This window comes from Vombatus ursinus, unplaced genomic scaffold, assembly GCF_900497805.2.
Source record: "Vombatus ursinus unplaced genomic scaffold, bare-nosed wombat genome assembly UNPS02008961.1, whole genome shotgun sequence".
Classification (NCBI taxonomy): Eukaryota; Metazoa; Chordata; class Mammalia; order Diprotodontia; family Vombatidae; genus Vombatus; species Vombatus ursinus.
This window is the reverse complement of record NW_020948739.1, coordinates 2736128-2797510: the sequence shown is the minus strand read 5'-3', so window position 1 is coordinate 2797510 and position 61383 is coordinate 2736128. Positions and strand designations below refer to the sequence as shown.

The 61383-nt window shown below is 39.7% G+C and overlaps 1 pseudogene; it reads right to left on the bottom strand.

Moving 5' to 3' along the window:
* Window positions 1–17647: 17647 nt before the first annotated feature.
* LOC114034303 lies at window positions 17648–35341 on the bottom strand (annotated as a pseudogene).
* Between the last annotated feature and the right edge of the window lie 26042 nt (window positions 35342–61383).

The window sequence follows — 61383 nt, the reverse complement described above, 5'->3', positions numbered from 1 at the left end:
AACTAGTAAGTGTCTGAGGTCAGTCAGGTCTTCCTGACTCCAGGCCCAGCACTCTATCCACTTCTCCGCCTAGCTGCCTAACCAGCTCACTTTAACCAACCTTTAATCAGCTGAGTTAACAGTGATAGCCAGGAGGAGTGCTGTGTTGCTAATATAAAAATGAAAGTGTGTTTACATTAGTAAGCCTATACAACACAAAGAAAAGTCCACAGAGTCAGTAAACCAGGTAAGTCAGGTCAACTGGTCTACTCTGGTTAGAGGAAGGGAGGGACCAAATTGTCTGTAATTAGATAATTACCCTGAACAACTTTACCTAAATATTTTCCAGTTTACCATTTTATAGCATGAACATGGCCTGTAAAGCTACTTTTAACCATTGTACATTTTATTAAATGGTTCTAGTTTCTAGAATGAAACCTATTTTCTTACAACAAGTACCAAAAGAGTCCTTTTCTATTTAGGGGTCTGTAAGGCTAGACCTGAGAGGCAGTGTGGTGCAATAGATAGAACCAACCTTGAAGTCAGGAATATTGGAGTTTACTTCCTGCCTCTGGTACATACTGGTTTTGTGACCATGGGCAACTCGCTCATTTAACACTTTCTAAGACTATAAGTTGTAGAATAGAGAAGTTTTCCGCTACATTTCTCTGTATAAATGACACAGCTGGCAAAAAAAAGTGGGGTATGTCTACATATATTTAGCGAAGGGGAGAGTTGAAGCAATTATCTAGGTATTTCAAACTAAAAAAAATTACTACATCAGTGAGGTAAATACAAAACCAGGCTTGTCCTTACTTCCTAGATTTGAATTTAAGACAAAAGCAGAACTTCCTTACCAATCCATCACGTACCCTATTAATCTTTATGATTGGGGGAAGGGTTGTGGGAAATCGCAAAGGTTCTGTTATTAAATAATTACCCCTTGCAATCTGACTTCCAATCTCACAACTCTAAGGAAACCCATTCCTTCCAAGGTTTCCAGTGAAGTCTTTAACTACTAAGTCCAGGGACCTTTTCATAATCTTTATCCTCCTTTCTTTTTGACACTTTTGACTACTCTTCCTTCCCAGATTCTCTCTTCCCCTTTGTCTTCTATGACACTTTCTCTCCTGTTTCTCCTCCTATCTTGTTGAAGGCTTCTTCTCATTCTTTTCTGGATCATTATCCATCTTCTGTTCACTAAAGGTGCATATCTCTCAAGGCTCTGTGTTCAGCTCTTTTGTCTTCATATGCTCTCACTTGGTGATCTCATCATGAAAGAGGCAAGGAAACAAGTATTTATTAAGCACTTACTATGTGCCAAAAGTGCTTTACATATTTCATTTGATCCTTGCAACAACCTCGGGAGATTGATGTAATTATGATCCCTATTTTATAGTTGAAGCAACTGAGGCAGACAGAGATTAAGTGACTTGACCAGAGTCACATAGTTAGTAAGCATCTGAGGCTGGATTTGAACTCAGGTCTTCCTGACTCCAGGCCTAGCACTCTATCTACTGTGCCACATAGCTGTCTCTAGCTTCCAAAGGTTCCATTATCATCTTTATCTTATGAATTCCAGTCTATTGTCTCCATATAGACATTTCCATTATCATCTCAAGCTCAACATATCAAAAATGTAAGTTATTTTCAACTTAATTTTCCTCTCCTCCAAACGTTGATATTTATATTAAGGACACCAACATTTCCCTAGCCACTCAGGTTTGTATCCTTGCAGCCTTCTCAATTTTTCTTTCACCTTCCCCCTGTCTTTGTTCAGTTAGTTGGATTGGACTGGTATGTGGATTCAACCCCTAAAATATCTTACCCTTTTTTATCTGTCTCTCTTTTTCTAGTCACCCATCCAACAACTTGATTCAATTTCTCATCATCTCTTACCTGGCCTGATGCAATAACTTCTTAACTGGTCTTCCTGCTTCCAATCTCTCACCTCTATAATTCATCTGACACACAGCTGCCGAAATAGTTTTCCTAAAGCCTAGATATGACCATGTTATCCCCTTGCTCAAAAATTTGCATGGATTCCCAGTTGTCTCTGAACTAAAATTCAAACTCCTCAGTGAGGTTTTTTAGGGTCTCCACTATTATTGTGGTCAAAGGGTTAATTAGAATTAAGGAAGCTAGAACAAGTACTGATCTAGTTCCAAGGATGTGATAAAGTAGATCCTTCAATGGTATTTGAAATAAGCTTGCTACCTTCATTTTCAGAATGTATTTTTGTAAGCATGCCCTTTGATTTAGGATAGCATAAGACAGTGAATAATAATGGAGGTCATGATCCTTAGTATTGAGACATGGGAGTTGCTAGACATTGATTAAAAAAAAAAGAAGCTAGCTTAGTTTTATTTTTTAGGTTAATAGTCTTTTTGTTTTAAATTTGTTTCTTTGATTTTTAAAGTTTCTAATATTTTGCTTGTTTTGAAATTATTTATTCATTGACTTTTTAGTTATTCAGTTGCAAGCCTAATTTTTTTCTTTGTTTTTTTTCCTTTTAAAATTTTGTTTTTAATTATCAAGCATTCATTTTCTCTTTTCCATTACCCTCCCCCCATTGAAAAGAAAAAGAAAACCATTTTTTTGTTAATATTCATTTTCAGAGAGATGTTTCCCCATGTGAGCTGGTATAGCTTCCTCCAGCTGCTCTGGCATATTATCTTATGGTTAGAATATTTTTAGTATAATTGTTATTTCTATGATTAAGATTTCTATTTCTATGGTTTTTTTTACTTATTCTTTAAGATATCATTCATTTCCACTTGTGTCCTTTGTTTATATTTCCTTTATTGATTATAATTTTTAATATATTATGGTCTATGAGAGATTTAGTGTGACGTATATAATACTTTAAGATTTACAAAGTGCTTTGCATTATCTCATTTGGACCTCACAATATGCTAGATACTACACCTTTTTCTTAATTTTCTTTTGTCTACTGTGTTTGCATTTTCTATGATTCTGCTTAACTATAGATGTCTCAAAAGTAATATGTGGAAATATTCAATTTTGTTCAAAGTTCATTTTCCTCCTATATACTTACGCTAAACTTTTGAAGGATAATCTGGGAGTAAGTCTTGGGAGTAAATAATTTTCCTTTGCTTTCTGATATGCTGTATCTTATTATGTTCTTTAATTTTTTGTTGATGGGACATAGTCTTATATGGTTCTGACTGGAGTTCCTTGATACATAATCTATCTTTTCCAAGCCACTGGCAATAACTTCTCTTTGACCAGGCAGTTCTGGAGGTTGGTGATCCCATTTCTGGATAAATTAAACTTTGAATTCCTCTCTGACAACATCCTATTGATTATATTGATTGATATGTGATTCCAATTTTTTATTCCAATACTTCCAAGAATCTGTTTTTAATGATTTCTTGAATATGATATTCAAGTTTTTGGTTTTATCATGTTTTTGTGATAGGCCACTGATTCTTAGATCATCTCACTGAGTTCTGTTTTCCAAGGCAATTTTTTTTTTAAGTTGTAGATACCTCATGTGTTTCTTTAATTTTACTGTCATTTGATTTTACCTTACTATTTCTTACTATCATTGAATTTTAAAATTTCATCTTCCCCATTCTTGGTTGTTGTTGTTGTTGTTGTATTCTTTTTCAGAATGTCTACTAGCTTGCTAAGTTTTCTATTTTCTAAGCTGTAGAGTTTCCTTTTGAGTTTTTCATTGAGCCGAACTTTTACTTATTCCTTTCTAAAATTATTTTTATTAAGATTTACAGCTACTCTCAGTGATTCCATTCCATCCTCTTTTCTGGGATTCTAGTTATGATAATTTTATACTTATTCTCTTCTTTTGTAGTTTTATCTTGGCATTCTTTTACCCCATAGTATCTTTTCATTGTAGCAATCAAGCAGTGGTGTGTAGGACAGAAGGGAGAGAATAGAGGAAGGGAGACTTCCCTTTTTTGTGTCAAAGGCATCACCATTCTTTCAGTGAACTAGTATCATAACCTCAGAATCAACCTGTATTATACCTTTTCTTCAGTCTCCATTCAATTTATGGACCCAAAACACAGGTTTGACTATGATACTCCCCTGCTTAGTAACCTTTGATGGCTACCTAGTTCTTCCAGAATCAAATGCCAATTCCTCTGTTCAATATTTCAATACACTTTCAATTATGCCTTATTATATATTATGTCCTTTACACACTCATTGATCTAGCTAAACTGGCCTTGTTCTTCCCCTCACAGGACATATCATTGCCCATCTCCATGCCTCCATATTCCCCCTGCCTGGAGTGAACTCCCTCCTTACCTTGCCTCTTAGAACCCATAATTCCCTTAAAAAAACTACCTCCTACATCTATATGAAATCTTTCCTAATCCCCCCTCACCTGATAGCTCCTCTCCAAAATTACCTCATATCTTTTATATGTCTACCATGCATATTTTGAATATACTCATATGTGTTGTCTCCCCTACTAGAATATAAGTTCCTTGAGTGCAAATTTCACTTTTATCTTCCTATTACCAATATAAGCCTTCAAAAATTCTGTATTTCTTTTTTCTCATACTTTTTAATATGTCATTTTGTAGATGTAATTTAGAATGTTATTTTTAAAATTTGCAAACTGTTGATTTTCTTCCCATTTTCCATTAAAGTATTGGCAAAGTTTTCAAAAAAAGACACCAGTCACCTCTGCTGACTGAGGTTTGGCAGGGCTTTAGAAGAGGGTGGTGACAGATGGCCGCAGGTGTGTATCAGGAACTGCTGTGGAACAGAAAGGAGCCTTGATGACCTTTCATGAAGTGACTGGAAAACTTTCTCTGCTTGGCAACCTCTTCCTGAAATGTTTTATCTTTTCCTCCTGAAGATGACTATTGTGGCAAAGAAATCTGAAAGTCCATTAGTTCATCTCCTCACTTTTCCCTGGAGATCTATAAGCTTCCTCCTGCAATCAGCACCCTCTGAATGCTATGAGAATGAATATCCCCATTCATCCAACATTGCAGCTGTTAATGAGTTATCCAAAAGATAATTAGGGCTTTTCATCTAACAATGAATCAGCCAAGGCACTTGGGAAAGATGTGACATTTTTCCAGAACGTTTACCTTTCTTTTGCTAAAATATTATTTTAGAGTTACAGAGGAGAGCCCCCAATCTAATTCTAGGCCCATCAAAATACCACACTCAACTTCATGCAGATCATGTTTTGTGGACTGCTGTGCTTTTGGAACGTCTGGGTTTGAACTGGAACAGAAAGGGGCAAGGAGACTCAAAAAGGAAAAAAAAAAAACATCAAATGCACCTTCAATTCCAACACGTCTGGAGCACTAGAGCCATAATACAAGAGGATTAGGTGACCCAGGCTACTTGACTAGATGTATTACCCTGAGGCTAATACATGAATCCCTGGGGAAAGTCAAGGGGGAGCAGCTTCTCCACTTGACAAGAGCATGTCTGAGGATCTTGGTCAGGCAGTGCATTGTCTCTAATCTGTCCTTCCTGACAGCTCATTACTCTGCTCTCTGTACATGCTACATGGTAGGCTGCCTTTTCTGAGGCCGGGGAAAAAAATGAAATGAATCTCATGAAATATATATTACAGCTCCCACTCTTGGTAGAGGTCCAAAAAAAAAATCCATCTCTTGTGCATCTCCTACAGAGACAAGTGGAGGCCAATGTCAGTACGGTAATGGAGACCACTGGCCCAATGAGAACTACTCTTTGCATCTTAAACTCCTCTCAGACTTCTCGCTTTCTTCTTGATTTATGACTGTGACAAACATAACTGGGATGAGTGACCCTGAAATACCATCCTATCTGGGAGGTACATTTTGACACGTAGCGAGATGCAGTACGTCACTTCAAATAAATAATTCCCAAATAATTGTACATGGACCAGAGGTGGTGTACCTAATTTTAAACATGTATTACACAGAATCTTGAAGTAAGCTAGGATTTCTTTATTCTCAGTGGGTTGTGAAGCCATTGACTTGATAGATAAAGTTTCTTTTCCAACCCATTTGTTTCTTACCATTTAGTGGAGCTTTCCTGGGGTAGTTAAATTAGTGTAACTCAGCTTCTATTCTTTTGTGGTAAAACTCAGGCAATAAGGAAGATTTAGCTTGGCTATCTTGCATCTGTTTATAGAGCGAGCTCTACAAAATATACTTGAGTTGAGACTATTATTAACTGAAACATTAATAATCATATCAATATATTCAGCTCCCCACTTTTCATCTTTTTCTTGCCTACCCAATTGTTCATCAAAACTTCTTATGTGGTAATCAATGCAGGTATGACTCTAGTTTCACAGAGACCTTGGCCAGTTTTCTGAAGATTACCAAAGGACTGTTTTGGGGAGTTAAAATTCTTCATCTATCCTTCCTCCCTCAGTTCAGTTCAGATGACTCTTTCCATTTCACCCACACCCATATTGTCTCTCGGGGGAAATGAGAGCTATGTTGATAATTAAAGAAAGTATTTGGACTCCAAAAGGCATTCCTTCTTAAGCCATAACAGTTTCAAAGCTCTATTGTCATTGGAAAATTTTATTTTAGTTTTTTTCCCTTCCTATTCTGTTTCTCCCCTTTCCCCCAGTACTTTCAAGGTTAAAGATTAGTTTAGGGACTAGTTAAAACCACCATTTGTTGATTTCCTGAAACATAAAAATGACTCCCTTGCTGAAACTGGTATAGGCCCTACAATTATATGATACCATAATGCCAAATAATTCAATTCAATCCAATTCACTTCAGTTCACTTCAATTGTAACCTTTGCTTTTTTGGACTCCCTACCTAGGAAGTGTTGCTATGGACCTGTTAGACTCCAGAAGTGGAGGGTAAATTCTGCCCCAGAGTTCAACAATTTGGTGATAACTTTTTGGATTTGGCTTTGGAGACTTCTGGGAAGTGGAATCCAGGAATTCATCTTCCGTGCAGAAGGAAGGAAAGCAAGAAGGGTGGAGATGTGTATCTAATCTCTAGGATTCTGGTGGACTGTGGCCATAGGATGGTGGCAGTTGAAACTGATGGGATGCTTACTATTGCACCTACCACAATTCTTGCTTAGTTAGGGGAGAAAGAAACAGAAATAGAGATGGAGGTCTGAGCCTCTGGTTGCTGTCAAAAGTGGCCAGGACTTGTTTATGTTGTTTATGTTAGGGTTGACTCCCCACTTCCCTCATATTACTATGTATGTCTTGCAATCTAATTTTAAACAAAAAAAATCAGGAAGCCATCAAAACCTTGTCTAGTGTGATCAATAATAGCAGAAGGTAGAGTTGGGAAGAAATTCTGATTTCCTTAAAGAGATGAGTGACACATCCCTATTTCAGTGGGAGCTGAAGCCCAGGAAGGCTTCATATGGAATCCATATGGCATCTCATATGGAAGTCTCACAAGCAAAAGAGGCATAACAATGGCATACTTTTAGGCAAATGCAAGTTTCCAATAAAGAGAAGAATCCATAAGCAGAAAGCTGTACTTGAGTAAGATTCTGGAGGAAGTTTTGAAGGCAGCCAGGTGACTCAGTGCACTGGGCCCGGAGTCAGGAAAGCCTGAGACACTTGCTAGCTGTGTGATCCTGGATCAGTCACTTAACTTCTATTTGCCTTGAAGGCAGCTAGGTGACTCAATGGATAGAGCACTGGGCCTGGAGTCAGGAAGACCCAAGTTCAAATCTGACCCCAGATACTTAGTAGCTGTATGACCTGGGCAAGTCACTTAACCCTATTTGCCTTAATCCACTGAAAGAGAAAAGGTAAATCCCTTCACTATCTTTGCCAAGAAAATCCCATGGTCAGTATTGGCATCTAACAGGGTCACAAAGAGTCAGACTGAGTAACAATAACAAAGGGTTGCTGTCTTTAGAGGTCTTCCATAGGACCTTGGATTCAGAATTCTCTAATTGGTAAAAATTTTTTATAAACAAGCAGTCCCCCACCTTTGCATGTCTAGAGATGTCACCTCATACTTCAGGAGGCTGCATTGCCACCACAGGATCCAAAGACTATAGATTTAAAGCTGAAAAGGAACTTAGAGGTCATTAAGTCCAACCCATTCATCTTACAGATGAAGAAACTGAGGCCAAGAGATGTTAAGTAGCTTTTGTGGGGCCACATAATGAGTAAGTTGAGTCCATATTTGAACCCACATCTTCCTGACTCCAAGTCCAATGGCCCATCTGCTACACCATGCTGCTTCTTTTGCTGAAAAAAAAAAAAACAAGGTTCCAGTAAGATATGAACTAGAGACCCTCAATTTGCAGTTCTAGTGCTCTAACCACTGACTCATGGAGCCAGTTCAATGGTATATTAAAACACCCTAGAGTTTCTAAGCACTAAGAACTCCCCTCCCACACACACCTTTCTTATCCAACTCACCAGTAGGATCTATTGATCTACATTGATTCTCAGAAAATAATGAGACATATTTTATAGAAAACAAGGGAATGAGACATTGTTGTGTTCATTTTCTTACCATTTTCCTCCTAGTCTTGTGAATGTTTTAGATGGTACGTGTAATTTTAACCCTTTCCTGTGGTTCTTTAGATGTTAGTTGTCCTCCCATGATCCCCAGCAGGTGGATACAGGCTCCAGGGTAGAGAGTGAAGAGAGAGCTATCACTGTGGTTTCCACTCTTATCTTTGGATAATTAAGGGAAAATTCTCTACCCAGGGGAGGAGAGACCAAAAGTAACTACTTTACTTCCACTACCTTCGGAGATCTGGAGGCTCCAGGGTCCCTAAGCATTTTTCTAAGGATCCTAATGGATAATCTGACCTTGTATCGGTTGCACCTCAACCTTCCTCCAGAAAGACTGAAGAGAAAGAGGAGCAAACTTTGTCTGCCTGCCCAACTCAGCATCTCTGGGATTCTGGGGCTTTGTTACCTTTCTGGCATTATCAGTGGGCTTTGGACAAGTGCCTCACCTGTGACTGTCAATGACCATAGTGGGATGCTCCCTGAGGCCTGGAGGAATTGGAAAAAGTCATGTAGTGTTGGTAGCCTCAACTACAGTGGGAGCTGTGGTGGTGCTTAAAGAGGAAACAAAGGGAAGGTCAGTCAGGGTACTATGGCTTTGAGAAGCAAGCTACTTGCTAAAGGTTCAGCAACCCCTTTGTTGGAAAGATGAATGGTCAATTGAGACACAGACTGATTTTCCATCAAGTGGGAAGAAAGTATATGCCTTCCTCCCCCAGCCCTCTCCAAAGGTTCTCTCCTACTATACAAATGTGTTTCTTTTTCTATAAAACTGCAAGCTTTGATGTTTCTCCCAAGAATTAAAGTAACATTATTGTTCCCTAGAAGTGAAAGAACAATTGGGTTAAGAGAGAAAAAGAGAATCTGCTTATTGAAGTCCTGCTTGAAATATGGCAGAAAAAAAGGACTTAGTATTGATGGCCATCTTTCACCCTAGCATCCCAAAGTATTTATTATAACTTTCCTAGAATGACTGAGATTGAATCTGTTTTCTCATTGCAATTAGGAAGAACAGAGAGGTTGAATGACCTGTCCAAAGGTGATCAGTCAGTCAGTCGATAGAAGGGGGATCAGGCTTAAAACTGCTAGACCGTATTCTTGTTTTGTGTGATGCTCCCTACTCTTCTTGGGTGTTTCCATATGTGTGTATATATCTTAAAAGATACACGTCAGCATTATATCTTAGTGTAGTCTGAGTCCAAAGCACCAAGTGGCCTTGATGACTTCATATATACAATAAAGACAGGAATTTTCCAGTTTCCAGTACCCATCCTCTATCCTTTCATCTGGAACATCTTTGATCTCTAGAAGGAAGTCCTTTGACCCAAATTATAGGCAAAAACATAAAACAAGATTCTTGTAGGTAGTTAGTGTCCTAGGGCTTAAATCTATCTCTTGAACCCAACTACTTGAACCAAGACTTGGGTATGCCTATCAAAGATCTTTTAGCTTAGAGTAAACATCACATGTGCCTTCCTTTTGGTTTCTGATGGCTAGATTACATCTAAGCAGCTGCCACCATAGTGGTTATCATTGTAGCAAAATGCTAGGGGCTCTGGAATTTGCATTCTTGTGTTTGTTGATTTAAAAACTTCTTCCACTTTCCTACAGATTAGTTGACTGTGGAAGAGGACAGAAGCACTTAACGATGTTTATTGATTAATTAATTAACAGGTACTTGATAAATAGCACAGTGTTTGGCACCCTAGGCAGGAGGCCTTTCTTGATCTACCCAACATCTGGAGCCTTCCCCTCTAAGATCATCTTTGATCTACTGTGCGTGTATGTTATACACACCAATTTATACACATAGCATTTCCCTTATTAAAATATAAGCTTCTTGAAGGCAGGGACCGTTTTTGTCTTTCTTTTCATCCCTAGTGCTTAGTGTAGTACACGGAACACAGTAAGCATGTAATGAATGCTTAGCATTCAATGAATGTTTAGCCGAGTTGCTATTTGTCAGAGTTGGCATTCCTTTGCTCAGTTTTGTTCAGGACGTGGCCAATACCCGGAATCCACTTTCTCTTCCTTTCACTGCTTAAAATCCTTATTTTCCTTCAAGATTCAGTTCAGGTCCCTCCTAAATAAGATATTTTGCCTAATTCTCTAAGTTCTTAGCACTCTCTCCTCAAATTATTTTACATTTATTTATGTGTTTCCATGTTGTATTCTCCAGTATAATGTAAGTTCCTTGAAGGAAATCACTATTAGTTTTGCCTTGGTATCCTAAGCTTAGCACAGTGCTTTTGATGTAGTAGGTGCTTAATAAATGTACTATACGAGACTAAGGAGTTTATGTTCTGCTGCATAGCCTGTGCAAAATTGAAAGAGTCATGTATGCCAAGTTTAAGGACTAACAATTTGGCTAATCTACTTGAAATGTAGAGTCTATGTCAAGAGAAGTAATATGAAGTCAATCTGCAAAAATAGGCTAGAATCATACTGTCAAAGACTTTAAACGCCAAGCTAAGGAATTTTTATTTTATGCTAGGGGTAATAAGGAGCCACTGAAAATTCTTGACCAAGAGAATAACACAATCTTATAACAAAAATCCAATAGGGTTATGTCATCTGTGGATATACCTTATGCAAATCCAATTATACCTGCCTGACAAATAAAAAAAGAGATAAAAATTTAAATAATTTGATGACCCTGCCTACCATTCTACTTAGTAAGTATGTGTCCCAGAGTGTATGTGAGATGGGATGTTTCCATCTGCTGTTTCCTCAGTCATTCCCATTCTGCATTTCTCTTGTAATTGTGGGAGCATCTTTTCATTTTGAGTAAGATTCTAGAATCTCTTCATCCTACTCATAGGCTAATCATTTTTCTTAGGCTAGTAGATCTAATGGGAAGGATATTTTTAGCTGACCTTCACAGCATTCCTAGTCATTTGTGCTCCTTTTGACTTCTTTGTGCACCCCCTTCTCCCTTTTTTTGAGCTCCTAAAGAGCCAGGAAGAAGAAACAATTACAAGATGGTGTCATCATCCTGTAGTATAATCACACATTTGTAAAGTCCTTTCAAGTATATTTATTTACCTAATCTTGAGTTTTCTTGCTAAATCCTTACCTGTTTTTTTCTTTTTTCTATTTGAGTAGAAGTCTCTCCTGATCAGTAGGTAGTTGGATGTTGGGGAAAACAAAATTTACATTCACTTGTTTCCATAGCATCCCTGCTCCATCTTCTCTCTGATACTGATTGCCTACATTTAAAGATAACCTAGCTCTTATCCAGGGACAACTATTCAGGGAAGGGAATAAACAATTATTTAGTACCTACTAATCACCAGGCTCTGTGCTAAGTGCTTTTGATTATCTTGTTTGATCTTCACAACAACCCTGTGAGTAGGTGCTATTATTATCTCCATTTTACTGTTGAGGAAACAAGTGACTTGCCCAGGGTCACAGAGTTAGTTAAGTGTCTGAGGCCAGATTTGAACTCAGGTCTTCTTGACTTCAGGCCCATTGCTTTATCCTCTCCATCACCAGCCTAATTTATGGGTGACTTAAGGGATTTTCAAGAGTAATCTCGATTATACATATGTGTTGGTTTTAGAAATTAAATAATATAGTAGCAACCTACAGTTATCTGGACTGCTTTCTTAACTTTAAAGGACTATATCAATACTAGCTAATAGTTATTGGTGTTGCTTTAAGGTTTACTACAAGATAGTACAAGTATTAATTATTCCTCTTTAACAGATGAGGAACCAACCTCCCAGAGGTTAAATGACTTGCTTTGAGTCACTCTAGTCAATAGTAAAATCAAGACTTGGGCCCGAGTCCTCAGAGGTCCAATCCAGTCTGTTATTATTTTAAGTTCAATACTCTATCTTTCTTACTAGGCAGGGCCTTCCCCATCTGTCAGTTCTATTTCAAAAAACCCTCTCTTTGGAGCTGGATTCTATTTTTTTTTTCTTGCTTGGATGAGGACAGCAGTTTCTTGCTGTGCCCTGGAAGGGGTGCAACAGAGCCACCAAGCGGGCCCCAGAGACTGCCAAGTGGCAGGCTTACCAGTTTCCTTCTCATTTTCATCATAAAGACACACATGCTCCTACATAGACACACATATAGTTGCAGACACACACACACACACACACACACACACACACACACACACACATACACACCCTCTTCTAGAACTCCATTCCGGTGGCTTGGAACAGCTAGCATATGTGTAACTCCTTGCCATCAAGACATAGAGGAATAGAGCTGGGGAATTCTCCCTTCTTCCTTCTCATCCCTCTGTAAGTCATGGAGGGCAATGTAACACATGGGCTGAATGATTTTGGTTTTATGCCATGAAAGTAAGTGTAATGTAGGAGAAAGAACACTGGCATTTCTATCAGTAGACTTTAATCTGAGTTGTGGCTGACACTAACGATGGATGTTTCATCCCTTTGAGATTCAGTTACTTCTGTAAAATGGAGATAATATTCTAATGCATTGTGTTGTTTTGAAAAATGAATTATATAAAGTGAGCAATTTGTATTAGCTTAGCAGGCCGGCAAGTTTGGGAATGATTAGCAGGGAGATGAGCTGGAGTCAAGAAGGTTGAGGATGAGAATTTAATAGCAATTGCTATGTTGAATGATGACTGCTACAGTATTACTGTAGTGTAACAACAGACCCTAGTAGTTACTGTACTGTAACAACAAATCTTTGGGGCAGCTGCATGGCACATTGGATAGAATGTCGGGCTTAGAGTCAGGTAGACTCATCTTCCTGAGTTCAAATCTGGCCTCAGACTAGCTTTGTGACCCTGGGCAACTCACTTAACTCTGTTTGCCTTAGTTTCCTCATTTGTAAAAATGAGCTCGAGAAGGAAATGGCAAAGCATTCCAGTATCTTTGCCAAGAAAACCCCAAAGAGTTAGACATGACTGAAATGATTGAACAACAACAAAACAACAAACCCATGAGAACAATAGGTTCTGGGTTAAAAAATTAGCGACAGGTTTCACCACCATGAAGGAGGGAGCAAGGGCAGAGTTTGGGAGGAGACTGAATATAGAAAAGGAAAGGGAGGTCAAGGCAGCATGTTCTTACATGAAGTCAAATCAGATTACTTGAAATACTAAATTACTCTGTAGGACACTTACACAGAAATTTCTGCTGATCCTGGACAGATTAGTGTGAATCAGAGCAACAGGCTCCTTAAGTTGAATCCAATTTAATGGTGTGTTTATAGAATTGACTGAAGATAGTTCCAGAATTGTGAATCTGACACATAGTGTTGCCTCTGTCTTTTTCTCCTACAGTGACAAGGATCAATAAACATTTGCTGAATGAAGCAATGAATAACTGAATAACTTTAGTTCAATCCACCAACCTATGCCTTTCCACACTTTCCTATTTCTGTTGAGAGACACCACTGTCCTTACAGTGATGGTTGGAGTTGTCCTCGATTCTTCCGTCTCCATTCCTAAAATCAATTGCCAAGACCTGCCAATTCTACCTTCACAACTCATCTCCTATCTGAGCCTTATCTCTATGCTCACAGCCACCACCTTCATTCAGACCCCTCATCACCGCTCTCCTGGCTTACTACAATGGCACTTGAATTGGACTCACTGCCTTGAGCTTCATCTTTATCCAGTGAACATATGGTAAAGACAAAATTCTCACTTACAGACAAAGAAATGAAGGAGATTTCCTTGAGGGGATTAAAGGAGAAAAAGGAAAAGGGACATAACTGTCAGGTTCAGAGGTTCTGTACATTCTGAGGTAAGGGTTGAAAACTAGATTCTAGATGGTCAACCAATTCGATGGGCTAGAGGTCTAAATTTCTGACTCTGGGTCAAGATCCAGGAACATCAAGAAGTCAGCCAGAGAGAACAAAAGGAATTAAAACAGAGCCAGTTCTTTATACACACACACACACACACACACACATGATCAGGACTGACTGAAAAGGTTCATGTAATTTTCTAACTTTCCTTGTTTATTTATTATTGGAAGCATTGATATGAAACAGTAGAGGTGTAGTGTGGTAGAGAGCCAGCTTTGGTTTCAGTCATATCTGAGTTCAAGTTCAGCTTGTGGACCCCTCCCCAAACCATTGACCTCTTCAGTGTCTCAGGCAGCTCTAATTTCAGGAACAATTGAAGATCTCTAATAGTGGAGGGAATTTCCTTATCAGGAGTTTCCTGAACTAATGAAAGTACAGACATGAACAAAAAAGAACAATAAGAATCATCTCCTCTCCACCCCCCCCATTTTTCCTGGTACTCTGTAGAAGTAAATGTTCTTTAAAATACCTAAGGAAAGGGTTGAGTCCTGTTTTTAAGGAGTAGGATAAGGCGTGTGCCCTCTCCCAACAGTGTTGAGATATCTTTTCCAGAGGAGGAGAGTGATGTCAGGTAGAAATCACTAAGGGGCACCAGTGGGTAAAGATTTGAGGCTCAAACACAGGTGGCAGAAGATAGTGGTGTCACCAAAAGGGTTATGTGGAGTGTTTATAAACACACCCACAGCCATATTTAGCTGGGGGCTGATCTAGATGGAAATGTCAAAGATATAGGAAAAGATCAGGGATTGAATGAAGGGCAGGAGGTAAGGCCTGAAAACACAAAACCTGTGAGTCTTCCCTGAACCACAGGGAGTGAAAAGGCAATTTGTTGAGAGACAATTTATCTATCACTGCTTCTTTCTGCAAGAGCTCATTGTGAGGGTGTGCTGTGACCTCCTTGAAGAAAGATCCTGGATAAACACAAAACATAATTACTATTAACAAAGAGTTACTTCTGCAAATGGAACAATGGGAAGTATTATTTTTGGTGCTTTTTTTTTTTAAAGAAAACTACTTTTGTCCTTTATGGAACATTACATTTGTTTTCAGATTGGAAAAATCTCAAAGGCCTGTCTGAGCCGAGGTTGTTTATGCAGTAAAAACTGAGGTCCCTACAAATATTTGGAGCTTTATGGTACTTTTGTATATATCTCTGAATTTCTGTAAAAAATGGGTGTCAGTTCTGTGTATGTTTCGAGGTCCTGTTCAGCATATGCTATTATTGTGAAATGACTACACTTCTTATTTGTAATAAGTGAACAAACAAAAAAAAATCATTTATTTTGAATTAATTTAGAGCTGATCTGAAAAAGAAGGCTTCCAAATGATAGCACAAATTATTCCATCAAGGCCGTCTCGGGGCTGGTTAACTATAAAGTGATCTTTATAGGTCAGGGTTTTTCATTTCCAGTGCCTGTCTCTACATGAAAGATAAATATCTGACCACAGGAGAAGGGGATGTTGACCAGTGGAACTTCATGGCCTGCTCTTTTAGTACTGAAAAAAAAAATTCTTTTTCTCTCAACTCACTTTGGGGACATGTGGGAAACAGGCGCCTTGAGCAAAGGAGACACTCAAAGGTCTCCCTGTTCTTGGTGCCAAAAATATAAACAAGCATGTTGGCCACCGGTGTTCAGAATTTCTTATTTACTCTGGTTAGGACAGCCAGTGTGGGTTCTTTTCAAGAGCCAGCTCTCTCTACTACTTCAGGTAGCTTTCCAGAGCAGAGATGCATGGAAGATGGGCCAACCTCTCCCTTGTCAAAGACTGTTCAGATTGGCTAATCAGGCCATTGCTTCCAGAAGCACTCGGGTTCTTAGGTCGCATGGTATGTGAGTTTTTCTTCCTATCAGAAATTCAATACAGCAGCTTTGAGGTGGAGGGGGACATCCATCTTTATGAGCTAGCTTCCAAGGCTAAATTTTTCTCTGTTTCAATCCTTTTTGTTCATCTCTTCCTTTCCACTTCCCAGGGGAAGTGACTGGCCTATCCATGCTCCACTCCTTGTTCAACAAAGTAGTTGGCATGTGTAAGTAAATACAGTGTTAGGGAAAGGACATTGCCTGATAAATAGACAGGCGGTGTTATCTAAAAGCGCATTCCTATAGTGCTTTAAGATTTTTCAGAATATTTTCCTCACACCAATCTTGTGAAGTAGGGAATATGAAAATTGTTAACCCTATTTTACAGGTAAAGAAATGAGCTAAGATATATGAAGTTACTTGCCCTCTGATACAGCCAAACAAGGACATTTTATTGGCTACTACATTGCATTATTAGCTAACTTATGGAGTGTTTGAGTTGCTGCAGCCATGAATGATAATACTGAGGGCTGTTACTAGGGCAGGGTAATCAAGGCTTTGTCTCAGGGTGCCAATATTTAGATTTACTGATCGCACTTTGGAGTCCTTCAATACTATACAAATAACTGAGCTTTTTACGTAAGCAATAAGTATTAGTTAAAATAGGAACTTACCAAATTATTCTCACCTCTGAACCCCAGGTAAGCTCCTCTCTAGTCCTCCAGCCCAGTCCACCTTTCCCCACCCCATAGCTGCCCCAGCAACATTTTAGAGCTGTGATATCAAACTCAAATAGAAGCAGATACCTGTGGGCCTCATATTGACTTAGAGAATGACAAATTAACATTATTTATATTGAATTGTATTTTTATTTATTTTGTTAGATATTTCCCATTTACATTTTAATCTGGTTGAGCCACATTCAGGAGGGTTGTGGACCACATGGTGGCATGTCTGACAACCCTTACAAATGTTAGACATCAAGATTTTAGCATTGTTGTCCTGGATGGAAAAATGGCTAATTGTGACCCTGGCATGATTGTTGGACAGAATCCTACTTATACTTTGAACTTTCACCTGAATCCAGACCAATTAGAAAACATGGGCAAAAGAAAAGTATCTGTAGACAGTCTGTAACTCTATTCTTTGTCATAGACCTGTTGACATACACACAGAAGAGAGTCTTTAGGATGCTGGCTATCCAATGTTATTAGCCTCTCTGGGCACCATGACCGGAGGACATCAAGGCTAGTTCATAAGAGGGCAACGAGGCTGCAGGTTCTCCACCCCTTGCCATCCATCTTTATTTTTTCCGATTGGCCCTGAAAATCGTGGAAAGGCTGAAAACTTGTATCAGTGCAAAGGAATGATGGTGTGAGCTTACATGTGGCATTGAGGACCAAAAAAGCTAAAAACCCACCAGACTGAACAGGCCTCATAAGGTGGGACTTGTTTTCCTGACAAGGAGAAAGGAGCCTGCCTTAAGGGATGACAAGTGGATCTCTTTGTGACAGGGCAGGAAGAAACCAAGTGGTCACTACAACACAAATCAGATCATAATACAACAGACTGGGTCACAAGGGGAACAGGCATCTGCTTCGTGACTTAGTCCCAGTGCTGCTTGATAAAGCTGATCTGCCAATTGGTGGAGGCATCATGAGAGGTGGCAGGTTTGTCAGAGTCCAGCTCAGGCTCATTTTTCCTGGCCAGTTGCTTTCCTAGTTCCACTCCCCACTGATTGTAACTATTGACATCCCAGACAACACCTGGAACAAAGATCTTGTGCTCATACACGACAACCAAAGCTCCAAGAATGAAAGGAGTGAGCTTTGTGAAGACAATGGAATTAGTAGGATGATTTCCCTCAAAGACTTTATGAGGCAGCAGCTTCTTCAGGGCATCACTATTCTTATCCAAAGTCTCCAGCTCCTTGCACTCCGCCTCTGCCGTCTTCCCTTTCATCAGGGCCTTGGTCTAAGCTAGGAAATTGGCTAGAAGAATCTTGTGATGAAGACCATTCTGGATTGGATTCTGTGTCTGAATGGGAATAAGAAAGTCACAAAGAATCATCCGGGTACCCTGGTGAATAAGCTGGTAGAAAGCACATTGTCCATTGGTCCCTGCCTCTCCCCACATAATTGGGCCTGGTACTGTGGTCAACCCGAGCTCCTGACTTGACTTGGTGTTGTACTTCCCATTGGACTCCATGTCACCCTGCTGGAAGTAGGCAGCAAAGCGGTGCATATATCGGTCATAGGGCAGCAGGGCCTGGGTCTCATCCAAAATAGTTAATGTACCAGATGTCTAGCATGGCAAGCAGCACAGGGGCATTCTTCTCCAGTGGGGTGGTGAGGAAATGATTGTCCATCCAGTGAGCCCCTGACAACAGCTGTTCAAAGTTTTCAAAACCAATGTGCAGGGCAATGGAAAGGCCAATAGCTGACCACAACAAGTAACATCCACCAACCCAGTCCCAGAATTCAAACATATTTTGAGTGTTGATTCTAAACTCTTGAATTTTTGGTGTAGATAAGGCCACAAAGTGCTTTGCCGCATCTAAAGGATCCTTTGCTGCCTTAAGGAACCACTCCTTGGCTATTTCTGCATTGGTGATGATCCCCTGAGTGATGAATGTCTTTGAGGCAACGATGAAGAGGGAAGTTTGTGGGTTGAGTTCAGCAAGAATCTTGGCATTATGGGTACTATCAATATTGGAGACAAACCAGGCATGAGGACCTTCTTTGGAATAGGGCTTCAGGGCTTCTGTCGCCATCACAGGACCCAAGTCAGAACCTCTGATGCCAATGTTGATCACACCTGTAATCATCTTCCCAGTGTAGCCTTTCCAGTATCCACCACGGACACGCTGGCAGAATGCCTTCATTTTCTCCAGCACTTTGTTCGCCTCTGGTGCCACGTCTTTGCCATCCACTAGCATGGGTGTGTTGGAGCGATTCTGAAGTGCCACATGGAGCACAGCCCGGTTCTCAGTGAAATTGATCTTCTTCCTTTGATTATTTGTTCCCAAGCATCTTCCACCCCTTGAGACTTAGCCAGCTAAATAAGCATTTTCATCACATCTTCTGTGATGAAGTTCTTAGAATAATCCACAAGGATATGTCCATTTTTGGTGTCGAGATTCAGGCCAAAGCAGTTGAAATGGTCCTAGTCAGCCTCAAAAAGGTGCCAGAGGTTGAGCTCAGACGCACGCTTGTGGTGCCACTGGACTAACTTCTAGAAGTTCGGGTCCATGGCTGAGTATGGCCATGATGGGGACACTGACAGCCAGGAAAAATATAGCATGAAACTGAAACACTTGGTACTTTGCAAATGGCCTATATTACATCATTTATTCCTCACAATAACCCTGTAAGGTAGGTACTGCAAATACTATGCCCATTTTATAGATGAATAAACTATGCTCATAGAGGTTAAGTGACAAACACAAGGTTATTCAGGTGCTAAATGGCAGAACAATTATGAAAATCCAGGGTTCCTGACTTTAGTATAATTTGGTCTTCACCACACTGGAATAAAAATGTAGCTACTGCTCTAGAAAGATGGGTAAAGTCCCCATATTCCCCCACATTCCTTAATAGTTCCCCTTTCTACAACTTCTGAAAAACGCACCAGAATTAGGAATTATACAGAGAATAAACAAAGGGCTTTAGAAATTGTAAATGTACTTTCTGCCAGTAACTATGGAGCCTGCTTAACTACCAGAGTGTAATCCTGTAGTTAGGGTTGTCAATCAAAATCAGAGAATCTCATGAATAGAATGGACCTCAGAGGCAATTTAGGTCAACTGATAACTGAACAGGAATGTTCTCTACCACAGTGGTACTAAATGTTTGTTGTTCTGCAAACCCCCTCACAACAACAACAACAACAGTGGTTATGACAACGACAGCAACAAATGTGCTGTGAATCTCAGGGTAGTTTAACATCCCGCTCATAATAGTATTTACAATTATTTACTGTCTAAGGGCCATTAAAGATTTTTTAGCACCCTTGGGTCATCATTATAAACCCCAAGAGGATTGATAAACTGCAAATGAGAATCACACATACGAAAGGGGTCAACCGACCTTAGCTTGAAGTCCTCCAGGGAGGGGAGACCCACTCTCTTCCAAAGCCACGTATTCCTTTTTTTTTTTTTTGGTTAGCTGTAATTGTTAGGACATTTGTTCTTCCACCAAGCTAAATCTGCCTTTTAAGAGTTTTTACCCTTTGTTCCTCATTCTGCTCTCTGAGGCCAAGAAGAATAAATCTACTCCCTTTTCTGCGTGGGTGGCCTTTCAAAAACTTGAAGACAGTGTCCAGGTCCTTCCTTTCTTGTCTTTTCTTGTCTAAGCCTCCCATGTGACATGAACACAGCACTCTTCACTATCCTGGTTGCCCTTCATGGGTTGTTGCCCAGTTTATTGTTGCCCTTTTTCAAATGTGACCCCAGAATGTTAAAGAAGTCATCACTGCAGCCAGCCCACAGTGAAGGAGAAAGTCCCTGTGCTGGGCACCTGCTGAGTAAGAGCTTATAACCTAACCAAACGTCATACTCACAGTGGCTGGAACAGCAGGCCGTGTGGAGCTGTTTTTTTTCTATCTTGCTTATATATTCAGATGTAATGCCATCAGCAAGGGCATCTTCAAGGACAAAAGAAAATAGTAGGCTGTCCTCTCTCTCTCTGTCTCTCTCTCTCTCTCTGTCTCTTTCTCTGTCTCTCTCCTCTCTGTCTCTGCCTTTCTGTCTCTCTGCCTCTCTCTGTGTGTCTCTTTCTCTGTCTCTCTGTCTCTCTCCCTCATCTCAGTGGAAGGGGATGGAAGGCGAGTTCTTTCCTTGATTCTTATTCAGGTCGCTGCCTCTTACTCTTTCCAGTTTCCCTGCTCCACGAGTGCCTTCAATCCTCTCCTGAGACGCCAAAGTGGGCAGGGTGATGGATGGTGGTCTCAGTGGTGACCGCACAAAGCCAAGAGAGCAGAACATGAAGGAACTATTCTCCCCCATATGTTCCAACAGCCAGGAAAGACCATTTTTCTTGTCCCTCCCTCTTACTCTGTTTTTAATCTGTAGCAGTGAGCAAAGGCTAATTCTGTGAAACCTGCATGATGACTTGATTTCCTCAGTTTACTTGTACAGAAAAAAAAAATTCATTCAATGTAGCATGTAAAATCACAGGAAAGGTATTACTTTTAGCATTGGATAAAATGATCCAGATGTTAGGGACAGTGTGTTATGGTGGAAAGCAAAGAGACTTGAGTTAAAATCTGGCCTCTAATGTTTATGACCATGGGCAAATCATCTAGACTTCCCAGGCCTTAGTATTGTCATCTGTAAAATGGGGATAATAATAATTATAATACCTAATACACAACAATAATTGTAATACCCAAAGGATTGTTGTGATGAGCAAATGAGGTAATATTTGCAAAACACTATGTAAATGTCAGTTCATTATTTGGATAACATACTGGCATCAATTGGCTTCACTCTTCCCCATCTGATCCCTTGGTGAGCCAGTTTAATTCTACACTATCCTTTGCTCCCTTTTCCTATCACTGCTCATGCCCTACCAAACCCTAGCCCTGGATCACTCCCACCATCTGCTTCCTTTGCTTCTACTCATGTTATGCTGAGTAGAGTTGGATGATGTCACAAAACTGTGCTGACAGAGTTCACTTCAAATTTGTTATCTATTCTCAATTACGCCCTCATTTCAATAACACAATCCTTCTATTCCTCCCTAACTGATTCTCTGTGGGAACTCACTACAGAGGCTATTGTAAACATTCTTGTCTTTCCTCAAGTGTCTCATAGCACCCCTCTCTTCACCCTTTCAGCCGAGGACCTTGTCTCATACTTTGCGGAAAAAAAAAAAGGACATTTGAAATTATCTCCCTCTTCTCTTCTCTCCATATTATATTTCCTTGACATTATCCCTTATGATCGCTTCTTTTACTCCAGTCTTTGATGAAGGGATGCCTTCCTCCTTGCCAAAACTATCTCTTGGTATCTTCCTTTATGTTCCCTTCTCCCACTTACACAACCACTACTCTAATTCAGGCTCTCATCCCCTTATATCTGGACCACTGAAATAGCTTCCTAATTGTTTTCCGTGCCCCAAGTCTCTCCCCACTCTAATCCATCTTCCACATAGCCATCATTTTTCCCAAACTATGTTGCTGTTGTTCACTTGTTTCAGTTGTGTCCAACTCTGCATGACCCCATTTGGAGTTTTCATGGCACAGATACTGAAGTGGTTTGCCATTTACTTTTCCAGCTCACTTTTTTTTTTTTCCAAACAGATGAGGAATTAAGGCAAACAGGGTCAAGTGACTAGCCCAAGGCAACATAGCTAGTAAGTGCCTGAGGCCAGATTTGAACTCAGATGAGTCTTCCTAATTTCAGGCCCAGCATTCTGTCCACTGCACCATCTAGCTGGGCCTTCCTAAAGTACAGTTCTGACCATTATCACCACACACCCCCACAACCTCACCCCCAACCCCTACTCAGTAAATTCTAGTGACTCCTTGTTATCTCTAAGATCAAATATAAGCTCCTTGGTTTGACATTTATAGATCTGAACTTGGCTACTTCCTATCTTTCCAGTGTTCTTACACATTCCTTCCCTTTACCCACTGCTCCATTTCTCACCTCCATGTTTTTGTATTTTCCCTCACTCTCACTTGAAATTCTTTCCCTCCCTACCTTAGAATCCCTGGAATTCTTCGAGATTCAGCTCAAGCATCACTTTCTGCAGGAGGCTTTTCCTGATCATCCTCACTTCCTCCCTTCACTGAAGTGTTAGTGCCTTTCCCTTAAGGTTACAAGGTATCTGCCTGTGTGCATTTTGTCTATCCCTATGTATGTAAATATTATCTCTCCCATTATAACGTAAGTTCCTTAAGGGAAGCAAAAGCTTTTAAAATTTGTTTCTGTATTCCCAGCACTTTGTACAGTGCCCAGTATATAATAATCACTTATTAAATGCTTGTTGATTAGTTTATTGATTAATTTAGCTATTCTAGACGTCACATGAGATACATTTTTCATTTCCATCATCAACAGCAAACATTTTAAGAGCTTCTCTTGTGGGTTAGGCACTGAGAGAGATACAAAGATAAAGGAGGCACAACCTTGCTCTCAGGAGGTTTAAAATCTAACTGAAGAGATAGCATATGTACCAGAAGTGATATATGAATGAGTTTACAAAAATTAAAAATTTTCTGTATTCATTCTAATCAACTTCAGTAAGAAAGGCACTCAGGAGAATGTAGTACCAAGGAAACTCTATCTGATGGCTCCTGTTTTCTGTTTGCTCCTTTAAACTGAGAAAGGCTGCTGGTGAGATTTACATTTTCTATACTCTAATCCAGGAGGGAGGAAGCTGTGGCCTCTAGGCTGCAGGTTCCCCACCTCTGCTATCTTTCAAAGGTGCTATAGTTAACCTCTTTAGGATGAAACCCCCTCTGGCATCTGAGCCACTATATTATTGATACCTACCTCATTTTCAAGGCAGAATAAAGCCACTTATTCCAAGTTATATTTCCTGCCACTCCCTCCAAACCCTTCGTTTTTCTTACTTGGTTATTTACCTCTCCAGGAGGGTTGTCTGAATATTTTTACTAAAAATAAGGTCCAGATAGTTTTATTTTGCTGCTCACACTATGAAAAACCCTGGCTCTTATGCCAGGTGAGCCCAAAGGTGGCAGGACTTTCCCCAATCTATTTATTTGCTTTACCTATTTATTTTAGCTGGATTTCATTTTGATGAGGTGCCCTAGACTAACAGTTAGTCTAAGCAGTGGGCTGCTTAGAGGCCTAGACAAACTTTTTAAAAACTCTTTTTTTTTTACTTAAAATTTTATATTTTTTTTCTCCTCAGTTAGCAAGCATTTGTTTTTTCTTGCTTCTACTTCTCTCCTTCTGGGGGAGGGGGAAGGGGAGAAACTCGAACCTTGTAACAAATATCAAAAAAACCAATTCCTCCCTTTGGAAAAATGTATCTCATGTGATATCTGGATATCTGTCCAAAAATGTATGTCTTGTTCTTCATCTTGTGTATAACACCCCTCTGTATTGAAAAAAAAGTGGATAATGTACTTTATCATTGATCTGGAATGAGGAATGGCTGGTCATTGCATCGATCAGAGTTCTTAAATCTTTCAAAGTAGTTTGTCTTTATCATGTTGTGATTGTACAAACTGTTCTGGTTCTACTCAACTCACTCTGCATCATACAAATTTTTCCAGTTTTCTCTGCAGCTATCCTTTTCATCATTATTATAACACATCCCAATATATTAGTTTAGTATGATTTGTTCAGTCATTCCTCAATTGATAGGTACCCTCTTAGCTTCCCATTCCTTGCTACCCCCAAAAGAGATACTAGAAGTATTTTTGCATATATATGAGCCCCTTTCCTCTTTCTTTGATCACTTTGGGGTATAAGGCCTATTCAAACTTAACTGGGATCCCAAAATTGACCTCCAGACTGAAATAGAAGGAGATAAATCCAGGCCCAGACTAAAACATTTCAGCCTCATATTTAGGCTAATTGACTAAAATTTCCATTTCATTTTACTAGTGTACTCACTGAGAAGTGGTGTGGTATGGTGGGTAGAGAACTGGACTCAGGGTTAGGAAGATGTGTGTTCAAATTCCCCACTCTGACATATAGTAGCTGTATGACCTCAGTAAAGTGACTTAAAGTGACTTAGACTTTCTTCGTCCCAGGCAACCCTCTAAGACTCTGAACTGCAGAGAAAGCAGAAGTACCTGCTATAGTCATTTTGTACATAATGAATATTCAGTAGGCTAAGGATTGGGACTGAACCTTTTATTTAATTTGTTGAGGAAATTTCCTCTACCAATGCTGGTCAGCCTCCTTTCCACAACTTGAATGGTAAAGAATTGGCTAGAGCACTGAAAGGTTAAGAGGCTTCCATAAGGTGCCACCCCATATTTGTCAGAAGTGGGATCTAAACCCCAGTCTTCCTTGCTTCAAGGCCACCTCTCCAGTCATTATACCATGATGCCTCTTAGAAAACATTATTAACTGATTAACCAGAGAAGAAAGGGCTCTGAAGCCTGAAGACCAGGTTTCTTTGTGTTATTTCCCTAACTTTCTGACTTCAAGTGGGACTGGCAATGTTTTTAACTGCCTCTGTGTCCCACCATGAAGATCATTTCACTATTCTGCTGCATGCTCAGAATTTTTCAAACTGATGTGAAGGATATATGTCCTGTATCTCATTTCATTGATACTGCCTGGAGGAATGAGAGAAGTATTGGGTCAACCAAGTACCAAAATAAGATCAGAGACTACAAATTCCTCAGTGTTAGCAGAACTGATCTTTAGGCTTTTCTGGGTTGGGCAATCCCATAGAGCAATTGGACATTTAAATTGGTGACCTATGAAACAACCTGCATTTTTCTGCCCTTTTATAGTAGAGGTTGTGAGGAAGGAATGAGGCACAAGAAAGAACAGGACAGCAGTACATAGACCTGCCCAGTACACAGCTATTTAACTCTCTTATCTTCCTAAAGACATAGCTTTAACTAGGATAGGGCAACTAGGGCTTTGACCCAGAGCACACAAATTTAGAGGATGCTGATTTAGAAAGCTCCAGTTTTCCTTCAGCAGCATGGAAAAAACTGTTGAGCACCTAGTATCAGGGAAACTCTATCTAGTGACCTTAAGTTACCAGGATTCTCCCAACCAGCCTTGTTCAGTGAGGTCCTATAGTGCTATTTTGGCAGCAGCCTGGAATTCAGTAACCTAGAACATACTAGAAGAAGGTTGATAGATAACTCCATCCTAATCTGACTAAATTTGTCGACTTTTGCTACTTTGGATGAACCTGAAACTCAGTTCTTTATACAGAAAGAAAAAAAAAAGATACTTTCCAAATGGGTCTGAGTACTAAGCTATAATCCTTCAGGCTATTCATGTTGTAATGTTGGCATATAATCATTTCTGCCAGAGTTCCCCTAAGGCTACCTCAGAAACTGTGCTCACATTATTAGTTTTATCCAGAATAATTTCTATAGCATTTTGTATTCTCAAGGTGCTTCATAATCATGTCTTTGTTATCTTTTCATTAGCTAGGTTAGGTTTATTTTCCCTTTTTTACATCTGAAGAAAAACAATGCAGATAGAGATGGTGATTTGCCAGTCCTAGGCAGGAAAAAGTACTTTGGGGTCTACGGTTCTAGTTCATCGCTTATTTATTCCTCCTAAACTTGTATGGAGCTCAGGTACAAGTGAACACAGAGTTCACTGGTTATGCAGGTACACTCTAGGCAATATTCAGTAACACCATTGGCTTTTCCACAAGGGGAAAGAATAATGGTGCCCAGGGTGCACATCTCATCCATGACTTATGCACATCTGTGATCCCAAGTAGTTGTACTACAGCATACCAATTCCCATAGTAGATCAATGTGTTGGGTAAAGGCCACAGAAGCAAAATTTTCCCCGCTCTTTGGTCCCAGATCTAGTATATTTAGGCAAGACATACAATGGAGTCACTTATACCTCCATTGTGGATTGTTAAATGAGATCTTAGTTGCTGAGATCTGCAGTGATTTCTTACTACTTGTTTGTTTTTATTGGTCTTTTGAGTGCTAGGAGGAAGCATCTTAAATTTAGTTTTGCTTTAAGAGTGATTTTTTAAGATTAACTGAAGCCTTTTCCAGTCCTCCATAATGCTAGTGCCTTCCCTCTGAGATTATCTCCCATTTATCTTGCATGCATCTCTTGGTTCACATAATTGTTTGCATGTTGTCTCTCCCATTAGACTGGTAGTTCCTTGAGAATAGAGGCTATTTTTGCCTTCCTTTCTATCCTTGGCACTTAGAATAGTGTCTCGCACATAGTAGGTACTTCATAAATGTTTTTTGACTTGACTTGAATTGTTGAGTAGTATTTCTCTACTTTTTCTGATATCATTGTGAACTTCTGCTCTGCATCCAACTTGGCATTGTAGGGCTCTTCTCTTTAAAAAAAACCAACACATTTATTTATAACATTAATTTAAAAAAATTTTGAGTTCCAAATTCTGTCCCTCCCTTGAGCTCCTTCCCTAACCACTGAGAAGGTAGTTATGATACCCATTATACATGTGAAGTCATGCAAAACATATTTATTTCCATATTAGTCGTGTTGCAAAAAACAAAAGCAAAAAAAATAAAGAAAGTGGAAAAAATGCTTCAGTCTACACTCAGCAGTTCATCCGTTTTCTCTTTGGAGGTGGATTGCACTTTTCATCATGCAATGAAACATCCTTTGGAATTGCCTTGGATCATTGTATTGATCAGAGTAGCTAAACCTTCCACAGTTGGTTATACTTTCAGTATTCCTATTACTGTGTAGATTGTCCTCCTGGTTCTTCTCACTTCACTTTGCATCAGTTCAGATAAGTCTTCAATGGTTTTTCTGAAGCCATACCCTCATCATTTATTACAACAAAATAGAACGCCATCACAATCATGTATCACAACCTGTTCAGCCAACCCCCGATTGTTGGGCAACCCCTCAATTTCCAGTTATTTGCTGCCACAGAAAGAGCTGCTGTAAATATTTTTGTACAGATAGGTCCTTTTCCCTTTTATTTGAACTCTGGGGGCTCTTCTAAATTGAGATCTATTTCCCCCTTGCTGAATTGTGAAGATAGTGTGGTGCAGAAGAAAGCATGCTGTGTTTGGAGACCAAGGGCCTAGGTTCATAGCCTGGCACTACTACTTACTAATTGTGTGACATTGGGCAATTCACCTAATCCTCCTGGGCCTCAGTTCCTCATATGCAAAATTAGAGTTGGACCAGGTCCCTTCCAGCTCTATGTACATCGTTGTTTGCATGTTGTTTCCCCCATTAATTAGACTGTGTGCTCCTTGAGAGCAGGGACCATGTTTTTCTCCCTTCTTTGTATCTCTAGCACCAAGTAGAGTGCTTGGCACACCACTTAAATAATATTTATTGTTGATGATAAGGATCAGGTTGAGAATGATGTTATGGTCAGAAATGATGCATCTTTTTTTAAAAATGAAAATTAAAGATACTCAACCCATGGAACTCATTTCTGCTCAGGAAGTGTGACCTATAATTTATAATATAAGTATGATAAATAAAATTAAGTAAATACATGTGTACAAAATAGTTAAATACAAATGTGACCTCAGATACTTACTAGCCATGTGATCCTGGCCAAGTCACTTAACCCTGTTTGCCTCAGTTTCCTCATCTGTAAAATAAGCTGAAGAAGGAAATGGCAAACTACTACAGTATCTTTGCCAAGAAAACCCCAAATCGGGTCATAAAGACTTAGACAGGACTGAATAAATCTAATCTAATAATGTGTATTGAATCTTCCAAAGACCTTACTTGTCCTGAGTTTGTTTGATTTATTAATTTTCTCACTCTAAATTTATCTTTTACTTTCTTTTCTTTTGTTAGTCAGCTTTCTACCTTGGTGCTCTCATTCAATGCGCTGGCTTCAATGATCATCTTTGTGATCATGATTACCAAATCTCTATCTTTAGTCTCAGCTTCTCTTTGGAGAGTCTAACCTGCATGCACAATACTCCTGTCTCCATGCCTTTGCATTTGTCATCCCACATACTTACCTTCTCCTCATAGATTTCCTCACTTCTCTTCAGATAAAGTTTCATGCAGAAGTTCTTTTCATGTAAAAGCACATCTTGTACACGAAGCCTTTTCTGATCTCCCTAGCCACTAATTCCCTCCTCAAAATACTTTGTATTTAACTGTTTTGTATATATGTATTTACTTAATTTTATTTATTATATTTATATTATAAATTATATTTTCCACTTATATTTAGTCTACATTTTGAATATTATATTTATTCACTTAATATTTATTCTGGATATATTTTTATATGTACTTTGTGTCTCCTCCATTAGAATCTAAACTCATTGTGAGTGGGAACAATTTCAGTCTTTGTACTCCTTTATCCCCAGAACTAGTACAATGCTTGGCCCTTTATTTAACAGATGCTTGCTGATTGATTGGTTAAATGGGGAAGAGATTGGTAAATTCCTCAGTCTGAAACTACTGTTTTCTGTCCCTATTACTGATACCTTGACTTTCTTAATATGGTAACAATATGAAAAAGGCTGGGAAGAGGCTGAAGGTGTCTAAACTTGGTTATCCTATAAATTTCTCAATATAAAAAATTGGCAATTGATCTCACTTCATTGCTTCTCTTTATACCCAAACTCTCATGGACCCCCACAGGTATGTTTTAAGGAATTCCACTAGATATTTGCTAGATATAATCTCCCGGGTGTGGTAGTACACACTTGTAACATATGCCTCTGGGTTTCTGAGCCTGGTGGATTGCTAGAGCTCAGACATTTTGAGCTGCTGCAGGCTAAGTTGATCAGGTGTCCACACTAAACCCAGCACCAATATGGTGAACCCCAGGGTTGTAGGGCTAGCTATTAGGTGATTTAAGGAGGCATGAGCAGGTTCAAGTCAGAAAATGAGCAGATCAAAGCTCTCATGCAGATCAACAGTACAATATGGCTATGAGTGGCTACTGTACTTCCAGTCCTGGTGAGACAGGGAGAACCAGTCTCAAATAAGCAAATAAACACAGTGGATATTATTTAGGAAACTCTCTTGAAAATGGCAATGGAATTCCCAATTAAGGTGCTCCATCTTGTTGGAGAAACTCACTTTTGGGGCAGAAAGCAGTCAACCCTACTGCCTTCGCCATCTTTCTTGGGCTTCTTGGGTGGAGTTAGTTTATGAACACATAGTAATTTTGCTTTTCATTGTATCCCCAGCATGTAGCCCATGCTTAATACATAGTAATCACTTAATAAATGCTTTTTGACTGACTGACTGATGCTCATCTCCAGGAATGCTTTGAAAGAAAGTCTAATGAATCCTCTTTAAAGATTAAAGTAATTTCAAGTCCAGCAAAATGACCATCTGGTGAAGGATGGAATTGGGAAATATTATTTTACTCTTCCTTTCTTTTTTATTCAGTGGAAAATGATACAAGTCTCTGAGTAATGCCTTAAGTAGGAACAGAAAATGCTACTGTGGAAATTATAAATAGATAATTTGATTTAAAGCAGAGCTCTGATGTAAAGAGAATCTTCCTAACAATCAGAACTATCAAAAAATCAGATAGGCTGTCTTAGGAGGAGGTGGGCTCCCCCTCATTAGAAGCTTTTATACAAAGGCTACTTCATATGTTGAAGGGTATGTCTTTTTAAGCATGATTTGGGCTAGACAATCAATGAGAGACCTTTCAATCTTAAACTTCTGTGATCATGATTTTAGAGTTAGAAGGATTCTTTGAAGGTGTTTAATAGCCATCTTGTCCAAAGCCTTTATTTTATTCATTCATTCATTCATTCATTCACTTAATTATTTATTTTTGTGAGGTAATTGGGGTTAAGTGACTTACCCAAGGTCACACATCTAGTAAGTGTTAAATAGTCTGAGGTCGGATTTGAACTCAGGTCTTCCTGATTCCAAGGCCAGTGCTCTGTCTACTATGTTACCCAGCTGCCTACCAACCCCTTTATTTTACAAATGAAGAAATTGAGGTCCAAAGAAATAAGTGACTTGCTTGAGATTATGCAGGTGGTAAATGGCTGAGCTCAGATTATCTGTTGCCTGGGATGAGGACAAACAGCCCTGATGCTCAGGAAAAGTTGTGTTTGGGAGGAGTCAAAAGGCGCCTGAATGTGTGGGATAATAAAGGAATTCTCTGGGAAAGAAAAGAAAGGAGTAGAACGAAAGAGGGGGAAATATAATGACGAAGGGAAGCCTCTAACAATAACAGAGGCAAAAATAGTTTCATCTCATACAAGTGACCCTTTGTTCAGCCTTTTTGCTAACATAGTTCTCTCAAACACTAGGGCTATTATAACATAAACCTCCCTAATGGCACATACCATGCAAGGCTGCCAAGACTAGTCATATAGAGCCAACCTCTTCTGAGCTGTGGTCTGGCCAGTTCCCAGCTCATCTGTAGGTTGGGTACTCAGGGGAAGGGTGGTGGGACAGAGGGTGGGGACTAGGGAGGGTGGGTCTTGAAGTACTATCCAAATAAATGTTTAAAAACTGGATTTTGGAGAAAAAGTTGTTCTCCAAGGCAAAGTGTAATTGCCCCCTCATCTCAGTTCTAGTGTTGGGAAAAAAGGAGGGGTGTCATTTGGAAAATTAGGAGAGGTTTCACATAAGAGAATTCATCTTGAACAATATTTCCTCAAGAAGGAAGTCAACAGCTTGTCCAGTGAGTTTATGAACATTGAAAATTAATCATGTGATTAAAATCTTTGCGTAATTAAAGTCCTCAATGGGGATAAAAGTAGCCTTTGTAGGAAAGGCAGTACAGGGACCAAAACCCTTCACGCATATGCTGTAGACAATGCCGATAAATTAAACATGTATTGTTTTAATACAGGCTTAGTCTCCCTTTAACCCTCTAAAAACAAGAAAGATCAGACCAGGTAATTACTGTTTTTCTGGCCCCAGAAGTGTTTCAGGATTCCATTGAGCAGGGAATGGAAGGCTGCTCCCCCACTTCCTTTCAAGATGCTATTCAGGAACCCCCACCAGGAGGGGGCTCCCTTTCCCTGCCTGAATGGTCGAAGACGTAAAGATGACTGGAAATGCTAGCTGTTTCCTCTGCTGTGTTCACCAAGTCCCCACTACCAAGTAGTATCTGTTAAAAATAGAAAAAAATAAAAACTAGGTCAGCCCAGTTCTACTCCTTAGCTTGGTGGGTTGGGATAGTGGAGGGAGAAAAAGAAAGATGGTTTTGTGATTTTACCAATGTTTAACTGTCTCCACTGTGGCATCTCTTTTTCATTTGGTTCCAAAAATCCCATATTTCCTAAAGGCTCCTTGGTTTCTAGCATTTGTTGCTAGTTCCTGGGTGGCCCACAGATACCTGTGGGGAGAACTTTCTCATACCTCCCCTTCAAAACATTTCTGTCTGGGCCTGAGACCTCCTTTTCCTCTTCTTTTCCTCCCCCTTCTTCTCTGCTAGCCTTGTGCTGTTACAAATCTTCCTTCAGTTCAGGGTTGGTCTCAGGCCAAATTGTGAAGTTGGCAAGATTTGTCTTACGTGTCCTCTGCCACCTCTTTCTGGGCTTTTTTTTTTTCAGCCTAACTCTCCCTTCACTTTAGGGATCCAGAGACCTTTCCCCATCCTCTCCTTTCCTCAACCCCTTCCCAATGGAAAGAACATTGGCTCTGGGTTTAAATCTACCCTTGAGGCTCCTTGTGCATGCCTGGACAAGCCACACTCCCTAGGTTTTAGTCTCATCACCTGTAAAATGAAGGGGTTGGCTACATGGCTTCCGAGGTCCTTTTTCATTTTAGATCTATGATTTTATGACCTAATCCAAATCATTGATGCCTCAGTGTGATTAACGCCTCTATTCTCCTTCCTAGAAGATTTTATAGTCTGTGTTTTATTTGTGATTGTCTCTGCTAAAGAAATTTCAAGCTGCAAGTAGGGAGGTAATTTGGATGGCAGAGGACCTTCCAAACCCTGTGAAATCTTAGTGGGCATCTCCTAAAACCGTATGAGAAGGTTTTGTTGTTTTTGTTTTTCAGTCATGTCCAATTTTTTTGTGACCTCATCTGGAATTTTCTAGGCAAAGATATTGGAGTGGTTTGCCATTTCCTTCTCCAGCTCATTTTACAGATGAGGAAACTGAGGCAAACAGGGTTAAGTGACTTGCTCAGGGTAATACAGCTTCTAAGTGTCTGAGGACAGATCTGAACTCAGGAAAATAAGTCTTTCTGACTCCAGACCTAGGACTTGAACCACCGAGTCACCCAACTGCCCTTAGACGAGAAAGTGACAGACTATTAAACAGTGAGTATGGACAACCACAGGGATGGAATTAGGGTATTCTTGTGGTTTGACTTACGGTAGGGAGTGTATGGACAAGTCTTCTGTGTTTCAGTGATTAGTATGTGGATTTACTATTAAGCTCAAGATTTTATGTATAGTTAAGTTCTGTGAATAGATAGGTGGGCTCAACGGCAGGAAAGCCTGGTTTTCTGACACATACTAGCTCTGTGACCCCAGGCAAGGCCCCCCAAGCAATTCTCTAAGATTAAAAGTTGAAGAATACTTGTTGATGTGCTTGGTAGTTGGAGATTCCTACACCAGAGAGACCATAGGTCTTGTTTAAAAAAAATCAATTCAACAAGTCCAATGCAATAGACACTTACAAAGCACCTTTCTATACCTAAAGGCAGCTAGGTGGCATTGTAGATAGAGCGGTGGGTCTGGAGTTGGGAAGACCTGACCTCAGACTAGTATCAGCTGTGTGACTAGGGGCAGGTCACTTAAGTTCTATCTGTCTCACCTTCCTCATCTGTAAAAACAGAAATAATAATAGTACCTACCTCACAATGTTGTTGTGAGGATTACTAGATAATATTTATAAAGCACTTTGTAAACTTCAAAGCTCTCTATAAGTGCTATTATTGACAACAATAAGAAACTATTATTATTGATTGTGTAAAAGACACTTTTTATGCACTGATAGTCCCTTTCCCAGGGCTTCATTGAGGAAGTTATTGGCAAGGAGAGATAGCCAGCCTGTAGCTCAGCATATAAATCTTACAATCCACACAGAACATTTCTTTCTATTTCCTCTTCAATTTTGGCTCTCCATCTACCCTTGCTCTATCTCAGTGGCCTTAATTGGGTTTCATAGCCAGATAAGAGAGATCTCTGAGGAGGGGGGAAGGACACTGGGGGAAGAGATGGGGGTTGCACAGTGAGGGATAAGTGTGTTAGGAATGGATCAATGTGGTTTCTCTGAGCTGACATCTATAGACCTTGAGCCACCCTATAGAGGGATCATGGGAAAGTGTGAGAGTTTTTATTCAAGGCAAAGCAACTGAAAATCATTCATTCCACCTTCAGTTCATTCCTCAAAAATAGGAAAGTAAGTTCTATGCTGAAGGACACATGCTATTTCTTCCCTGTGGCTAAGGAACTTCCTGGTAGTGAGTTAGTCTTTTTTATTACCATTTTAAAATCACAACCCTGGACACCCTAGTGTGATTCACCATTTTATGTTACCATTAAATACAAACTTCTCTCCTTCTTAGGAAGGAAGCAAACAAGTATTTATTAAGTCCTTACTACATGCCAGTCACTGTACTAAGTGCTGGGAGTACAAATACAAGCACAAAAGAAGACAATTCCTGTCCTCAAGGAGCTTATATTCTAATGGGAGAAGACAACAGACAAAAGCAAGCTGAGAAATGGTGGGGACTGGAGAGGGGGACACTAGGAAGTTACCTAGCAGGGTGTCATGGTTTTGAACTCCATAAAGTCAGGAGCAGGGCCAGGAAGAGAATGAAGGCAGACCAGCTTAGGCCCTTGTAGGATTTAGGAAGAATGAGTCACTGAGAGAAGGAGGGGTGGGCCTTGAGGAGGAATATTCTAGAGTGAGCAGGTGGCAGGGGTGGCAGGCTGTTCCAGGACGAGGAGATCTTAGGTGCTGAGAGAAGTTCCAGCATGAGCCTTCAATAAAGAAAGCGTGATTTTGACATCCAGAAAATCCAGCAACAGAGCTGAGGGGAGAATGTATTGCAGGCTCTCTGTCAGCTGAATTTTTGATACCTTTCATTCATTCATTTCATTCTGAAATACAGTCATAGAGAATTGCTTGATGGCATTGAGAAGTGAAGTGTCTTGCCCAAGGTTACACAGCCAGTACCTGTTAGAGATGGGATTTGAACCTAGGTCTTCCTAACTCAGACTGGCTCTGTCCATTATGCCTTAAAGTTACATGTCATCATTTGGAGAATGTCTGGATAAGGGAGGTGGGGCTATATAAGGGTTACTCTGTTGGCGATCATGGCCTTCAGATTCTTAGATACATTGAAAACCAGAGAAGACATGAACTTAAAATGCAGTAAGGGAAATTGAGTTTAGATATCAATGAGATCTCTTTTTTTATCTTGATTGATTCAAGATTCAAGGGACTCTGGAACACGATATGAAGTGTAGATAGATATTTTATACATCTACTTAGAAGCAGAGAGATTATGAAAGGGAGATCCTCAACAACAAAGGCCTGGAGAGGTGAAAATTGCCTTTACTGTGGTCACAGAATAGCAAATGGCAGGGCTGGGATTTGAACTAAGAGCCTCCAACTTCAAATCTAGCATCCTTTCCACCCTGCAATGCTGCCTTCCTTCCACAGACAAAAGCCTACGTTTGCAATTATCCGAGTCTCCCTGAGCTCCTGGTATCTGTAGATGTCCGATATCATCGCTGGGAGCTATCTTTTTCATTTAAAACAGCAATCCTATTTTTTTTCTTCTTAAACCAGGTCTAACTGAATGATCCCATTAGCATTTACACTCTGGAGTTCACACTAATTAATCAGACAATGTACACACATCACTCATTCCCTACCCTTCACTACACGTACTTTCACACTGTGTATTTGAAATGTAGCCAGCCCTTGGTTATTCAAGGCAGTGGGAATTACTGACAATAGAGCAGATAATTGAAATCAGTCAATCAACAAGTATTTATTAAGTGCCTGTTACGTGCCCATCCCTCCACTGAAGTCCTATTCTGATGCCTCATAGAACTCTATGTTCTCAAAGCCCATGCCAGTAGAATTCAAGCCTTGTCAGGTCTTGCCATAGCTGGAAGGGTTTTGAGCGTAGTCTTGGTGATGGATAGACTGTACGTCTGTCATTCAAGGGCCAACTTAGCTGAGGTCAGAGACTCATTAACCAGAAGGTTGGCCAAGAGATGATGCTTTTTTTCAGTCACGGCAACTCATGACAACCAAAGAAATTGAGCAAGGCCTCTCAATCTCTACTCAGTAAACTTGTTTTAAAAATATTTTCATAACTGTATTTCCATACAATTGGTTTCTGTTGTAATTTTATGTGTTTTATGCATTTAAAGCATTAGTCTGAGAATGGGCTCACAAATTTCCCCAGATTAACAAAGGGGACCATGATACAGAAAAAGTTAAGAATCCCTGGAGAGGAATCCCAGGAGCGTGGATGTAAAGCGGAAAGGGACCTCAAAGACCATCTAGTCTGACCTTTTAATTTTACACACAAGGAGACTGAGACCCAGAGAAATTAAGTGACTTGCCCAAGGGATTACAATCTTCAGCGATAGAGGCAGTAGCTCGTATGGATCAAATTATGGACCCTTTAAGTATTGAAATAATTCTGGAACTAGCATCATAGACCTCATTATGGTCATTAGCTTCTAATTTCCCTTACTAAACTTCCTACTGGTGCTCTCACAGTCTGCAAAATAATCTATTTCGAGATCTCTTCCCTAGGATCTTCTCACTTTGCCTTAGAGCTACTAAGAAGTAAGGAAGCCAGGAAGCCGCAGTAAACCAGAAATTCAGAAGGAGGAAAAGCTAAGGGTCTTGATAATCCACATATTGAGTGGTCAAACAAATAATCCAGAGGCAAGTGTCAAGAGATGGTTAGCCCTATCAGCATATCTTTTGTGACTTAGATGGACATCTTGACCTCTATCTTACCTCATTGGATGATGACACAATTACACTGCTCATGGTGGAGCCAAAGCTGTTTCTTTTAAAATAAATTATTGTTGATGCCTTTTTAAAAAATCATATTCATTCCCAAATACAGGGTGTCCCAAAAGTCTTAGTTCAGTCTTTAGCTTTAATAGTTTGCTCTATCATCTTACCCTGACCCAGCAACCATAATTTCTAACATAAAACAATGCTGCCTTGACAAATCAACCAACACATTATACTATGACAGATGTAAAATCATATATCCATAGTTCCCTACCTCTGCAGTGAAGAGAGGTGGTGGATTTTCTCAATCTTTCTCTGGAGTCAAGCTTGGTCATAATTTTGACATAGATTTTCATTTTATTGTTCTGTTTTTTGCATTGTTGCAGTCATGGTGTATGGTATTTTACTGATTGAGTTTATTTCATCTTATATCAGTTAATAAAAATCTTCATAGTCTACTTTGTTGTCCTCAATATTCAATATTTTTCATGGTGATAGGGTAAGGGCCCAAGATGGCCCCCCCAAAACCCCCTTCCTTGAACTTTATTTGAACCCTTTTACTGGAGGTTATTCTTATTCCTATCAACTGGTCTTCCTTATCACCTATTCTCAATCTCTCAATTCTTTGTTACCCTAATTAAAGTCTAGCCCTCCATTGTCTATTACTGGCCTTATAGCCCCTAGTTATACTTTCCATCCTTGATTTTATCCAGAGACTTCAGAGATACTCCCATCAAGATTCTCCCAGGACCCTCCCCCAGTCACTCCAGCTTCAAGATCCTCCCTACACTTCTCCTCCAGTCACCCCAGCTTATTGGTCATTACCATCAAGACACTCCTTCTCCTAGCCCCTCCTCCAGTCACCCCAAACTACTTGGCCACTCCTAGATCCCTACCATAGTCTTTCTGTATATAAGATCCATCCTGGCCTCCATTTAGGAGCTGAGACTTCCTCATGCCCACTTGTCCTTACAAGTGTCACAAATATTCAGATTCCTTAAGAGTCTGGCCTATATGGCTCATCTTTAATAAACTTTGTTTTTGGGTAAAAGAAGGCTTGGGTAAAATTCTTTTGGGCAGGTCCTACATGTTGTGATTTTGGGGTCTCAGCACCCCCAACATCTAAACCTCAACAATGGTACACCAATGCATTCACATGCCACAGTTTTTATAATTTAATTCTTTTGAATTATCAAGCATTTACCTCTACTATGCCTTTCACATTTGAAAAAAAAGGAAAAAAAAGAAAACTGTTTAAAAAAATTATGTATGGTCAAGTAAAGCAAATTCCCACATTGACTACATCCAAAACTTTATATTTAATTCTACATCTTGAGTCCATCACCTCTCTGTTAATAGATGCTTGATAAGCCAGGAATATACTTCATCTTTGGTCCCCTAGAATTGTGGTTTGTCCTTACATTGATCAGAGTTTTAAAGTCTTTCAAAGTTGTTTTTCTTCATATTGTTGTTACTGTATAAAGTCTTTGTCTGGTCCTGCTTTTATATTGCTCTGATTGATTCGCTATCCTACTCACCAATATGGCTTTTCCAAACATTTTCATTACCTCTCAAATTTTCCATGGGTCACTCATCCTCTACCCACTTAGATGAGAACCTTGCCTCATACTTCACCAAAAAACTTGAGACCTTTCACCAATAATAATAATAATAATTATAGCTAGTATTTTTATAGTGCTTTAGGGTTTGTGAAGTGCTATACATGTTATTTCATTTGATCCTCACCCTTGGAGATAGGTCCTATAATTATCACCATTTTATAATTGAGGACACTGAGGCAAACAGAGGTGAAATGACCTGCCTGGGATCACACAGTTGCTATTTGAGGCCAGATTTGGACTCAGCTCTTCATGACTCCAGGCCCACTACTCACTGTGCCACCAGATGCCTCCCTCACTATCTCCTCCTTCACTCCTTTCTCACATGAAGAGGTGGTCCTTGCTAAGGCACCCTCTACATGTTCAAGTGATCCTATTCCATCCTATCTTCTTCAATGGATTGCCCCCTCTGTTAGCCCCATTCTCACTAGTCTTCAATTTTTACCTGTCTACTAGCAACTTGCCAGCTAATTCCAAACATACCCATGTTCCCCTATCCTCAAAAAAACCCTTACTTGATCCACCCATGCCCGCAAGCTGTTGTCCTATGTTTCGTCTCTCTTACATGGCTAAATTCCTTGAGGAGGTTGTCAATTGGTGTTTCCAATAACTTTTCTGTCACTGTTTTCTGAACACTGCAGTCTAGCTTCATATTATATGACCGAAACTGCTCCTTCCAAAGTCACCAGTTATCTCTTAACGGTGACTTCTTATGGTTTTTCTTTTCAATTCTCATCGTTTTCAATCTCTCTCTTCAATACTCTCTTCTCTCTAGGTTTTTATGGGGATGCTCTTTCCTGGTTCTCCTCCTAGCTATCTGACAATTTCTTAGTCTCCTTTACTGGGTTTTCATCCATTTCCTACACACTAACTCTGTGTGTCCCCCAAGGCTCAGTGTTGGGCTCTCTCCTCTCCTCTCCTCTTCTCCCTCAGTACTACCTTTCTGAGTGAACTCCATGGGTTCACATATGATCTTTATTGAAATGACTTTAGATCTATTTATCCAGCCTTCATCTCTCTCTTGATCTTCAATCTCACACCTCCAACTGCCTGTTTGACAGTTTGAGTGAGATATCCTGTAGTCATCTCAAATTTACCATGTCCCAAACTGAACTCATTATCTTTCCCCCTAATAACTTCCCTATTACTACAGAGGGCACTACCATCCTTTTAGTCACCTAGGCTTCCTACCTAGGTATCATCCTTGACTCCTCACTCTTTCACCATCACCACCTCCCATATCCAATCAGTTGGCAAGTCCTCTTGATTCTACCTTTGCAATAACTCTTAAATTGCCCTCTTCTGTCCTCTGACATAGCCATCACCCTGGTACAGGCCCTTGTTCCTTCACAACTGGACTATTCCAGTTGCCTGCTGATTGATCTCCCTGTCTCTCCCCACTCCAGTTCATTCTCCTCTCAGTTTGGGAAGTGGTCTTCCTAAAACCTGGGTCTGACCATGTCACCCCCTATTCAATAAACTCTAGTGACTCCCTTTTACCTCCAGGAATAATTAAAAATTCCTTTATTTGACTTCTAAAGCCCCTCATGACCTACTCCCTTCCTACCTTTCCAGTCTTTTTATCCTTTATTCCCTTCCAAATATTCTATGATTCACTGACACTGTTCTTTTTGCTATTGCTTGCACAAGAGACTCCATCTCCTTACTCTGTGTATTTTCACTGGCTGTCTCCCTTACTTCAAATTCTCCCTCTCCTTGTATCATATTGGCTTCCCTGGACTCCTTCACTTCTCAGCTAAAATCTTACCTTCTTCATGAATCCTTTCCCAGTTCCCCTAAATACTAGTGCCTTTCCTCTGAGATTATCTCCAATATGTCCTGTATATAATTTTGTTTGTACATATTGTTTGCTTGTTGTCTCCTCCATTATACTCTGAGCTCCTTGACAGTAATGACTGTCTTTCACCTTTTTCTGTTTCCCCAGTCCTTAGCTTAGTGGTTGGTATATAGTAGGCATTCAATAAATGCTTGTTGTGTGGACTTCTGCTCACTTCACTTTGAATTGGTTCATACAGGTCTTCCCAGTTTTCTCGGAAACTGTCCATCCATTTTGTCATTTCTTACGAGGCAATTATATTTCATTACACTCCCATACCATAATTTATTTATTCAAGCACTGCAACCTGAATAGCTGTTCCTCAATCAATGCTATCTACTTTGTCTCTACTACTTGGTTACCACAAAAAGTGATGTGATAAATATTTTGGTGTATATGGGACCTTTTTTTCTTACTTTCAAATGCTTAACCATCCCCTCCAGCCCCGCTGCTCCAAACCTCCAAACCAAACCTCTGCAGACATCCCAGAGAAGCTAAGACACTGAGGTCTGAGCTCCTTGGCACTATTTTTTTTTAACTCCATCTATTTTCTGTCCTGCACTGACATTTGAATTTCATGGGTTCAAACTCTGCTTCTCCTGCTGTGTGACCTTAAACAAGTCAGTTATCCTTGCCAGCTCTTAATTTCTTTATCTATAAAATAAGAGCATTGAACCAGATAGCCTTCGGGAGCCCTTCCAGCTCTAACTATATGATCCTAGGATGCATTGCTACTCTTTTCATTACTTCTTTTGAGATTCTAAAATTTCTGTTCCTCTTAATGAATTTTATCACTTTTTCCAATTCTACAAAATGCCTCTTTGGTAATTAGGTTGGTATGGCACTAAATCTATAAATTAATTTAGGTCTGATCATTTTATTTACATTGGTATGGACCAGTCCTGAGTAAAGACTATTTTTCCAATCCCAATGGAAAAGACCAAGGATTTAGAGTTAGAGGACCTGGTTTTAAATCTGGTCCCTCTGTTACACTTGAACTTGATGGTTCTTAGTTTCCTCATGTATAGAATAATAAGGGGGTTAGACTCAATGATTTCTAAGATTCGTTCCAACTTAAAATCTATGATCCTAAAATTTGTTAGTCTCATTTTTTATTCTAACTCTCTAAATGAGTGACTTTGTGATTAGTAAGCGGTCTTCATGAGTTGTTATGGCCAAGAAAATGTCATTATCTGGCAATGACAGTGCATCCTTCATTTGGAGACCAGCCTAGTAACCTCCTGTAGTCATAAAAAATAGATTTTTAAAGAAATGGAGTGTGAATTATAGAAGTTGGGGAGTCAAAAATTGTATAAAGTCCTCGAATCATAGATTTAGAGATAGAGAAGGCTTTAGAGATTATTGAGTCCAGTCCCTTCATTTTACAGATGGGGAAACTGAGAACAATGGAGCTTGAGTGATTGTCCAGGGTCACATAGTTATGTCATGTCTGAAGTGCTGTGAATCCAGGTTTTTCTGCTCTGAGTCTACCTATTAAAAGTTCATGCTCTTCATGGATTTTAGAGCTGGAAAGAACGAAATCTCTTTGAGATCCTGGGGTTTCCTCTGTGCCACAATGAGGCATTAATGCACTCCTTTAGGGAAGGACACAAACGATAGAGCACAAATGATAAATGGTAAGTGCACAAGAAAAGAGCTATAAGAGCTTCAAGGGGGGGAAAGCGTTATCAGCTGATGTGAGGAGTTATTGTAATCAAGTGCCAATTCTACAAGTTGATATGTGCGGATGATTCCATCATGTTCTTCCCGGAGAGTATTTGTGGGGAGGTGATGCAGGAAGGTAAGAGGGGCAGAGCATTAAGTGGGAGAAAGTAGAAGTTCACAAGAAGGCTAAGGGCACAGAGGGGATAGACTAGGAATAAAAAGAAATATTTGCCTAATTCAAAATTTTTCTCCATTTGGGATCTCCTTATTCAGCCTTATTGAATCAGACTTTCCCTCCCCCTAATAGTCAATCAGCAAGAAAATAATGGTTGGTTTGATATTTCTCAGAGTCAGATAAAAGTGTCAGAGCTTGGGGGAGGTATATAAGTGACTTGCTGGGGAATGGAAATTTTCTCCTGTTACCTGGCAGAGGCTTCCTTAGATACACGTCATCATCACTGTGTGACTGGATGGCGGGTCTGGGAGTTGAGAAAATCTGGAAGAGTTTGTGATTGGCAGCAGTGAAAGGTATATCCACATCAGCCAAATTAGCAATGTTTTGAATTAGTGAGGTATATTATTTGTGTATTGCAGCCACCTACTAGACTGAAAGCCATAAAAAGGCAGGGACTTATCTAAACTTTGTTTAATGGTACACATTACAAATTACACATTCCTCTTCAGGCTGCACTCTGAACTTTCTCTACCTTGCCCCAGAAAACTCTTTATCCTGGAAGCCATTCCAGCCCTGGGATTTACATATTGGAAGTACCCTCTGCCCTTGTGGCCATTCCTTCTGATTGGATGACTCTTTTTCAGAACCTCTGTTTAAGGAGGGTGCCCAAGCCTGCTATATCTTCATTTCTCTTCAAGTTGTACTCTGGACTTTCTCCATTATTCCTGAGCAGGGTACCATGCTCTTTTTTCCCCACTCCTTTCAGCTTCTCCCATTAGAATGTAAGCTCCTTGAGGGCAGGGACTGTCCTCATTTCTTCTTGTATTTGTATTCTCAGCATTTAGCACACCTTAACACATAATAAACACTTAATAAATACATGCTGATTAATAAAATGATACATTTGGATTTAAGAGCTAAAGCAAAATATTAGCTGATGCTCATGGGAAGTGATTAGGAAAACAAGTTCGGGGGAATGTTAGCAGGTACAATTGGGTAAAGAGAAGGATCAGTGAAAAATTAGAACTACTGCTGGCGTGGATGGAATGATGAACATGATAAGTTACAGAAAAGGCAAAATTACTAAACTGTAATTTGACTTTTATTTTCTCTGGCAAGTGGAACACATTTTGGAATGGGAAGGACAGAACAGAAACGTTGAATAGGGAATGGAAGTCCAACCTAAGTAGGGAGAGAGTAAGAGAGTAGTTTCCTAGCTGTCCTTGGTGACTTCATATTACCAGGTCCAGATGCAATACATTCTAGAAAATTAAAAGAACTGCAAATGTGATGACTAAGCTACTGTCAGTGATTTCTGAAAGATCAAGGACACAAAGCAAGGTACTGCATGATTAGAAAAGGACAAATGTTGTCCCTCCTGCCAAAAAAAGGAAATAGAGTCATTAAGTTATATGTGAGAGAGCCTGACTTAAATTCCTGCCAAAATTCTAGAATCATTTATTAAAGAGACAGTGAACATCTAGAAAAAGGACTAGCAATCATAGTGATCTGTTGGGGTTCATCAAGAAAAGGCCATGTCAAACTAACTTTATTTCCCCTTTTTTTTTTTTAAGCAAGGTTACATACACTGGTAAACCAAGGAAATTCTATAAATACAGTTTACCTATATTTTAGCAAAGCATTTGACAAATTGTTTCATTTATAAAATGGAGAAATTATTGCTGCTGTTGTTGTTTGCCCTTCATTCTCAAAGAGGATCATGACATCAGGAAGGTGATGCCATTACTTGCAAGTGAATTGGATTTAAGTGAGGGAGGACTGTGCAAAGTCACCAGCCTCACTTTCTCCTCCAGAGCCATCTGGGTCCAGTGGCAAGATATAGATCAGGATGACTGGAGATGGCTCCTAGATAGAGAAATATGATTTAGTATAGTTAAGTGCAATCAGAAATGGTGGAATAACTGAGCCCAAAGATTAGTCGTTAATGGCCCAACCTCATCTTAGAAGGAAGAGGGTTTCCAATAGAGTGCTCTAGGGGGCTGCCCTTGGCCAGGGCTGTTTAACATTTTTGTCAGTGACTTGGATAAAGGCATACCCATGCTTATCAAATTTGCAGATGGCAGAAATCTGGGAGGACTTGTTGACATGCTGGATAACTGAATCAAGATCCAGAAAGATCTTCACAGGCTAGAATGTTGGCCTGAATATATAAGAAGGAATTTTATACAGAAAAATGTGAAGACATAGAGTTGGGAAGCATGAAGAGGAAAGCATAATTATACAACTATTTGTCTGCAAAGAGCCTCAGGGATTTTTTTTTTTTGTTTTTCAGCCATGTCTGATTCTTCATGACCCCATTTGGGGTTTTCTTGGCAGAGATACTGGAGCAGTTTTCCATTTCCTTCTCCAGATCATTTTACAGATGAGGAACTGAGGCAAACAGGGTTAAGTGACTTGCCTAGGGTGAAACAACTAGTAAGTGTCTGAGGTCAGATTTGAATTCAGGAAGATGAGTCTTCCTAATTCTAGCCTGGCACTCTATCTACTGCACCACCTAGTTGCCCACCCTGGGATTCTATTAATCCATGGTCTTTTACTTAAGCAGACATATTTTAAGAAAGCTCATTTTATTCAGTACATTTGAGTTGTAAACATAAAAGTCCTTGGATAAATCTCATAAAAATTTTCTTTAAGTAACAAATTATGCTCTTTAGATGCCTGAGACCTTTATTTTTTTCAACTGGCAGTTTGTTTTTCTTTACTTAGGCTGTTTTCACCTAAGGGTTTCAATTCATCCTTCTTGTTCTACATATGTTTGGGATTTGTAAATGGGAAACACATTCTCTTTACAGGTGGGTTTCTTTAACAAATGGTGGTTATGTTTCCACAATGCACTGTTTGTAATTTTTTGTTCCAACATTACATACCCAACAGCTATGATGGTTAACAAACTTATCAGCTAGAGGAAACAAATGGTCTTGTGGGTGGCCCTACTCATCCACTAAAGGCCCACTAATCACTTAAGTGGGTTTTGCTTCTCTTAAAACAAATCAGCAGGCCTTGACCAGATAAGCCCCTCTGTTTCTCTGAAACCCAAACCAGAGCAAAGAAAGTTTAGCCAGCTTCTAGGGAGAAGCATCTGGACATCTGGACATAGGTGGACCAATCAGGCAGCAAAGCAGCAGACTGGAATGTTCAAGGGATGAGTTGGGGGGGAGAGGAGAGAAGTGGAAAAATCAGTTCTCTTAATAGACTAAAATCAAAATGCCTTTGGGGGAATGCTTGGATTTGTAGTCTGAGCAGAAGTTGAAATCAATAGGATCTGTTGACTCTGCCCCATAGCAAGTTCAACTTGGTCATTCCCCTCTCTCCAACTCATTAGCATCGTATCCTATAAAATGTGAATTGTGTGTATTCTTCTGTTCAGGGAATACTCTTCTCACACAAATGGAACCAAATTCTACCTAGAGTCAACAAGTTGATTTTACTGGAGGAATAATTTAGCACCCTTCCAGTTTGGACTGGGGTCATGGAATAGTAACACTTTCAAAAAGATCTCTGAGGACAATAGTGTGGATGGTTTGCAGTGAGTTGAACACTAATAATGAGAAACTTAATAGGGGTAAATATAATGTCCTATACTTGGTTAAAAAAAAATCCACTGCATAAATATAGGATGTGGGAGGCCTGACTAGACAGCAATTCATTTGAACCAGCCTGGAGATTTTAGTCAACCACAAGCTTAATATGACAGAAAACCAAAGACAGAAAACCATAATATGCCAACCCAAAGCCCTAATGGGGGCTCTTGTTGTATTAATAGAAGAATAGTGTATATACTCCTACTAGTAATATATAATTATGGTATACATAATGATGATAATAACAATGACAATGATGATAATAATGATGATAATGATGATGATGATGGTGATGATGATGATGATGATGATGATGATAAGATAATAATAAAATCCTGGAGCCCAGAAGACCTGGGTTTGAATTTTGCCTCTGCTACATGCTGTCCGTGTGACTATGGACAAATCACTTAACCTCTTAGTGCTCTAGGCAACTCTGTAAATCTATAAATTGAATAGGTACCAACTTACCCTGATAGAGGGAGTACCTTCATCTAGGGGTTCCTTATACCAATGAAATCACAGATTCAGTTCCTATCTCTAATAATAATAACTAACATATATATGACATATAATATGTAATAGACTGTGTGTGTATGTGTTGCTTTAAGCAAGAAAAAGTCAAAAATGACCCCAAAAAGAAAAAAAAAGTTCCTTGATCTTAGGAAACTCATAATCTATCATGGGAACAATATGTATCTATATAAAGAAAGAAAATACAAAATAAAGACAAAGTAGTTTAAGAAGAGCGGATGCTAGAAATTTGGGGAATAAGAAAAGGTTGCATATAGAAGGTAGTGCTTCAGTTGAGTTTTGAAGAAATCAATATATTATTTGTGGTAGAGGCTAAGGTAGGAGTGAAAATAATTTAGGTATGGGGGAGGGCCAGTACAAAAATCTGGAGCCTGAGGATGGAGTTCTGTGTAAGGAGGAGCAAAAAGACCAATTTGGCTGGACCACAGAGTGTGGGAAAGAGAGTAATGTCCAATGAAAGGTAGATTGGGGGCTACATTGTGAAATTCTTTAGAAGCCTAACAGAGGAGTTCAGCATTTACCATAGTGGTAATAAAAGTCATTGGAGTTTACTGAGTAGGCGATTGGTATAGTCAGATGTTTGTTTTAGGAAATCACTTTGTTGGTATTGTGAAGAATGGACTAGAGTGGGAAGAGATTTGGGGTTAGGGAGGCCAAATAAGAGGTCATTATAATAGTCCAAGGTAGAGGTGACCAGGGCCTGAACTAAGGTGGTAGCTATATGATTAGTAAGAAAAGGACAGATGTGGGAAATGTCAGTCAATAGGTTAAATCAACAAACATTTATTAAGTGCCTACTATGTGCCAAGTACAGTGCTGAGTTGAATATATACAAAGACAGAAAAAAATAGTTTCTTCCTTGAAGGCCCTCACAATCTTAAGAGGAAGAAAACATACAAACAATGACGTAAAAACAAAATCTATACAGAAGAGTGGAGTAAAAGTAAGCGAGTAAAAGACAATCTCTGAGGGAAGGAAGTATCATCAAGGGTGACAAGCATAGGTTTCATGATGGCAATGGGATTCTAGCTGAGACTTGAAGGAGGCCAAGGAGGTAAGGATGAGGAGGGAAAGAAGTCCAGGTAAGGGAATAGCCAGTGAAAATGCAGAGTCAGGAAATAGAGGGTGTTGTGAAAACAACATCAAAGAAGCCTGTGTTACTGGATCACAGAATATGTGGAGAAGAGTAAGGAACAGGAAGACTGAAATGGCAGGAAGGGACCAGGTTATAGAGGGCTTGAAAAGGATTTTATATCTAATAGGATTTTATATTTGATCTTGGAGGTAAAAGGGGAGACACTGGAGTTTATTGAATTGGAAAGAGTAATATGGTCAGACTCGGGGCTTAGGAAGATCACTTTGGCAGCTGAGAGGAAGATGGACTGGAATGGGGTGAGATTTGAGGCAAGGAAACCAACCAGAAGACTATTTCAATAGTCCAGGCATAAGATTATGAGGTCCTGTATTAGAATGGTAGCAGTGTCACAGGAGAGAGGGAGATGTGTATGAGAGATGCTGAAATGACTAACAGGCAGGATTGGTCCTCAGAAAATTATTTCAGCAGCAATGTATAGGTTGGCTTGAAGTGGAGAAATACTTGAAGCAAGGAGACCAAGTAGGAAGCAGTGACAATAATTGAGAGAAGAGGTGGTGAGGACCTGAACTAAGGTAGCAACTGTAAGCTGAGAGAAGAGGTCAGAAAGGAGAGATGATGTGAAGATAGAAACAGCAACAGTTGGCAACTGATTGGATGAGTGAGATGAGGCAGAGTGAGGAGTAGAGAGTGATGCTGAAGCTATGAACTTGGGACTTTGGGTATCAGAGGTATTGCTTTTGATAGAAATAGGGAAGTTTGGGAAAAGGCAGAATTTGAGGGAAAAGATAGTTTTAGATAAGTTGAGTTTGATGTTTCCAAGACATTCAGTTTGAAATGTTCAATAAGCAATTGGTGATGGAGGATTGAGGCCTTGGGCAGAGATTATGGCTGGAGATTGACACCTCTCTCTCTCTCTCTCTCTGTCTCTGTCTCTCTCTCTCTCTCTCTCTCTCTCTCTCTCTCTTCTTCTTCTTCTTCTTCTTCTTCTTTTTCCTCCCTCCCTCTTCTTCTCCCTCTCTCGTTCTCTGTCTCTCTCATTGTCTCTCTCTCTCCCCCTTCCTCTCCTTCCCACTCTCTTCTCTTTCATCATGCATCTATTCTTTCTTTCTATTTATTTATCTATCTATCTATCTGTCTATCTATCTATCTAATCTATCTGTCTTTAATTTCCTCTGCATAGAGATGATACTTAGACTCATGTGAACTAATTGTTACCTTGGGAGACAGTGTAGAGGGAGAAGAGAAGAGAATCTAGAACAGATCTAAAGGCACACCCACAGGTAGGGGGTGTGTTGTAGATAATGAAGTGGAAAAGGAGACTGAGACAGAATGGTCAGACAGGTAGGAGGAGAATCTAGAGAGGAAAAGATATTCAGGAGGAAATGATAGACTTTGTGTCAAATGCAGTGGGTAGGCCAAGAAGGATGAGGACTGGGAAAAGACTATCAAATTTGGCAGTTAAGAAATCGCTGATAGCTTCAGAAAGAGCAATTTCAGTTGGGTGATGTGTTTGGAAGCCAGATTGCAAAGAATTTAGGAATGAATGAGAGGAGAAGCAACAGCAAATGTAGATTTTTTTTCAAGGAGCTTGGCTGGAAAAGGAGTGATATTAGATGACAGCTTGAGGAGAGATCCTTTCCAACTATGAGATTCTCTGATGTGTGCTATCAACAATTCAGGAAACATCTACTATTATTAAACACCTACTATGTGAAGAGTACCATACTAAGCACAAAGTGATATGCAAAGGCAATAAGGCATTCTTCCTACCCTCTAGGAGCTTGTAATCTATTCAGAGAGATCAAATGTAGAAAAACAATGCAGACTGAAACACATTCATACCTGCCATCCTTTTGAGACTCTTGTCTATCTCTTTCTATGTGTTTGACACAGGGAATTCATTCAATGTTTTCCTGGCCTTCCTAGCTTTCTCTTGACATCTCATTTTCAGTCTTTGTCTAAGACAAATTTTATAGACACATACAAATATTATGGATGAGAGCTATAGCTTGTCCATTTCACTGAATATAGTAGTCTAGACAATAGAATTTCTTTATCTACTTGATGTTTCCTTTTGGATGGTTGGGCAGAATTCATTAAAGGTTGCTTATGGATCCCTTCCAGGTGTCTTTGCAGTGTTTTAGGGCTTGTTACCCTCAGCACAATATCATCCTCCAACAAGTGCATCTGGAGGACATCACCCTATCTATAGGGAATATCTTTTCAACTTGTATTCTGTGCTAGATCTCTTCTAGGATACTAGCAAACACCTTTTGCGGGAATATTGCCCACTTTATGCCTTGCTTGTTATTATTGATGAGACAGTCATCAAAAAAGGTTATCTCTACTGTTATACCTTTTAAAGAATTTTGAACAATTTTGATGCATGCCTAGGAAAACTTTGTTGGAAGAGTATTTAATGTAGCATTTTACTCTTTGGATGTAATTTTTTTTTCATGAGCAGCAAAAAAAAAGATAGGGTCTCTACATCTTTCAGTTAATTGTGTGATGTTAAAAACCAGGTGCACTGTGGAACATAACATGCAGAACTCTGTTTTCCACAAATGCCCTCAAGGATGCCCTTGATGCTATGTACATTATTCTCACACAATTTTTTTTCCTATGAGCAGGTTGGTCAGTAGGTGATATTCCACAGCTTTTGATTACCTTTTTTTTTTTTTTGCATCAATAGGGTCCAAATGACTTTGTCACACCTCCAGTTCCTTCCCTATGTAAATTGATCCTTCAGCACTCTCATAATTATGTCACCTCCAGTCTCTATGTACAGAGTTCCCCAAAATCCCACACTATTAATGCTTAAAATCGCACGAAGACCTGATCTACACTACATATGTTCTAATTTAGCTGCTTTTTTTTGTTTTCATTAATGTAATTTCTACCTTCTCTAAAAGTACAACCAGGATTGTGATATTAGATTTAGAGTGTAAGTGATATGGCTTCATTTTCTTTAATGGCAAAGGATTTCTTATAAAAACTTTGAGGATCTTTTCTATTATTTTTTTCCCTTTGTCATTCTCCTTCTTTTTTGATCCTTCAATTCTATTGGAGTGATTTTGTTCAGTCACTTTGCTTTAAATTACTTTCGCTCTTCACTTTTTTTTTTGCTATTTTTTGAGAAGACATGGCTTATAAATATTCTCCCCCATGAGGTTTTACAAGCAATTTATATTCTAAATTGAATTCTCCTTTGGCTGCCATTTTTTAAAACTTGCCAAATAAGTATAGTTTTAGTTGAACAAGGCACTTTTTAGAGTCTTTTGGTCCCCTCAGTATGGCAATTGATTTATATCAATTAGATTTCTGTATGAAATTGTTGTAATTGGTGTCTATGTCCTTTCCTCCATCCACATCCCATTTTAATTGTTTGTAACTTATTTAATAGTTTAGGTTGTGTTTGTTTTAATTGTATACCATATTTTTTCTCATTTTTGCTCTTCTTTCTTTGTAACCATTTTTATCTTTTCTCTAACAAGTAAGTAGTCTCATAGTCAAAGGTGTCAAAGGCAGGCTCCAGGCTACTTGGGGCCCAGGGTGGCCAAAACCAGATTAAAATGTAATTGGGAAATGTTTAACAAAATAAATTAAAATACAACATAGATAATGTTAATTTTTGGTATTATGTGGCAGGAATCTGTTTCTATTTGAATTTGACACTGCAGGTCTAACTATGCGCAGAATGACTCCCATATCAATCCTGAGTACATTTTCCTGTCCATTAAAATATAAGCAACACCATTTTTTTTGCCTTTTTTTTCTTAGCTAGGCAATGGGATTAAATGACTTGCCCAGGGTCACACAGCTAGTAAATATCAAGTGTCTGAGACCAGATTTGAACTCAGGTCCTCCTGACTCCAAGGGTGGAGCTCTATCCACTGCACCACCTAGCTGCCCCAAGCAACACCATTTTTTAGTAACGTTATTTAGTGTTCACTATGTCCAGTGCCTTCTGATTCATCTCTCAAAGAATTTGTGAACATAGGCATAAGACTCCTGTGTAGTCTATAAGTCTTTGACTTTTTTCATTACTTATTCTAAATTTATATTTTTCACTCTCCTCACCTGTACCTGTTTGCATTTAAATCACTGAATATTAAAGTAGATTCTGAATTGGGGCATAAACTACAATTATTTTCCTAGTGATCTTTTTGGAAATACTTAATATAAGCATGGCAATATGATTCCTCTGACCTCTTTGCTTTGACATCATCACTGCAGAAGCAGAAAGAGATCTCAGAGGACTGGGGTGGGGGGCTAGTCTTTATTTTTCTTTGTTTTATGGGTTGTTTGGTCAAGGAATTCCTCACCAAGTGGCCAGCTGGCTGGAGACTAGTTTCTCCTCACCTAGCTAGGCTGGTCTTTGTGAAGCAGATGCAGCCTGTTACCTCTGGAGCTAGCCTAGGAGCCAACCCACATAGTATAACCTGCCAGTGTTTGCGCTGTGTTGGCATTGCCTTTGAGATACCAAAGTCACCTCCATATCATGATTATGGGTGATACACAGAGACAGAGACAGAGATAGAGGAATAGAGAAAGACAGAGACAGAGATGATCATGATGATAATAATAACTTGCTTTTATATAGAAAGACATTTTATATAGTGCTAGGCACTGTGCTAAACAGTTTACAAACATTAGCTCATTTGGTCTTTACAACAACCCTGGGAAGTAGGTGCGATTATTATCTCCATTTTACAGTTGAGGAAATTGATGCAAGCAGAGGTTAAGTGATTTGCCCAGGGTCACAAGCCAATAAGTTCCTAAGGCCAGATTTGAACTCAGGTCTTCCTGACTCTGGAGGCAAGATTGAGCCCATCGCTTTATCCACTGTGCCCAAGAGAAAGTCAGAGAGACAGAAGGAGAGACAGAGAGAATCAGAGATGTACAGAATCAGAGGTAGAAAGACAGAGTCAGAGAGAGCGCACCAAGAAGGGATTGCTCAGAGAACCAAATAAATAAGAGCCTTGTGAGGGCTAACTCATTAAAATATTCAAATATTCAGTTGGATTTGTGGCTTCTGCAATTTCCTGCAGTAGTTACTATAGCTAGATCTTACATAAGTGCCATGATATTAAAAATCTCTGGCATTACCTACCAACTCTCACATTGGGAAGGAAAAAATAATCACTGAAGGTCTGTAAGAAATACTCTTGTGTCTACATTACTCAGTCAGGCTTCCCTTTGCTTTATGAACAGAGGCATAGAAATGGGAAAAAAGTACTTAGCCAGACTGGCCCTTGAGTCAGAATAATGTGTGTTCCTGACAGGTGCTAATTCTGCTCTGTAAATCCTGGAAGCAGAGAATCTTTACCTCCTGGTTAGTTCCACTAAATGTCAGTTCAGTTAAGTGCCAGAGAAAGAAGGTGACTGTTTTCAGATAATGTTTCTGACTCCTTAAATATTGCTCTTCGCTGGGAGTAGGGAGATAAGATTACACTGATATTTTTCGCTGTTGGCAGGGACAGAATAAATACTGTAGCACTTTTAAGTTCACACTCCACGTTTTGCAGGGCTAATCCAGAGAGAGGCTAAAAGGAAAAAAAAATGGTAGTAGTGCTATGACCGGTAGGAAACACAACATAGTTTCGCCTCAGTTTTATCTGGGAATTAAAGGAAGGCAGGGAGGACAGGAGATAGAAATGGAGGAGGGAGAGCCTTCCAGACATGGAGGACAGCCATAGAAAATGCCTGTAGCTGAATGATGGAATGTCTTGTTGGAAGAACAGCCAGGAGGTCAGTGTCACTGGATCAACGTAGGGGATGTAAGATGGAAGAAGTCTGTAAAGATGGGGCAGGGGCAGGTTTTGAAAGCCTTTGAAGGCCAAACAGAAGACTTCAGATTTGATCCTGTAGATGACCCTTTCACAGGAAGCCTTTCCTGATTCCTCTTAATTCTAGTGACTTCCCTTTGTTGGTTATTTCCAGTTTATCTTGTATACAGCTTATCTGTACATAATTATTCTCGTGTTGTTGCCTCCATTAGACTGTGAGCTCCCCCAGAGCAGAGACCATCTTTTGCCTTTCTCTGGCTTCCTTTAAGTCTCAATTAAGATCCTATCTTCCATAATGGCTGCCTTTCCTAATCTCTTAATTCTAGTGTCTCCTCTCTGTGAATCTTATTTACTTTATATATAGCTTGTTTGTATGTTGTTTGTCATCTCTCTCTTTAGATTGTGAGCTCCTTGAGGGCAGGGATTGTCTTTCGCCTCTTTTTGTATCCCCAGCACTTAGCACAGTATCTGGCATGTAGTTGGTTGGTATCCTTCCTTCTCGAAGAGGACTAAAATGACATCACTATGTCGGGGTCAAGGTACATGTGTTGGACCTTGACTGATCAGACCAATATGAGCTTGGAAGGCTCTACACAGGTCAGACACAAAGCATCTACATGAACATCTGGAGTGGAGATATCTCTAAATTTGTTCACATCACATTTCTTATGATCTGCAATTCCCCTTTGCTCATAGAGCACAGCCCCTTCTTTAATGTGGTTTTGCCAAGCTGGGCGGTCCTTTGCCAGTGTCTCCCATGGCACACAATTGATTCCAAAGGTCTTCACAGAGACCTTGAGAGAGTCTTTCTATCGCTTCTTCTGACCACTATGTGAGCACCCACCTTACTTGAATTCTCTGTAAAATAGTCTTTCAGGCAAACACACTTTTGGCATTTGAACAAGGTGGCCAGCCCGTTGGAATTGTGCTCTCTGCAGCAGAGTTTGAATGCTTGGCAGTTCAGCTCAAGAAAGGTCCTCAGTCTCTAGCATCTTGTCTTGCCAAGTAATCTTCAGAATCTTCCTAAGACAATTCAAATGGAAGTGATTTGGTTTCCTGGCATGGTGCTTGTAGACTGTCTGGGTTTCCCAGGCACACAACGATGAGGTCAGCACAACAGCTTTGTAGACCTTCAGTTTGGTAGTCAGTCTAATACCTCTTCTCTCCCACACTTTCCTCCCTGAGCTAGCTCTGGCAATGCATGCGTTAACTTTGTCTTCTATGTGTGCATCCATAGAAAGTATACTGCCAAGGTAAGTGACCTTATGCGCAGCATTCAAAATGTCTCCATTTGCTATAACTGAGGGTTCTACAGATAGATGGTTTGGTGCTGGCTGGTGGAGAGAACCTGTGTTTTCTTGGTGTTAATTGTTAGGCCAAGATTAACACAAGCAGCAGACTGGAATATAGTAAGGATTTAATAAATATTTATTTACTGACTCATTCATTTGCTCAGCTTGTGCTGAGAGCACTGAATTTGTGAGCATGGTAATGGACTTAGAGGACAGCTAGGTGGCACAGTAGATAGAGTGCTGGGCCTGGAGTCAGGAAGACTCATTTTCCTGAGTTCAAATCTAACCTTAGACACTTACTAGCTGTGTGATCCTGAGCAAGTCACTTGATCCTATTTGCTTCAGTTCCTCATCTGTAAATGAGTTGGAGAAGAAAATGGCAAACCACTCCAGTGTCTTCGCCAAAAAAACCCCAATGGTGTCATGAAGAGTTGGAAAGACTGAAAAATGACTGAACTACAACAACAGTGGATTTAGGGCTGAAAAGGAGTCAGAAGACATACATTCAGACCCTACATCCTACATCACTTACTATCTGTGTGACATTGGGCAAAACATTTCAACTCTCTGGACCTCAGTTTTCTCATCTGTAAAAGGTGGGGATTTGACTACATGATTTCCAAATTCCCTTCTAAGTATGAATCTGTGACTGGTGTGATTTATACCTGTGTCTGTTTCCTTGACTCCAAATAAAACCAATGAGTATGGAAAAATATTCCAGATGACCATGAACAATTACCATGTCCATTCATCAATGGCTCTATAGAAGACCATAGATCATCAATATAGAGGAAATTTAGCCCAATACCCTCATATAACAGATGAGGAAAGTGAAATCCAGGAAGTTGAAATGATTCACTACAGGTCCCACAGGTAGCAAGTTGCAGAGATGGGATTTGAATGTAGGTTCTCTGATTCTGGAGACCATGTTCTTTTGACTGTGTCATGTTGCTTTTCCCCTCAGGTAGGGGAAACAGAATTACTGAAGATGAGCTGTAATAAAAAGTACACACACCTGTGAAATGGCTATTAATCATGGAAGCTAGTGAAAAGAGCCAAAGAGAATTAGGGCTGGATTTTCACAGAGAGGCTAGAGAAGAGAGACAAAAGAATTGACATTAAATGGCCCAGAAGAAGAGAGAGAGAGAGACAGAAGTTAAGGACAAAAGGAGAAACCTAAGCAGTCAAAGAGATAAACAATGCTCTAAAATCTAGAGGAAAATAAATAGGAGGCTGAATTATTGTAGGCTGAAATTGTGGTTGGAGCCACTGAAAGGAGTCGAAAGGGCAAGATTGAAAATCATTCATGGGAATTAATCAGCCACCTCTTTCAACACTAAAATTTATACTGACCCACACAAACCAAAAAGACCAATGGGAGAAGTCAGCCAAGCTGTCCTCAAAACCAAAGATCACTATAGAAAGGGTGGTGGTAAGAAAGGCTCCCATGGAAACTCCTGTGGAAACAAACAAAATGACAGACCCCTGTGGAATAAGCAAAGGGGCCACAGGCAAAGGGGAGAGAAGGCTGCCCTAGACCTTGGAAGTCGATATATTCTTATGAATGAAGGGCTTTTCATGGAAATAAAGTCACTGCCACACCATAGACTCAGCTGCTGGCAAGGTAAGCTGTTTTATTTGGCCCAAGAGCTCCTGCCAAGAACTCTGTGGGTAGATGGAAGACCATGTACCCTCTAATGGTAAGGACAGGCTGACCTAGCCAATGGGGACCATAACTTCAAAGGCTGAGTACTGACTTTCAAGGGAGTATGATGCAAAAATGTCTCCTTCCATCTGGTGTACAGAAGTTAAACTTTTCCTATCACACACACACACACACACACACACACCACACACTCTTTCATAACTGAAGTCTCTGTTGTAACTTACCAACCCGTCATCAGCAGTGTCTCCAGCATGGTCCAGCTTTCTCTGTGGGTGGTTGTCTGTTTGGTTATCACATCCCAGACCTGTTCCTTCCTTGTGGTACCGCAATGACTGATGGGAGATCAGGAACAGGTAGGGCTGTCCCCCATCTGGTATTTAGAATCCTTATTTCTGTCTGGTGTCTAGAGAAACTTTGCCAAAGCTAGGCACAGGACTTGGATGTCTATTTTGGCTGCTGATACCTTACTGGAGTTTCCTGACTATCTGAGTGAGCAAATTGGATAGTGGTGTATGTAGGTAGACACTGGAAAAAAGCTTTTATCATGTCTCTTAAGCTGTAGAATCTAGGAGAGTAATTTCTTCCTCTTCCCCACCAGCTGAATAAAGCTTTTTTGACATCCCAGCAATCCTTGATACCAGCCACTTCCTGCAACCTGGCAGGGCAAGAGTCAGACAAACTCCCTGGTTAGTGATGAAGACAAGTAAGTATAGAATCATAGATTTAAAGCTAGAAAGGACTTTAGAGGCCATCTAGTATACTTGATGTTCCTTGCACATGGCACTTCATTTCCAGACTCCAAGCTTGTGCTACTGGCTGTCTCCCATGCCTGGAATGCTCTCCCTCCTCATTTCTGCTTCCTGGCTTCCCTGGCCTCCTTGAGCTCAAATCTAACCTTCTGCAAGAAATCTTTCCCAGTTCCCACTGCCTCGCCAACTCTCATCTTTCTGCTAATCTCTTCCTTCTGAGATTACTTTTCGTAATTTTGTATATATATATATATATATACACATATATATATACACACACACACATAATATACATACATAATGTACATATGCATATGTGTATATATGTGTATATAATGCACACACACATATATATATATATAAAGAGAGAGAAATGGAGAGACAGAGAGACAGAGAGAGAGAGCTCACCTATTTTCTCCCTCATTAGAAAAGACTGCCGTAAGGGTAGAGATTATATTTTTGCCTTTCTTTATCCTCAGCACTTAGCACAGTGTCTGGCATATAAATAAGTGCTTAATAAATACTTTTTGTCTGACCAGCTTCCTTATTTTATAGATGAGGAAACTGAGGTAAGAGAGGTCAAATGGCTTTCCCCAGGTGACACTGGTAGACATTATCTGAGGTGGAATTTGCACCTAGTTCTTTCTGATTCCAAGTTTGTGGCATTAGTTGATACAGTGAACATACTAAGTGGATATATACAGACCAAATAAGTGAAAATATTCATTCCTCTACAAAGATATCTATGTGTGTATACACATACATACAAACATACATACATATATGACAACTGGCTCTCTGAGGGAAAACATATTTAAGTTTAATCAGCATTATAACATTTTTTCTATCTTTTCCTTAAATCTAGATAATCAACAGAAAAATAAACCAAATCCCAATTTGTAGTATTTGTTGATTTCCTAGGTGTAAATGCTAATACCAAACATTTAACACTCACCTCTTTTGAACTGGTAAAAGCTGGCTCCAGCACATCCCTGCTTTTACCCCTACCTCGAGCCTTGTGGAAACTCTCTTGGTGATAGTCCCATGTTTTGTTTTTTAATTTTTTTTTATTTTTAGGTAATTGGGGTTAAGTGACTTGCCCAGAGTCACACAGCTAGTAAGTATCAAGTGTTTGGTCTGAGGCCGGTTTTGAACTCAGTCCTCCTGACTTCAGGGCTGTTGCTCTATCCACTGCACCACCTAGCTGCCCCTAGATAGTCTCATGTTTATCAATTATATTTATATTGAATTCTTTCATATATGAATTTACTCCTCAGTTTTGCACCTTGTAATGGCTCTTTTCCTTGAGGAACTGTGCTTATGCATGGATTTTAGATGAGAACTCTTTTCTTCAATAATGTTAAAATTTTTCTGGTCATTCACTAAACATCCAGTACCGTGGGAGGAGCAGATGCAACCCAATGGCTGTGCTTCCCTACGCATTTCCAAAGCCTGTATCCCTCAGGCCTGGGAAATCAGACCATTAGTGGGTTACATTCAACAGTTACAAGAAGAAGCAGCTTTTATTTCCCAATGTTTCAAAATTTCACAAGCCAACAAGCAGCTGATGCAGCCAAAGTTACATATCCACAGCCCTCACTTGGACAAACCAGAGGGAGAGGAACAAGGCTCTGCCTAGGTCTTCTCAGAGCTTCAGGCCAAATGAAATTTCTTTCAGTGGCCATTTGACCAGAGTTCGGTTGATTTGCTGTTCTCTGTTCCAGTTGTGGATTTTCCCTCTGGCTTGTAATTCAAGAACCACAAACATTTAACATTCCAAAGGGCTATTTATTTACTATATTTGACTTGTTAACTTTTGGGCACATTTACAATGGCAATAATGGAAAAAGTCTCTAGTCTTACATCATTCAACTTTATAAACAACCTAAAAACTTGTTAGGAACTCCTCCCTAAATAATTCAATCCCCCACCCTTTCTATCTCTCTCTTTCTGTCTTTCTCTCTGTGTCTCTTTGTCTCTTCCTCTCTCTCTCTCTTTTTCTCTCTCTGTCTCTCTCTCTTTTCTTTTTGTGTCTTTCTCTGTCTATCTCTCCCTCCCTCTTCTCCACCTGCCTTTCCCTATGCGTTTTCTTCCCCAGTAGAAGTGAGCTCCTTGAGAGCAGAGACGGTCTTACTTTTCTAGTTGTATTCTCAGTGCTTAAAAAATGCTTTGGTCACTCACTCATTCATTCATTCATTTATTCTCTCCTTCACACACATATCATCCTCAGATTTCAGAGAATTCTTCATCTTTTGCATTGAAGATAAAATACAAAGTCTTCAACCTGACATCGAAAGACCTTCACAATCTAATTTCATATTATTTCCCTTCAGGCCATCCACTTCCCAATCAAATAGGCCTGATAGTGGTTCTCTATGCATGATATTCTATCTGTTACCTCCATTCCTTTGCACTAGTGTCCCCACTCCCCTGTCTGGAATGCCCCTCTCCCTCTGTCTCCAGGAATAGCTGCCTTCCTTCAAAGCCCTGGCCTCCCCTGATGCCCTCTACTATTTGTGTTCTTTTCCTCTTGAAATTACTTTGTATTACTGTAAAACAATCAATCAATGAATCAATCAACAAGCTTTTATTAAGTGTCAAGCCTTGGGCATATTTTAGGCCTTGGGCATATAAATATAAAAAATGAAACAATTCCTGCTGGTAAACTTACATTCTAATGAGGAAGACAAACAGTATATTATACTCACACACAGACATGTGTATATGTATACACATGTGTAGTATGTAAATATGTAGATGTTTTATATATACACAATCATACACACATCTACACACATGTGAGACAGCTAAAAGGCTCAGTGAATGCAATAATGCTGGGCCTGGAGTCAGGAAGACCTGAGTCCAAATCTGGCCTCAGACACTTACTAGCTATGTGACCCTAGGCAGGTCACTTAACCTCTGTTTACCTAATCTGCTGAAGAAGGAAATGGCAAAACACTCTGGTGTCTTTGCGAAGAAAACCTCAAATGGGGACACAAAGAGTCTGACATTGATTGAATGACTAAAAAACAACACAGATATGTAGATATAGATACACACATATAGTGTATATATACAAACATATATACATATGTATATATATATACATATATATATACATACAGAATAAATACATTATAAATACAAATACATTTGAAATAGTTAAATTCAAGGTGGTTTGGAAGGTAGGGCATTAGGAGTTGGAGAAATCAGGAAAGACTTCATGTAGAAGGTGGTGTTTCAGCTTTGTCTTGAAAGGAAGAGAGGGATTCTCTGATATGGAAATCTTCAGGGACTGTACTGCAGGTATGGGGGCAATTGGTGCCAAAGGAGGGAGATGGGAGGAGAGCCACATGTGAGCAACAGAGAGAAGTCCATTTTGCCTGGATCATAGAGCATCCATTGTGGTTGGAAAAAATAGTTGGGAATAGGTTGAAAGAGCTTTAAAAGTTTGAGGAGTTTCTGTTTTTCCTAAAAGCAATAGAGAGCTATGGGAGTTGATTGAGCAAGGGGCTAATCTGGTCAGATTGGTAGTTGTGTGTAGGATGGACTGGAGTGGTGAGAAATTTGCATGTGTGTTACATCTCTCTAGGGAAATGTAAGCTCCTTGAGGGCAGTTTTGTGTTTGTATTCCCCGTGCCTAGCACAGTGCCTTGAACGAGTTGGTGCTTAATAAATGCTTGTTGATTTAAGTTGTATTGAGTTCTAAATGTAAATACAATGCCTTCAACTATTGGTCCCTAGGAAGATCTAATCATAGACAATCCAGAGTAGGTCTGGAGTAATCTAGAATCAGGAATGAAGTAATCCCCAATAATGTAGCTTTGACCATTGCTAGACAATTCATTACTAGTAACTATAGTAGGTTGGGCTATTTCTGTATCTGGGTCAGCTAGAGGTAGGGAGATGGGTATATGAGTAATTGGAAATGAAGCCAATTGGAGAATACATCTATTCTCACACACAAGAGTAAGGATGGAGCTTGTGGCAGGAACAGGTAGATTCACCATGATGACTGAAATTATGCTTCAAGTATCTAGGTGAATCCATGCCTTGATGGTGTCATGCCATCTAACTCATACATGAGAAAATATTTTAAAGTAAAATGTGCAATAATATTTGTAAAGTGTTTAACACGGTGTCTGTTACAGAGTAGGAACTTAATATTTGTTTCTCTGCTTTCTCCCTTTCAGCCTTGTGTGTGGTTGTTGTTTGTCCTTTGTTCTCGAAGAGGACCGTGACATCAGGAAGATGATGCCATGACTTGCAAGTAAATTGGATTTGAGTGAGGCAGGGCTGTGCAAAGTCACCAGCCTCACTTTCTCCTCCAGAGCCATCTGGGTCCAGTGGCAAGATATAGGTCAGGATGACTGGAGATGGCCCTGGGTGCAGTGACAGACCTTGGCAAGTTCTCACCTTGACTGAGGCAACTCCCATTCAGTGATTAGAGTTGTTTAAGAAGTCAGCCTAGGGATGGTCCCTTTAATAAAAAAAAAAAATCAAACTGGGAGGGGAAGACCCTCAGGGTTTCTGGCCAAAAGAAAAGCAATTACTATATGAATGCTTGTTTCTCTTCTTCTCCCCTTTCAGCCATATTGGGAATAGAAACAGGAAACCCTGTAATTCTGTTCTAGGGTTAACTACTGTGTATGTCAGTTCTAACTGCTATAGGCATTTCTTTTTGTGCATGAAGAACACACTTAAATTGCTTTCATGTAGAATGTGATGCTGGAATGTCAAAGGGCTGTGTCCAGGATTCTGCAC